Source organism: Equus quagga, chromosome 2 (genome assembly GCF_021613505.1).
Source record: "Equus quagga isolate Etosha38 chromosome 2, UCLA_HA_Equagga_1.0, whole genome shotgun sequence".
Classification (NCBI taxonomy): Eukaryota; Metazoa; Chordata; class Mammalia; order Perissodactyla; family Equidae; genus Equus; species Equus quagga.
Genome location: NC_060268.1, coordinates 86,693,889 through 86,764,066, shown reverse-complemented (window position 1 = coordinate 86,764,066; position 70,178 = coordinate 86,693,889). Strand labels below are relative to the sequence as shown.

General features: G+C 52.9%; 2 protein-coding genes across 8 annotated transcripts in view; one reads left to right on the top strand and one right to left on the bottom strand.

Annotated features, from left to right (window-relative positions):
- CHD2 (chromodomain helicase DNA binding protein 2) overlaps positions 1-9,113 on the top strand; it is a 112,929-nt gene extending 103,816 nt beyond the window's left edge. For all 7 annotated transcript variants that reach the window (XM_046652546.1, XM_046652545.1, XM_046652549.1 and 4 more), the window contains 2 exons: positions 2,191-2,437; positions 5,534-9,113. In XM_046652546.1, the coding sequence (XP_046508502.1) occupies positions 2,191-2,437; positions 5,534-5,867 (581 nt within the window). In that variant the 3' untranslated portion in view covers positions 5,868-9,113. The remainder of the gene's footprint in view (positions 1-2,190; positions 2,438-5,533) is intronic.
- A 9,143-nt stretch (positions 9,114-18,256) lies between these two features.
- On the bottom strand, positions 18,257-61,054 carry RGMA (repulsive guidance molecule BMP co-receptor a). The gene is made up of 4 exons (XM_046655474.1): positions 60,735-61,054; positions 44,663-44,778; positions 27,994-28,508; positions 18,257-20,644 (listed from the first exon to the last, which is right to left on the bottom strand). Exons 1-4 carry the CDS (start codon positions 60,746-60,748, stop codon positions 19,922-19,924), a joined length of 1,368 nt encoding a protein of 455 aa, XP_046511430.1. The 5' UTR covers positions 60,749-61,054; the 3' UTR covers positions 18,257-19,921.
- Between the last annotated feature and the right edge of the window lie 9,124 nt (positions 61,055-70,178).

Genomic DNA, 70,178 nt, shown 5'->3' with positions numbered 1-70,178 from the left:
CCAGCAGTGGCCCTCTAGCCTGGGAAAAGCTCGGATTTTCATCCTTTTACCTGTGCTCAGAATCACAGGTTTCCCCAGTGGCTGCAGAAGGCAACTCTTACCTCTTGGAGGTTTTCTGCTCTTCAGTCTTTTTCCCCTCTAGTCCTGATCGCTTTGGCTGTTCTTTGATGTCTTTAAACAGGTTATATTTTGTTTATCTGGCCTTTCTCATTGTTCTTGGCAGAGTGTGATTCTGTTGCAAACTACCTGGAAACAGAAGTTCCGTGTCTTTTCATCTTAAAAATCTAAATAGTTCAAAATTAATTGATCACTGTTTTGTTGAGGGCAGAAAAGGTAATGACTGTACAGGATGGTTGGGAAATGTTTCCATGTTCTTAGATCTAGTTATGTGAGTTGTACTGACTTTTTCCTGGATTAGACTAGTTTTGTGTTATTCATGTGATGTCACTGATTTTTATATTCTGATCCTTTGAAAGAACTCTTCTTATTGAGGTAACTGTAGTCTTTTATTTAAATCTTGGATTCCTCACCCATCTCCTTAATAGCTCAGTACTTCCTAACCAGTGACCTACCTCCTGGAGGGTTCTAGAAGAAAGAAAAGCACTGTTTGATTTCTCTGGAAGTAAATGACTTGGCTTGAGTTTTAAGCATCTTGACTATTCCACAGACATTGACACCCTGTTTGAAATCTTACTTTCCATTTGGTTTGAAGCCATCTTCAAGTGATCCTTTCATGTTGTGAAGGTGTCTCTTTTTGTTGTTATTTGTTAATTCTTAGTTGAATACTGAAACGTTTTTTACTTCTTGGTCCTCTGGCCTGATCCACCCTGGATCAGCAATGAATTTAAACCACTGTTGACTGTACATTATTTTAATGGTAGACATTTCTAAGCTACACAGGTTCCTTGATGGTATTATTCTTTGGATCTGTAGAAGAATGCTAGAAGACCAGCAAAATAAGTAGACGTTTATTTGGTGGTATATCTTTTGTCTTAACATAGTTGTAGATAGAAGATTGGATTTCTCATGAGGCCACGTAGTTCCTTCTGGTCAAGCCTCTGTACTAGTTTTGTAAGGCTGCCTGTAACAAAGTACCACAAGCTGGGTGGCCTAAAACACATCAGTTTATTCTGTCACAGTTCTAGAGGTCAGAAGTCTGAAATCGAGGTGTCCTCAGGGTTGGCTCCTGCTGGAGGCTCTGAGGGAGAATCTGTTCCGCGCCCCTCTCCTACCTTATAGTGGCTGCTAGCAACACTTTGTGTTCCTTGACTTGTGGCCACATCCCTCCAGTCTCTTCCTCCATCTCTACATGGCCCTCCTCTGTGTGTCTCTGTCGCAAGTTTCCCTCTGCATTTCTCTTAAAAGGATATCTGTCATTGGATTTAGGCCCAACCTGGATCTCAGATGACCTCCTCTCTAAATCCTTAATTATATCTGCAGAGACCCTATTTCCAAGTAAAGTCACACTCACATGTTCTGGGTGCACATGTATTTTGGGGGCCACAATTCAACCCACAATAGCCTCCATTCCTGAACGTCTGTGTTTTCACTGCCTTCTCTGATTCAAATAAGTGTGATTCTTCTCTTCAGGGCAAAACAGAGGCTATAGAAGCTAAGACAAATTTCAATTTGACCCTATCCTTGAGAGTTGGAATGCTGACCCAAATGCAGAGTTAGAGGAATCACTTTTTATAGGAGGAGATCCATTTTTTGGTCTAAGCTGAAGAAGAATAGAGTAGAATCAGTAGGGATAGTCCGGAAAGATTTTCAGAAACTAGGCACAGCTTATGGTACCAGCAGGTAAATAAACGTTAGACATGTAAACAGGATATTGTCTTGTGGCTGTGAAAATCAGCAGTGCTGTTTTCCAAATTAATGTTTGGTTTTGTTTTTTGAGTGAAATCTCATTTTAAAGGTCTGCCCTAGATTGGAAGGTAAACAGATATGGAAAATGAAGAGTAGTAGTTCTCAAGATTTTAGGAGAAAGGCAGTGAATTTTATTTTGCCTTAAAATTTGGGGGAAAGAATGTTAGGACTCATTATTGGTATGTTAACCACCAACAGAAAGGCCATGAAGGAGGAAATTAAATGTCTGTTTATAACATGTGTCAGCCTTTCAGTTTAAACTGTAGTGGACGTGAAATTTAGCCATTTCTTGCAGTCATGAGACCATTCTTTCCTTTCCTGCAGATCGAGGAGACTGGCAGAGGGAAAGAAAGTTCAATTATGGTGGTGGCAACAACAATCCTCCGTGGGGTAGTGACAGGCACCATCAGTATGAGCAACACTGGTACAAGGACCACCATTATGGGGACCGGCGCCACATGGACGCCCACCGTTCTGGGAGCTACCGACCCAACAACCTTTCCAGAAAGAGACCTTATGACCAGTACAGCAGTGACCGAGACCACCGGGGACACAGAGATTATTATGACAGGTATGCAGAAGGCCCTGAGACAGCAGGAGCTGACTTCTGCCAGGAGATTTGTTGTTTGCAAAGGAGAGACAAGCAACCTAATACATTAATGTATTAATCTATCAAGTGCTCATTAAACATCTTCATGTGCCAGGCATGGTCCCAGGTCTGATCTAACATTTCTGCCGTCAAGGCATCTTCATGATGTTGGGGAGGAGTCACGAGGTAGACAGCCGATTGTGTGTGCGCTGCTTGGATGGTTGAAAGTAGGGATTTTTGAGTTTTTCCTGAGGGCTGGGGAAGAGGGAAGGCTGTTGCTTCTTGTTTTGGGCTCTAAAGAGCTAAGCAGAGGGAAACGGAATAGGCATCGGAGGCCCAGACCAAGGCTAGGGACCCAGGAAGGGATGCCTAAAAGATTAACAGATTGCATAGTGGGGGTATTGAATGCCAAGTTATAGGTTTTAAGTTTTATTCTCTGGGTCATAGGGAGCCATTTGCAGTTTCATTATCTCAATTGTGCAGGAAAAGTTTTTGCCTTCCTCTGAGGAAATCTAGGGAAGTGGTAGCCATAAAATAGTAAAGTAAAGCAACCAGAATTGTTAAGCTGTGTGCTAGGCTCTCAGCCACACTAGGTTCAGGGATCCACGTGGATACCAGCCCACAATTTATGGGTCATAGACTTTTGAAGTTATACCCTCTCTATAGCTGTATAATATGATATGAAGGGCCAAGCTTTGAAGTTGTGAGAGTTAGCAAGTAGAAGAGGGCCTGAAGAGGTTTTACTTGTTCTTTCTAATCTGAAGACTTGGCTGTATTTTAACCTCATAGCAACTTTGGTTTTCCCTAACCATTTGACTAATGGTATGCTTTGTTTGGACTGCACTTTGAATTTAAAATAGGAAAATTTTGTATAAATATCTCAGTATTCTGCCTTCTTTTTGGAAGATCTGGTAACACCAGGCTGCACTGGCCCAGCATCTGTAGCCAAGTAGCAGCTGCCTCCTTTAGAACGGGTCTGTACCCCTCACCCCCGCCCTCCCGTATTGTCCAGTCAGGTTCCAGTGGACCCTGCATTCCTTTGTGGAGGTCTGTATTCCCTTTAGTATCATTTTTCTTCTGCCTGAAGGACTTTTGTTTTAGTGTGGGTCTGTTGGTGATAAGTTCTTTCCCTGTTTGTGTGTCTGAGAAAGTATTTTGCCTTCATTTATGAAAGATACTTTTGCTGGGTATAAATTTCTAGATTGACACTTTCTTTCAGTACTTTAAAGATGTTCCTCTTCTCTGTACTTGCATTGTCTCTGAAAGGTCCATCATCTCTATCTTTGTTCCTCTTTACAGGATGTGTCTTTTTTTCTTCATCTCTAGTTTTTAGCAATTTGATTATAAACAATGATCATTACTATCAAATTTGGAATTTTTTTTACGTTTATTTCTTCAAATACTTTTCTGTCCCCCAACTCTTGTCTCCTTTGAAGATTCTAATTATATCAGGCTGCTTGAATTTGATTGATAGCTCACTGGTACTCTGGTTTTGTGTGTTTGTTTTTTTGCTGAGGAAGATTAGCCCTGAGCTAACATCTGTGCCTGTCTTTCTCCACTTTATATACAGCGTGGCAGATGAGCAGAGTAGGTCCATGCCAGGGATCCAAACCTGAGAACTCAGGCCACCAAAGCAGAGTTGTACGGAACTTGAACCACTTGGCCATGGGGTCAGCCCCTGTTTTGTTTTTTTTAAATTATGTTTTCTCTCTGTTGCATTTAGATAGTTTCTGTTGCTGTGTCTTCAAGTTCACTAATATTTTCCTTTTTAATGTCTACTCTCCCTTGAGGCTGAGGCCCATCCAGTATATTTTGCATTTCATACATTGTAGTTTTATCTCTAGAGAGTTGTATTTTGGCCTTTTTTCCCCCCTTAATTTAAATTCCCATGTCTCTATTTAACCTTTTGAAATCTGGAATACAGTTGAAAAATTGTTTTTATATCCTTGTCTACTCATTCTGTCATTTGGGTCAATTTCAGTTGATGTATTTATCTCCCTATTGTGGTCTTATTTTCTGGTTCTTTGCATGCCTGGTAATTTCGGATTAGATACCTCGTTGTGCTGGATATTTTTGCATTCCTATAAGTATTCTTGGGCTTTGTTGTAAGACACAGTCAGGTTACTTAGAAACAGTTTGATTCTTTCAGGTCTTGCTGTTGAGATTCGTTAGGCAGAACTGTCCGTTCCCCACCACCAAGGCGAGGATCCTCACTGTGCTCTGCCAGTGCCCCTGGGTCTTGAGGCTTTTTGGGATGGCTGGTGAGAATGGGCACTGTTCTGGCTCTGTGTGAGCACAGGGCACTTGGACCTCTACTCTCCTGGGTGATTCTTCCCCTGGCCTTCTGTAGTTTGCGCACATGTACACCCTGAATACTCAGGGGGGAACCCTCTGCATCCTAGTGGTGTGAAGTGGTATCTGATTGTAGTTTTGATTTGCATTGACATCTTTTCCTGTGCTTAGTGGCCCTTTGTATATCTTCTTTGGAGAACTGTTTATTCAAGTCCTTTGCCTGTTTTTGAATTGGATTGTTTGTCTTTTTGTTGCTGACTGGTACCAGTTCTCTTTCAATAGGATAATAAGCAGTTTACCATGGTCCTAAGAAAAAGATTTTAATATTCTTTGCATTGAGTCCATTTTTTAAATAATTTAATTAACTTTCACGTATTGTTGAATATTTAGGTTGATTGTGAGTTACTGATAACTTACAGAATAATTTCTGTGGCTCTTCTCCTATGCTAGGTCAAGGAATATGAAAATGTTTCTAGATCTTGCCAGTTTTCCTAAAGGGAGTATGAGTTTGCGAAGCCATCAGTGATTCACACGTGTACTTGTTTCATTGCAGACTCGATGAGTCTCATGGTTATTTCATAGGATGTGTTTTGCCAATAGTATAAAAAAAGCCCTTTGTTAGTACTTTCATTTTGTTTTTTTGATTCCTAGTAATGTAAGTATTTGCCCCTGAGTCCTTTGGAAGTGTCTTTCAATCTGAGTACATGAGGAGGAGCCCATGGGTGATAGAAAGGGGATGGGAATCTGGCTTTGGTCTTTTAGCTAATCCTTGCATCTCTGTTTCAGGCACCATCATGACTCCAAGCGGAGGAGATCCGATGAATTTAGGCCTCAAAATTACCACCAGCAGGATTTCCGACGAATGTCTGATCACCGCCCCGCCATGGGCTACCACGGCCAGGGACCCTCAGACCATTACCGCTCTTTCCACACAGACAAACTGGGGGAATATAAACAGCCCCTGCCCCCATTGCACCCTGCAGTCTCAGATCCTCGCTCGCCCCCTTCTCAGAAATCTCCTCACGATTCCAAGTCACCCCTGGATCATAGGTCTCCTTTGGAGAGATCACTAGAACAGAAAAACAACCCAGATTATAACTGGAATGTTCGGAAAACATAAAGGACAGCTCAGAAAGAAGAGGAGAGCAAAGAGTCATTAAGCACCTGGATATTTTTGGTCTGATCCAACAGGAGCCAGTTACCTAGACCAGTGAGTGGAGTTTCTGGACATGCTGCTGCTGGCAGCTCGCCGGCTGAAGGAGCACTTCAGGGAGGGGGAGGCCTTTTGGTCGGTCCAGCTTTGATTTGGGTCACCACTCCTGCACTTTGGCACCCCATCCCATTCCAGCCTGGATCTGGCCTCCCGCTTTGATGGGTGCTAGGAGGAAGAGGTGATTTTTTTTTTTTATGTACCAGCTTCATGGGCCGTTTCCCTGATGGAGGAAGAAGGCATCTTAGAGTCATGAATGTCGTATTGCCAGGGTCACTGCACCCTGGACCTCGGTGCAGTGGTCTGCGAAGGCGTGTGTGTGAAGGCTGCTGGGACCTGCTGGACAGCGTGTGATTTGGTTCACTGTGATGTGACGGATGCTGCTGATGGAGGGCGGGGCGTGGGGATGAGGGGGTGGGGTCTTGCATCATAGGACTTGAAGGGGAGCAGGTACACCCCTCGAATGTGTTCTTGGGAGAAATGACACTCGGGCCTCATTATGTGACATCCCTGGCACGGGGAGGGGGGATAGAGAGAGGGACACAATGGCCCCTTCCCTACCAACACTAATTTTCCCCACACTTTCTGCACATTTCAAAGGTTCGGTCTCCTGACTGGGCCTCCTTTGCCTCCTGTGCCGGGGACGTAGGGTCTGTGCAGCTGCCTTCTGAGTACTGTGAGTTAGGTGCCGCTGAGGTTGGCATGGGTCTTACTTGGTTGGGAGAGGGCTGAATGTGGGGGCAGGGTGGGGATAGGGAGGGGGTAGGGTGGCCCGGGAGCTGGAATCCCTGGTGGATTCCTGATTCCTGTGAGGAGAAGTAAAACTACAGGGCCTAGCGAGGAGGGGGAGTGGAGGCAGGCCTGCTGACCAGCTTGTTGCGGGCATGTGCCAGGAGTGGGTGCTGGTGCCAGTGGTGAAAGGTGTCCCAGTGTGGGGTTTGGTGGCGCCAGCATTGGGGGAGCGCTCAGTGTTGTTTAGGGCAGCATCTGCAGCTGCATCGTAGTTCCTCTTGCATGGCTTAAAGAAGTCGATGACAGCATCACAGGTCTCCTGACCCTCATGTGGTGGGTTCCTGTGGTGAACAGCTTTCCGCGGCTGGTTGAAGACCGTTAGAATTGAACTCAGTTTCTTTTAGAATGAGATCAAGTAAACTATAGACCTAAGTTAAATTTTTCCCACAATAGGAAGCATCCAACGACAGGGTGACTGCGCTGCAGACAGTAGAGTCATACTAGAGTTGCATTGCATTGGGACTGGGGGCAAGTTGGTTGCATCAGTTAAAGCAGGCTCCTTTCCTCCTTCTGATTCTGGGGCCTTCCGTTTTATCCATTTTGAACACAGCCTGCCAGTATTGTTAGCATATCCGAAGGCCTCTCTAGCTGGAGACAGAATAACCGACTTGAACATACAGTGTGCCTCTAAGTGTCCAGGCTCAGAGCTGGTGAAAACCCTTCTGTTGGGCATACAGAGTGTTAAACTCCCTGAACTAACCTGTGAGGACCTCGTAAAATCATTATCACTTACTTGCTGGTATCCTGGGCACCACCATTAATGCCTTTCCCAAAAAACTCCCCTCTAGTGAGGTGGCTGTGGTGTCAGGGCCGTTGCTGCTTGCTGCACAGCATGCTGGGGCTGGCCAGTGCTGGCTTCCAGACGAGAGTCTGGGTCCTCACAGCTCGTGTTGGCAGCTCAGTGGGGCCGCTGCCTTCTTATTTATCTCCTCATGGTACATGGGGCTGTTCACCTGGGGCTTCTGGCACGCATGCAGTGGGGCAAAGCCCACAGGACTGCATGGGAGCCTCCTGGCCACAGTCCTCCCCCGAGGACGTGCTATGACTGCTGAGGGGCAGAAGGTAGGAAATTACGTCTCTGCTTTGGCCACCACCAGTTTAGCTTCTGGCTGACAGTACTGACACTACTCCAGGCCAAAGAGGAGGGCTAGGCTGGCTGGCCGGGTGCTTGAGCGATGGGGTGAGGGCAGGCAGGAATGAGCCCAGCACGGCTTCCCCTGTGGAAGTCAGTACGCGTGCTCTGGGGGCGCGGCGTTTCCTTTCAGTCAGAGCAGTAACTGGAGGCCCTGCTTTTGGAAACTCATCAAGGTTTTTTCTCTGAACTCATTGATAGGAGATGTGAGTTATTCCCAAAGATGTCTCATTATAAGGAAAAAGGAACTTCCTTTTGTTCACATTCAGGACTTTTAGTGCCATATAATGTAGCAAAAGGCGATATCAGCCAGATCAGTGTTAAATTGATTATGAAAGTACAGTATCCCCGTAACAGCATCTCTTTTAGGTATTGAAGTATGTTTGAAGAGTGGGTTGGGAGAAAGGCATTTCCTCATTAATCTAAATCAGTATGAATACTGTATGCTTCTATCAAAACCAGAAATTTGCACAGGTAGAAATTCTCTCACTTGGGGATGGGAGAAGCTGCCCCAAGAATCTGTGAGGAAGGTATTCCATGGAGCGTAGCTTTGAGAGGCGTAGATATTGGGTAGAAATAGCAGGGGTTGAGGAAGTGGGAGGTGGGGTAGCATCACCTGCAAGCTGGAGATAAGCGAGGATTAACATGGGGTACCACAGCCTGGAGGAGGACTCGGTGACCCCCAGGCCGGTCTCCACTGGCTTTCAGAGCCAGCTAGAGAGGAACAGCCCGGCTCTCCGCCAAGCCCCTTCTCACGGCCCCTGGGCTCCCTCTTCTTTTAGTCATTCCTTACGCGCCCTTCGACAGGAAAGCAGAACGCTTCTCACATCGCGCTGCAGACCTTCTAGCCTGATGTCTGAAAGCTGCATCAGGATGCGTGGCGCACATGCAGTTCAGTCGTTTATTCACGCCGTGACACCGAAGCCGTGCAGACCAAACCCGCCGGCAGCAGGGGTGCTGGCCGGGCTGGCACCGGGGGTCTGCTGGCTGATCTGAGAGCTGCCGTGTCGGGCAAGGAGAGCCAGGCAGAGGGTCCAGGCTGCTTTAGTCCATCTGCGTCCCACTCGTTTGGGGACAGGTGGTTTTTCTTTATTGTAAAATTGTGGACTTTTAAAACCTGTTGACTAAACAGTAATTAATTTATATTTGTGAAAAATGCCACTGTCCTAGTGATTTCTGATGTAAATAATGTTGTTTATATAGTATGTATTAAATTTTCCTACATTGTAAAACTGCCGTACTTTTGACTCTTGTATATGGAAAGTGTCGCTAAGGATCTTCCGAATCCGGTGGACACGTTGCCTTGCATCGGTGTGAACTGTGGCGGCTCGTCTCCCCTCCCTTGGTTGCTGGGTCATCAGGATTTTTGACGGCTTGTGAAAGGGAGCCCTTTAAGATTGCATGTTTTCCCTGCGCAGCACAGGTTGTGGTGTTGGGCTCGGGACTCTGCGCTGCAGGCGTCTAAGATTCTTCCTGAGTAGCTGAGGTGATGGGGCCAGCCCAGCAGCGCCAGCCCAGAGCCCAGGTCCCTGCACCTGATGAGATGACGTGGAGGAGCTGCAGCGTGGAGGAGCAGGGCCGCCCTCATTCCCCGTGTTGGTTGTGCCAGGGAGGGTCCTGGGAGACCTGGAAGGTGCACCTGAATACCAGCGCCCGTCCAGACGGGGCCCCGCAGCCCCGTCTCCCAGAGGAAGTGAAAACACCACGTCTGCAGGCCTGCTGCCTTGAGGGTAATTTAACAGTCGGGTCACATATTCTTGAAGGGGGAGGAGGGTTTTATAATGGAAACACTGACAAATGTTAACTCGAGCAATTTGGCACAGCGCAGACCCAGCTCCTGCGAGGCCCAGACAGAGGAAGGGTGGCACAGCCCGCAGGCGGAGAGCCGTCTGAATAGCAGTTGGAGAAGTTTGCCAGACCCCAGGGGTTTTACTAATACTTAAGTGGCTTTGAAACCAAACTCCCATCTTTGCGAAGCTCTTAACTCTCTATGCCGAATAAACCTATGTGTCGCTCAGAGTTGAGGGGTTAACTCCCGTGACTGTCAGCCTGGGAGCTGTGGCTGCAGGCGTTCCCGCTCGGCCAGCCTGTGGCGGAAGGGGCGCCCGGGGGTTTCAGGGCAGGTCGTTCTTGAGTAAAAGACTCAAGGAAGAGCTGAGGGTTCTTGCTGCGATAAACTCAACTCACGATCATGTTGCGACCCACAGCTCGGCTGGAAGAGCTTTGGGAAACTTTAAGAACAAGTGCTGCAGTAATCAGCTTATTACGATTTACAATAGCAACGAGGCTTCTCAACTGCCTGCTGCCAAGACGCCTGCCTTTTACTGGAAGAAGCCGGCGCTGGCCCCTCCCTCCTCCCTGGCTGGGCCTGCCTGTCTGGCATCGAGGCAAGTCCTCCTCAATTAGCGCCAGCAGAAAGGTCACTTAGTGAAACACAAGGCCCTGCGGTTTGCCAGACCAGTCGGCCCCAGCTTCCAGCCTGTGGCTCTTAAAGGAGCAGGACTGGGTTGGCCCTAGAGGCCTTGTCGTAACTAAAGCCCCGTACAGGCCCTTTCCATCACCTTTTGAGGTTGGAAACCCACTGGGTCCGTGTCACTTCCCAACCTTCCTCTAGTATTTGTTGTGAATTGAAGAAGAGACACAGCTTGTCTGAATAAAAGCTCCTGGGGCCGGCCCAGTGGTTAGGTTCACACGTTCTGCTTTGGCAGCCCAGGGTTTACCAGTTCGGATCCCAGGTGCAGACATGGCACCGCTTGGCAAGCCATGCTGTGTTAGGTGTCCCACATATAAAGTAGAGGAAGATGGGCACGGATGTTGGCTCAGGGCCAGTCTCCTCAGCAAAAAAGAGGATTGGCGGCAGATGTTAGCTCAGGGCTGATCTTCCTCACAAAAAAATAGATAAAAGCTCCTTATCCTCTAGAAACCTGGGCCCTAGTGGGCCCCGCCCCATTGCTGCTGCGGGGGCCGTGCCCTAGGTTGACATCTGGGGATTTCCTGGTCAGTGTTCTGGCCACGTGACCTGCATTGTGTGGGAACATGAACAAGTCTGTGACCTATAGGCTTCTCATCTCAAAGATGAGCAGAGTGACAACCCACTTTTTGGGGCCAGAGCTGCCCCGTGGAGGGTTCCCCTGTCCTTTTGTTCTTAACGTCTTTCGTGCCCTGAGGGGATTGTCATTCCTAAAGTTCAGTCTGCAGTCCTGCTGACCACCTACACCGAGGTGGCCTTGGGGGGCCTGGATGGTCTAAAGGGGCCAGGCAGCAAAGTCATGCGTTGCCTCCATTTGGTTCCTCCTTGTGTGCAATGGGGCAGCCAGCCTTGTCATCTGCAAATGAAGGAGGCAGCTTCTAGAGTTAACGGGGGTCTTACGTGAGAGCTCACACAGTGGAAAAGGAAAAGGTTTGTAAGCACTAAGGGCTGCCTGGGGAGGAGACAGTGTTCGGCAGTCCTTGGCTGGGAGGGGCGGGTCCTGGAGGGAGAGGTTGGGGTACCTAGGACAGAACTTGCCCGGCTTGGGGGGCAGGCCCGGCTTAGCATTACGCCCCAGCAGCCCTCACCCCAGAGCCAGCAAGGCAATCAGAGCTGCCCTCCTCGAGCCCAGCTCACCAGGGGAACCCCGGGAGGGGCTCTGCAAAGCCTGTGCTGGGGAGCATAAAGGCCCAGGAGGGACTAGAACCATCTAAACACAGAGACAGGCTCCTTCAGGGAGCTCACAGTCTCCTGGGGGAGACGCAGCTGGGACTTCACAGTTGTGAGAGAGCAAGTTTTCCCTTGACCAAGATCTGGCCATTCCTGTGGGCCGGGCCTGCTCCAGGAGCTGGGGAAACACCCACGGGGAAGCAGAAGGACGAGGCCCCTGCCTCTTTGAACTGACGTTCTAGCTAGGGGGCCTGTGGAGGCAGACGCTAGATGAGCAAACAGAGGACAAAAGGTCACATAAGCACCAAGGAGACCAGCCTGGAGGCGGGTAGAGGGATTGGGTGCTCGTAGCGGAGCCCTGGGGTAGGGTCAGGGCAGGCGCGAGGACCAGCAGGAGGGCGTGGCTCTGGGAGGTGAGCAGACCGGGCTTGAACCCACTGGCATTCTTTGCTTTTCAGGGCCTCCACCACAAAACATGGATGATGGGAGCCCCTTGCCAGGCTGTGGCGGGTGAGGGAGGTCACAGACGTCACGTATGTGGTGGGCTCTGCCTCTGTCGATACCCTCAGAGGGCGATGTTGAGACATCCTGAGGCGCTGAAGAGCTGCCTGTCGGAGTCTTGCCAACCCAGGTGGGGCCTCATGGTGTTTGGAGGATCAGCAGCCTCTGTTCTCTGAGGCCCTGAGTGAACATGGCTCTAGAACCATCCTGCAGAGGGCAGCAGATTTCCACAAATAGCCTGCCTCGCGGCCAGCACCTCATCCCAACCCCAGGGAAGGCTCAGCCGTCACTTCCCCATCCCTGCGGCCTTCTGCTCTTGGCTGCAGAGCCCGTGAGGGAGCCCCCAACACACCCCAGGAGACATGGAGCTGCCTTTGCCCTGCAGGAAGGGTGACACAGAGACGTGAGGAGGAGAGGGGCACAGGCAGCAGGGAGAGGGGGCAGTGCTGAGCAGCCATGGCCCAGCCTCCTCAGGGGCCTCAGCCCCCCAGGGCGTGAGGGCAGCCTCTGCTACACCGTCACCTCCAGCTGTTACTCAGGGACGCACAGGCTCCTGCCCCCTCTCTCCTCCAGCATCCTGAGCCACAAGGCCCAGGCCTCACTCTGCTGCTCCCCATGACCCTCCCCTGAATGCCAAGCTCCCCGGTTTGAGTCCAAGGTCCCTCTGGGACTTGCGCCTACTGGCAATCCTGAACTCTTCCTCCGTGAGCCCCGCGCCTGCAGCCAGCCCAAACTGCTCTTGCAGCCTCGGACGTCGGAGGCTGCTGTTCCTCCGTCCTGCTCCATCGCTTCCAGCTGCCTGCTGAAGCTTGTTCATCTTCAAGATTCAGTTCAAACTTGGTTTCCTCTGAGCAGCCTTCTTTGACCCTGCTGTTCCCATTCCCATTCCTGTCCCTTCCCTGTGCCCACAGATGCCATCAGAGCCCCTGGCACACTCTAGTGCCCCCACGTTGTCACAGCTGTCTCCCCCAGTGGATAGGGGCTCATTTTGATGAACATTTTAAAAATCAATTTAAGCAAATCCTGGGTCATCCGAAGCGCAGGAGGAACCCAGGACTTTGGGGTTGCATTGGGGCCGAGGGGTCAGTGCTCCGTACCAGGGTGGACGAGGGCATACTCCAATGGGTTTCACAGGCGCTGAAGAGTGAAAAGCAGAGGCGGACAGAGGGAGTCACTGCTGAGCGCTGACAACCACTGGCTGAGCTGGACAGAGCCTGAGCTGGGACAGCCCACCTTTGTCACCTGGACAGGGCCCATTCCATGTCTGCAAAGCAACGTCACCCTTCACTTTAAATGGATGCCATCTGTTTGAATTCTATTGGTTCTGTAGTTTTATTTGAGCTTAATTAGTAAATTGTCTTGATTTTATTGTCAGAAGGAGCTATAATAACAAAGAGGTTATACCTACCCTCAGGAATTAGAAAATTCGCTCCAGCCCTGCAGGGCCTGGAGAAATACTGGTCCCTAGAAGGGTCTGTGTGTCATGCATATTCCCAGGTTGTAGATGAGGACGCTCAGATGCAGCCTGTGACTGGCTCAAGGTCAGAGAACTGGCAAGTGAGCAGCGTGAGGACCAGTGCTGTGCCGGTTCCCCCGGCCATTCCGCCCGCCCTTCCCTGCTCTGCTTATACCACATGTCACTTGTGCATCGCCTGCCTCTCACCCCAGAAGTCAGTCCCTGAAGGGGGGGCACGTTCACGTACTGTGATCACTGCTATATCCACAACACCAAGCACAGGGCTGGGCATGAAATAAACAAACGTGTCCTCCAGATCTAGACCATGACTGGACACATGGGGATGCTCTTACAGACGATTGTGCAAGGAAGGGAGGGAGGGAGAGAAAAGGAAGAGAGGAATGACTCTCATTGCTGTGTCAGATCAACACAAGGGTCACCCAGGGGAGAAGGCCATGGGCACTTGCCTTAGTGGATTCAAAGGGAAGGATGTGTCAACTAAACAAGGCAGATGCTGCAGTTGTCCTGCAGTGCCCAGGGGAGAGGGGCCTGGCCCTGCACACCTTGGTATTTGGTTCCTGGTGGTCCAGGCCCCCAGCCTTGACCTGAGGGCCACCCAGAGGCCCTGCTCGCAAGCCCCTCTGAGGGAGCCTGGGCTTTGGGTCCACTGAACTTCAGGAAGGACGTGGCTGGAAGGGGGCTCTTCCATGATAAATCAGTACTTGATCAAATGCTTGGCAGGGTGCCCTGCACACGGCAGATGTCCAAAAAATGTGGCTGTCATTGGCTGTGGTGACTCCAGTCTCCATGGCCGTGGGAGTGAGGTCCATGCCAGCTGGATCACGTTTGGGATTGCTAAGAAGGATTGTCCTCGATCTGGGAAAGTTGATGGCGGCCCCTGGACCAGTGACCCAACCGAGAACCCTCTGGTGGCCCTGGGCCATCTCTTCCTGCAACCCTGAGCCTCTTGGGTTGACTCCACCCCTCCTTTGGGTTCTCTGAGCCCCTTCTCGACCCTCGCAGGAGGAGCAGGTCGGTGGTGTGGTATCATCTGGAAACTAGGGCAATGGATTCCACCTTCTAGGGTTATTGTGAAAATTGTCAGAGCAATTGCAAGACTCAGGGCAGACTCAGATGTAGTCATTTACTGCGAGGGAGGTGCTGTCATTGTCCCCTCATGGCTGAGACAACTGAGTCCAAGAGTGATCACAACTCACCCCCGTCACACTGTCTGCCGGTGACAGAGCTGGGGTCCTGGGCCAGGTCTGGTCCTGGAGCCTGGCTTTTCCCTCTGCGCAGGAGTCCCCCTGCCCACGCCACTGCCCACCCCTGGCCATGCAGGCCCATCAAACCCAAGGTCACTCCCCCCAGGTGAGGGCTTGGCCTTGGGCAGTGGGGGCTGTCCAGGGGATCTGGTGCCTGCATGCATACAGGCTTTCTAGCGTGCCTCAAAGTCAAATTTCTATTTCAGTGCTCCAAACCCCCTCCTCCTGGGGTATTCCCAGGCTCAGTAAGTGGCACCACGGTTTACGCAGATGTTCAACCTCACCTCTAGAGGCAACATCTTGGTCTCTTCTCAAATTCTCTTACTCCCCAAACACTGTCGGCTCCACCTTCATACTGAACCCCGAAGCTGATCATTCAGATCACCTTTGGCACTGCCACCGCCATCCCACTTCCAACTGGCTTTATGCCATAGCCCCGACTGCCTCTTTCTCCCTGGATGGTCCCCACTCTGCTCTATTCAGCAGCTGGAATGATTCCTTTATTTTTTTATTTTTTTTTAAAGATTTTATTTTTTCCTTTTTCTCCCCAAAGCCCCCCGGTACATAGTTGTGTATTCTTCGTTGTGGGTTCTTCTAGTTGTGGCATGTGGGACGCTGCCTCAGCGTGGTTTGATGAGCAGTGCCATGTCCGCACCCAGGATTCGAACTAACGAAACACTGGGCCGCCTGCAGCGGAGCGCGCGAACTTAACCACTCGGCCACGGGGCCAGCCCCTGGAATGATTCCTTTAAAACGCAAGGCAGGCACATCACTCCCAGGCTCAAAGCCTGCTAATGGCTTCCTATGGCAACCGGCGCAAAACAGCGAGCTCTCCCCGTGGGCGAGGCCTGCCGTCTCCGGCAGCTCTCTGGCCTTTCCTTGGACCCTACTCCAACCACTCGCTGCCGACCTGTCACATCGCTTCCTGCTGCCCCGTAAAGTCTCTGGGCTGCTGCCGTGCCCTCACTGTTCTCTCTGCCTAGAATACTCTCCCAGATGTTTGAGTGGCTCATTCCCAAAACTCACACAGGTGAGCTGCTCAGAGGTCCCCCTGGCTCCCCCCAGAGATAAAAGCTCCTCCCCACCCTCCCCCAATCCAGGGTGCGGCTCACTCGGAGCCTCTAACCGCTTGACCCTTTCCTCCAGGTTGCTTTCTGTCACCATGGGACATTCAATGACATAACTGCTTGTTTACTGACGCGTCTCCCCAACAAGAATGCAAGATGGTCTCTGTGGATCTCTGCTGTATTCCTGCAGCACGAGTGACCACGAAAGAGTTACCGAACGAGCAAATGATTGCACTCACAATTGCAAACGCAGCGGATCGCCACTTTCGGTGGCCTCCCTGCGCCGTGCCAGGCCCATGTGCGCGGCCGTTTACGAGAGTTAGCTCACTGTATTTCTAAAACGACCACGGGAGGTAGGTCCTCATAATTCCCTTTTACAAATAAGGAATCTAAGGCTCAGAAAATCCAAGGGAGACCACACAGCTAGCGACGGGCAGAGCCAGTCGAGACGCCAAGTCGGCCCGCCGCCCGAGACCCGGTGCCACCCCCTGCTCCACGCTGCTCGCTGGCATTGCCCCGAGGTGCCCCACTCCTGCCTGGCTCGGACGCGTCTCTGCCCAAGCGTTCTGGTAATTATTTCCATCCCAGAATTTGCCCCCTTCATTATCAATGACCCTCATTATGCATTTGTGTTTAATAGGCCTTTCTCGCTTGTCTTCAATCCTCACAAATTCTGGGTCGCCAACAACACCTCCAAGAGTCCTGCCACGCAGCAGTGCATGGGGACGGGGCGAGAGGCAGGGCCACACCTCTGTCGCTAATGTATTTTCCTCCAGGCTGACCGGCCTCAAGGACGCTGGCACGGGGCAGCCTCTGCTCCAAACCCACCCTGGGACAAGACGAGCCGCTCCTGGGAAGCGTTCAGCAAAAGGCTGTGTTCCACATTCATGATGAAATGCAAATTTCCATGTTCAGGAGGGCCACTAGTCGCTTGCAAAAGAATTCCAGCTGGTTAAATTTAGGGGATTGAACAAATTCCAAACCAAGAATATTTTTCTGGCAAGTGCCAGAGCAATTTCATCGGATGGTGAACGGGAGATTTTTTTTCCTCCTGTGTGCCCTCGCCTCTCAATAATCTCTTCTTCTGCGCTGGCTGAGGCCCGAGGGCTCTGCTCTCTCCTGTGCCCCCGCTGTGAGTTCCTTATTTCATCCCAGTTACTGCTGATGGTGGGAGCCCTGTTGTACGGGGCAGTTGGGGCAACTGGGTAAGATGTGTGGGCTTGTTGCACCGTCTTTGTCCCTTCTAGTCTGGTTCCCCCTTCCCAAAGCCCAGACTCCCAGGTTCTCTCTGGGAGCCTGTGTAAGGCTCTAGAAAATTCTTTTGGGCCTTCCTCTTTCAGCTTGGGACTGGTGTAACTGCTCAGTCTTTAGGTTCCTCCCCTTGTTCCCCTTTGGTTCGCTTCCCTCCCAAGCTTCCAGTGTCTGTGTGGCCCTCTCCCCTCTCCTCCTTCCCACCATCTCACGCAGCCCCCCTTGCTTTGGGATAATAACACCACCAACACTGGACACTCACTATGTGCCAGGCCCTGTCCCAAGTATTTTATAGGAATTAACTCACTGAATCTCCAAACCACCCTATGTGATAGGAACTCCCCATTTTACAGAGGAGGGAACGGAGGCTCAGAGAGGTTAAGTGATTTGCCCAAGGTCACACAGCTAGGAAAGTGGAGAAGCTGGGATGTGGCCTGGCTTAACTGCACTGCTATTCTGTCTCATGGTATTTAATGCTAAGAGCAGGAACTTGGGGGCAAAACAGACCCAGGTGCACACCTGGGCCCTGCTCTTGCGAAGGAACCCTAGGCAAGTCAGCTCATCGCTGAGTCTCCTTTTCTTCATCTGTAAAATGGGTATGCATTTATTCCTCATTGGGTAGTTTTCAAGGATGAAATGTGATGGCAGCCAGCAGCGAACCAGCCCCAAGCAAGCCTTCTGATGTGCATGGCAGCCCCCTCTAAGCTGCCATCACTCCTTCCCCAGGTGTGTGAGGAGGGGGACCCTTGGGGAGGGTGGCAGCGACAGTCCCAGGTCTGGGGCTCCTAGACTGACGGTGGCAGCTGAGACACAGTGATCCTGGATCTCAAGCCGGTCCACCCAACCTTCAGAGGGCGTTTTATGTCCTTCCCCGCAAAATGGCCATTTGTGTGCATGCTCTGCTCCAGCTTTGCCAGAGCAAGGACCCTGGACCCCTCACGCCCCAAAGGCAGCCCACCTTAAGGAGAAAAAGTAAATTTTAGAGAAGCAGGGGGCTTAGGCTGTTAAATTGCTACGTCTTCCGCACACGTTCACAACACTCATACATACACTCGCACACACGCCAGCTGCCTCCCCAGATACACATGCTGTAAGGGGACACCCACCAGCGAAGTCACCTCTCCACCCTCAAAGGAACCGAAGTCTGTGCAGAAAACAAACTCCAACACGCAGTCCAAAAGAAAATAACAAAACAAAAAAAAACCCCAAACTTTACTTGCATTTAGCCATTAATAAATAATTTACAGTATGTACACGCAGTGACACCCCACACAGGTCGCAGACACAAGGACACAGTGAGGGGTCCCCACTTCCAAGCAGAATGCGGTCAAACACAACCAAAATAAAGTGCTTCACTTTTTACTTCCAACAGAGGGACCATCTAAAAACCAGCAGGGGCCTTGCCCCACCAGCCCACCCACCGGGGTCTGGCAGAGAGAGGGGACCTCTTGGAGGGGGAGGCGGGGACACGTCCACAGCCTCCTGGGCCAGTGTATGAGAGGTCCCTGGGGAACAGCAGAGGGGTTGCCGCAGGTGCCAACGGGTGGGTGGGGACAGGGCGGGGCTGTGGGGCTTCTGGGACAATCGCCCCCTGGGGCCTCGCCGCACCTTTGGGAGCGGAGCCCAGTCTCGTGTTGGTCCCTGGGTTCTCTGGAACAGCAGCAGAGGCGGGACCGGTCCAGGGCTCCTCCGACAGATGCGTGGCCCAGGCTCCCCGCAGCAAGTGTCTTTTGGCTGTGTGGCCACGGGGCTCAAGGGAAGGGACGGGACGGAGGAGACCCTGCAAGGGATGCTCAGGGCCGAGAGGCCTTCCAGATCTGCTCCTCTTCCCAGAATGCAGACCTGGGCAGATGTGGCAGGCAGCACGTCTTGGGGGGGGGGGGGGGGGGGAGGCAGGGCAGGGGAGGAGAGAACAGAGGATCAGGGCAGGCCAGCTGGCCCTATCCACTGGGTCTCCTGCCCACGCGCTGCGGCCCAAGCTCCCTGGCCAGGGGCTCTTGTCATCTGCTGGAGAGGCAGGAACAGAAATCGAGGGGTAGTTCTCTGTTTAGACATTTAGAAACAAGGACTTGACTTCCTACGCACAGTGGGGAATGGGCACCAGGGGGAGGGGCCAGAAAAGGACATCTGAGCCCACGAGGGGCATAACTAAGAGCACCTGCCAACACGTATGGTCCCCAGCCGCGGGGCTCCGGCGCAGGGGCTGGTGACCGGTCCGGAGCCCGTGCCCACAGCAGCCAGGGCGCACATGGGGGTCTCCCCTCGGCTCACAGGGAGGCCACAGGCAGGAGGGCACCCGGAGGACACCCCCTTGTGGCCAAAGGGGTATATGAATTTGCTAAAGATGCCGAGCATCACCCCGGGGGAGAGGAGCTCTGCCTGGGGGGCCCGCCTTGCGGATGCCTCGGCCCCGCCGGCTTAGTGTGTGCGAGTGTGCTCGTGTGAGAGTGTGTGCGTGCGGCGGGCGCAGGCGGCCCCCGAGTGCGCGTGCAGCAGTCGCCGGGCCTGGTTCAGTGCATTAGGGGCGGGAGGAGCCGACTCTGGCCTCTCCCAGTGTCTCCGGCGGGGCGGGGCGTCGGCCTGAGGGGCTCTGGTGTGCACATTCACACCGCAGGGCGGGCGGAGGGGCGCAGCGCCCCCTCCCACAGCTCTACTATCACAAACATCACAGAACCAGTCACCACAACCGTGTCACGGGCCCTTGAGAGGGCGGGGCGCTGCCCCACGCCCCCAGCCCTTGCCAGCAGACAGCCCGAGGCAGCTCTGAGGTAGCTGTCCCACAGCCCCCGGCTCTGACCCCTGCAGAGACCCGCGGGCCATCGGGCGGCCGCTGGGGACAGGCAGCGCCTCGCTCTGCGCCCTAGGCGGCCATGGCCTCCAGGAGCCCCGGGAGCATGGGGAGGAGCAGGAGGCTGCCCAGGAGGGGCCTGGGGGCCGGGGATAGCCCCGCAGCGGCCGCGCGGTCTGGCGGCTCCTGAGTCCTCTCATAGAGATGCAGTCGGTCCTTGTTAGAGTGGAGCATCTTCACGTCCTCCAAGGCGTAGTAGGCCGCCAGCGTGAAGTTCACGTCCCCCGTGGTGAGCAGGTCGAAGACACAGGCCTGGTAGTAGAGATCCTCCACGGGCAGCTTTTCCTTGCACTTGGCCGCGGCCGTCTCATACGGGAAGGTGTCCGGGGCCGCGGGTGCCGGGCTGGCGGCCGCCTGCCTGCGGGTGCCGGGGCCCTCGGCGTTGGCGCGGAAGGCCTGGAAGTCGATCTGCTGGTTGAGGGGGCAGCCCCGCAGGCAGAGGTAGAGGCCCTGGCTGTCCCGGTCCTCCACGGCGTTGACCACCTCCTCGGGCATGCGCACTGCGAAAGTCAGGTAGCGGCCCACCTGGCGCACCACAATGGTGGTGCCGATGTACTTGGCCTGGATCTCCACGTGCTGGCCCGACACCTTCTCCGTGATCTTCAGGCTATTGGCCCCGTGCTTGTCCCCGCCGTTCTTGGAGCCATCGGCAAAGGCGGCCGGGAGCTCGTCCATCTCGGCCTGGTACACCTTCTGGTCCACACACTCCTGGAAGTTCTTGAAGATGATGGTGAGCTGCGTGTGGGGAAGGCAGCAGAGAGAGGGGGTTAGGCAGTGCTGGCGGCTGCAGGGGGAGAAGGCCAGCCCCATCTTAGGATGCTCTGGACTGAGAGCAGGGGATGGGGGAGCCCCCAGGATGCCCCAGACCACCCCTTCCCCATTTTGATCACCGTTCAGTTCCATCTGCACTATTACTATTAAAGAAAAACTATTAATGTTTTTCTTTAAAACAACTTGCTTTTTTACTTAACAATAAACCGACTTCGTGGAACTGTAGATCACGACCCTAACTAGAAAACCAGCTCATTTACTATATATAGAACCACATATATGAACCATAAAAAGAAAAGCATAGCTCATTAAAAATAAGAGGTCCTTACCCACTGTAGCAGGCTGAATAATGGCCCCAAGATATCAGGCCCTACTCCTTGGAACCCGTGAATGTTACCTTACATGGCAAGAAGGACTCTGCAGGTGTGATTAAGTTAAGGATACTGCGATGGAGAAATTACCCTGGATTATCGGAGTGGGCCCTAAATATAATCACAAGTGTCCTCACAAGATGGAGACAGAGGGAGATCTGATCACAGAAGAGGAGAAGGCCATGGAAACAGAGGCTGGAGGGATGTGGCCACAAGCTGAAGGATGCTGGCAACCACCAGTGGTTGGAGGAGGGGAGGAACAGATTCTCGCCCAGAACCTCCAGAAGGACCGGCCCTCCTGACACCTGAATGTTACGACCTATAAGACTCATTTCAGATTTCTTGTCTCCAGAACTATAAGAGAATAAGTTTCTGTTTGTCTGACGCACTCAGTTTGTGGTATTTGTTTCAGCAGCAACAGGAAACTACTACGGTCCACAAGCATCTAATATCATCTCTCTGCCACCAGTGGACCTGCAGCAGAATTCCTGAAAAAGGACCACAAGCCACTGGCTGCACAGAACAGCAGGCGGAACAGAAGAGACTGATGCTCAAAGAAAGAACGAGCAGGTGAAATCCACACAGGCGGAGGCCACAGCCGCAGGGCTGCCCTGAGGGGTCGCCCAGCCTTGGAGATGAGCAGGAGGAAGAGGGAGAGGAGGAAGGTGCCGATCAGTGAAAGGGAGATGGGGGCTCCGGGCTGAACATGCAGCCCTAGCCGGGCGGAGCAGGGAGGCTCATTTCTGCTGGAGCCTGCAGTCGGGGGCGAGGGGCTGGGCTGAGCAGCCACATTAGTAACTGTCCTCCTGAGAGCCACAGACACAGGCACATTTGCTGCATCTGGTGTGGGGGGACACTGCGTTTATTATTTGCAGTCCCGTATGCCACTGCAGGGGAGGGTGACATTATCGTGGATTTCCAGATGGGGAATTTGGGCTCAGAGAGGTAAAGTGACTTGCCCAAGGTCACACAGCCAGCATGAGGCAGAGCTGGGCTGAGTCTGTTGGTTTCTAGCCCCTAAGCTTTGTCAGCCACAAGCCCACAGGGTGGGAGGCCTGGGAGAAGGACGAGAAACAAACAGCCCGCCGAGTGAATGGGTTTCTCCCTGTCATCCTGGGTGAGGAGTCTGGCTGCTCTCTCCTCTCCTCCAGAATCCTAACTAGGAAGATCATACGGGGTGAAGACGTGAGTGAAATTGGAAGAGAAACAGCCCCTGTTCCTGCTCCCAGGTGCCAGCTGTTCTGCCACTGGTAGCTCTGGATGCCTTTCAGGCCACTGCCCGCCCTGGACCAAGGGCAGCTAGAAGCTGAACTCCCAGCCTGAAGCCAGGGAGGGAGGCAGGGCGATGGCAGCAAGGTGATGCCCAGGCCTTTGAGGACACCCTGCACTGCCCCCCGCCACCATTCCCAGGCCTTGTCCCCTCACCCCTGACACCAAGCTCCAACCTCCTCCCCCCGCAGGAGAGGAAGGGCCTGGCCAGCCGGCTCCCAGGGCCCCTGAGGGCTCCCACAGCTCCTCAGAGGGTCTGTAGGCCGAGGGGCCCCAGCAAGGGGCAGGGGCTGCTGATGACACGTATGGCCTGGCCATGGCTGAGTTCTCTGCCTGGGCGCCCTGCGGGACGTGGCAGTTGGAGGGGTGATGATGGCCTGGGACGGCTCTCGGGGTGGAGGGCAGCGCTGTGAAGCGCCAAGGCCTAACAGTGGGTGTACAACAAGTGGGTGTATGACAAGGACAGGCCCCCAATCTGCTAGAACCAAAGATGAAACCAACAGCAGCTCTGAGGGGAAGGGAGGCAGGGAGAGCCACTAAGGACCTCAGTTCAGACAGGAGGGTCAGAGGGAGGCTGGCCAAGACAGCAAGGGCAGGCTGGGTGGGGGCCACAGGCCCAGGAGTGTGTCCGGCTGCAATTCTGGGTGGCTGGGAGCATGGGGGCTGAGGGGAAGCCGGCAGGGAGCGGCCTTGGCCTGGGGTCAGGAGCAGCTGCTGAGAGGAGAGACCTGAGGACTAGAGAGGGGGCGGCCTAGGGGCCGCAGAAAGTTCTAGGCTGAGCAAGCAACACTGTAGTGCGAGCCTGGCTGGAGGTGTCCCTGGCTGTGTCATCGCTGCTCTGCGGGCCCCCCTTTACGCATGGTGTAAAGCTCAGGGGTCACGGGGGGCAGAGAACGAGGGGCCTGGGACCTTCAGAGAGGATGCCGTGAAGGCCCTGGCCAGGCTCCCTGGACAATCCTTCTCAGAAGGGCGAGGATGAGAGGGACTCGGTGAGCGGCAGGCCACAGGATGACTGCAGGGGACTCAAGGAACTGGGCCTTCGTGGGCCCCTCCCTCCATCAAAAATTGAAAAACTGTATTTTGTGACTGCACTGCCATAAAGACTAACACAGTCTACGCTGGATTATGCTGATGCTCCCCTCTGACTTTAAAAGAAAGGAAAGCCTTTCCATGGGCTACTGGAATTCTCGGGCCTTCGGCGCTGTCCCCGTGGGGCCTGATGGATGACTGGCCCTGGGGGCAGCGGGCACATTCTGCCATCTTCACTGGGCACAGGAGGGGCTGGTGCCTTGAAACCAAAGGGCAGAAGCTGGATTCCACTGGGTGCTACATTGGGAGGTCCTGATGTGCACAGCTCGTTGGGCACAGGACTCAGTTTCCCCATCTCCCTCCCCAAGGTCACAGCCTGCTCATGGGAGGGGGCACACTTCTGGTTTGCTGTGGGATGTCAAAGGAAGCCGCACGAAACTGCCACACGGCACGAAACTGCCACTACCCTACCCTCTCTGACCTGAGAAAATGGTGACTTCAGTCACGCTCCTGCTGCTTCCCAAAGGCTGCCACCCTGATGTGGAGGCTGCCTGCGGGGGGCCGTGAGGTGGGCCAGCCAGGGTGGTCTGGGCAGTGGGTGGTCCTGCCACTGGGGGAGGGGACGCAGGATGAGGGACTCTGGTGTCCCTGCCTGGTGTGCAGGGCCACACAGACGCTGGGAGGGGAGCTGCTTTCCAAGTGCCATCAGTCTCCCTGGAACAGGAAAGGCTGGTTTCGCTCTAACCGCCATCTCTCGTGGAGACAGTCTCCTGGAAGGCTGACAGGCAGCTCGACTCTTCTTGGCAGCGATGCCAGGACTCAACCACAAGTAACAGCATGAAGGGAGCCTGTCGAAAGCCGGGCGGCTCGCTGCCAGCACGGCCACGGGTGCGGCTGCCGCTCCTGCCTTGGCTGCCCCCCTTCCCAGAGGGGCCTGGGGCCCCTCTCCACCGAGGCGGGCACAGGGCAGAGGCCTGGCTACAGCAACAACTATTTATGGAGCCCCAACGGTGTGCCAGGCCTGGGACTAGGGGCTGTGTCCACACGGGGAGCAGCACAGCCAAAGACCCCTGTCTTCATGGAGCTCATGCTCCGAGGGAGTCACAGACCAAGTGGGTGAATGGTGCAGTGTGACAGAATGGTAAGTGCTCCGGGAGCCAGCAAGGGGGGAGGCAAGGGGAAGGCAGGAGCTAGAGTGCCTCTCCTCCCTCAGCCTCAGTTTCCTCACCTGTAAAATGGGGTGCTGCCAGCCCAGCTGGAAAGAGGGACAGAGCAGGGAGCTGGGCACAAAAGGCAGTCCCATGGGGGCGAGAAGCTGGCTAAAATGTCAGCCTGGACTGGAAAACACTGGATCTTGATCATCCACAAGGACAGAGGGACGGCCCGGGCTGGGTGACACCAGTATCACGGGAACTGAGTGACAGCCCCTGGGTGAGGCATCACGGCTGAGCGGAGGAGGGGGTGTGGGTTCAAGGGGGCAGAAGAGTCTGGCAGAGGGCTCTTGTGGGGGAGGGGTGGTCATAAAAGCCCCAGACCCTCATCACCTTGTAGATAAAAGCCTCTTGGTCTCTCTTGCCTCCCTCGAGGCTCCAGGCCCCTCTCCCACGCTCTGCCCGGCTCTGCTGCAGCCCGCTCCTGTCCTTCGAGGGCAAGCTCAGTGGGAGGACTCCAGGCGGCCTTCCCCAGCACTCTGGGCAGAGCCGGGCCCCCAAGGCCTGCAACATCCTGCTGTCTGAGCACCCATCCTGAGCACCCCTTTGCAGGTCTTTGTTCTCCATTCCTAGCCTGAGAGCTGTGGGGAGGGAGGGAACGCCGACCACAGAGGCTGCGCGAGAGAGGGGTCTGGGAAAGGTTTGCTGAAGGAATGAGCGAGCAAACCTGCCTGCATAAAGGAGGCCCGAGAAAAGAGGCAGGGGCAGGCCAAGGGCACTGGCACCCAGCCACCGATGTTTCTCACCCGGTACCACAAGGCTCGAGTCTGCCCTGGGTCCTGAGACCGGCCCGGCCACAGACACTGACCCTGACCCTGTCACTCTTGGGCCCCAGGCAGAGCCTCCTGGCTGCTAAGTTCTCAAGGTGGCCCCAGGTCACAGCAGAAAGGGGCTGGGCTGGGCTGGGCTGGTCAGGCTCTGTTGCAGAGCCCCATGCCCTTCTGGAAACCCCACACCAGGATAGGAAGGGAGGTCCTCCCACGCCCGCTTGGGCAGTTCTGCTGGCCACAAGGTCCAGCAGTGGGCCTGGAACAAAGCGGGCATTTGAAAAATGTGGGCCAGCTGAATGAATGGAACACAAGAATGAATGAATGAATGATGAGTCCACCTGGCTTTTGCACAGCACCGCTGGGCTCAGAGGGTGGCATCCAGGGGTCCTAAGCCCAGGCACATCGCCCCAGCCTGCAGGACCCACCCTCCACCCTGTCAACCCCCAGTCACTGGGGACAGCAGGCCAGCCTTGCTGGTCGCTAACCATAATTCCTCCCAGGTCCGTGCTCGGCTCTGTTATCACATTTGGTGCTTATACCACCCTGGGGCAGGAGTGGCAGGCCTCCCGAGGTCCACGTCCTTCTCACACCCCAGACCTCCCCATGCGCCCTGCCAGGATGGAACAGGGAGCCTGCTGCCGGATTTAGAAGCTGCAGCCTCAGGCTCCCGGTGTTCATTTATCTTGGCTCTAGGGAGGGAGGCGGGTAGGTGGAGGGGCCGCAGGGAAGGCAAGGCAGCTGGGTCCTTGATGCGGGCCCCCCTCCTTCTGTGGAGAGCTGGGAGGGGGGACAGGGCAGAGAGAGCCCTGGCCACAATTCTGCTGCCCACTAGGCTTCATGGCCTGTAAGGGCACCCTCAGGGCGCAGACCTGCTTGTTTCCTACCTTGGGCCCAGAAAGAGGCCCCCTGCAGGCATGCAAGGGCCACCAGAGCAGAGGGAAGTGGCAGGAATTTTCCTGGCTGCCAGGTCACCTCACTGTCCTCCTCTGGGGTGTGGAGGGACGGGAAGGAACAGAAACGCCCTTGTGGGACAGCCTGGCACTGCCTGACTCGCTGCCTCGCAACGTGCTCTTCCTAGGAAAACACACCCGCTGCCAACCCGGAAACTCCAGGGGCTCTGGAGGGCCAGGCCCTGAGGAACACAGAGGTGTCCCCACCTCGTGGACTCTCAAGAGTCTGGCTCTGAGGCCAGCTCTCTGGCTGAGTCTGGACATGAGGTCCCAGGAGACCCTCCTGGAAGTAGCTAGGGATGGAGAATCTGGGGTGGATGGAAATGTCCCATTGCTGAGGCCACAGGCCACATCGTGGCTGCCTCTGACTCTGGCCCTGTGAGCAGGACTTGAGTTAGCCACCCAGATGCTAAGGCCTCCTTGGGTCAGAAGGCGACCAGCTCGTGGTGGCCTCTGGGGCTCCCCAGATGGAAACCGCCTCTCCTGGTAGTGAGGATATTTAGACTCCAGAGTCATGGGCCCAGGTCAACTCCTAGCTCCACACTCTGGGCTGACTGCACTTTGGGTGGGAGGCCACTTTCCCTCTTGGAGCCTCAGGTTCCTGTTGCATCAAACAGAGTTGCCCCAGCCAGGCAAGGCCCACCCAAGGGCGGAGGAAAAGGCTGCATGGGTGTCCCTGGGCTGCTCAGTGAGCCGCTTCCTCATGCTCGCTTGTTCCATCTTCCCCCATTCCCACTCACAGAGAGCCGTTTCTGCTTTGGGGCTGCAGCCTTTCCGTGTGGGTGTGGCACTAAAACAAAGGGCAGGACCACAACCCATAGCCCTGGCCTGCAACCGAGCGTCCCCAATGCCTTCCATGCACCAGAATCACTGGGGGCTTTACAAAAGCACATCTGACCCCACCCAGAGATTTGGGGTCAGACCCATTTCTGCTCAGTTTGCAAATATGCAGCTACATGAGAATCCCTGGGTAGGACCGGCACCTCCAGGAGGCTGCCAGGTCCACTCGCCCAGGGGGGGTTATGCTCCCATTACACTGTAAGCTCCCTGGGGGCAGCAAAGGGGCCATCTCTGTAGAGAGGCTCCTCTTTGCCGGGCTTTATCACTGGAGTTTTACCAAGACATAGTTTGGGGGCAAGAAAATAATATTCTGCAAGATTGAAACGGAACTCTCTGGGAAATGTTTCTAAACTTCTTGGACTATAGCCCCAGCGAGAAATCCACTTTACTTCTGGACCCAGTGCATGCACATGTGTGCATGCATACACACCCACGTGCACACACACACAACACTAACTTTCACAAAAAATTTCCCCTAGGCACGTACAATGCATTCACAAACTCCCTTTTGTGTATGCTAGGTGATGCCTGTTCCACTTTGCACAAGTTAAATAAAAGGCTCCACGTGTGCTGGTTTCTGATTCTAGAATGCTGCCTTTGCAAACCTCTAGTGGGCAGTGTCCAGAAGTTGGAGAAATACCACACTCTAGGCAACATGCAGAAGTGGTTCCTAGGTGGTTGACCTCACGACAAAGAATCTCTAGAACATTCTTTTCTAAATAATCTGCCCATTTACTGAAAATAACAACGTGGCAGGTGGGCAGAGAGGGGGGTGCAGGAGGCACCTGGGTCCCATAGGGGCGGGTCTGGGCTCTCCTAACAGCAGGTCCTGGGGGGTGTGACCCGCCGCCCCCGCCTCAGCCGCATCCTCACCTTGCTGGTGGCGGTGGCGGCCGAGCCGGGCAGCACAGGCGTGTTGGTGACTTGCACGTTCAGGTAATTATTGTCGATGAGCGGCCAGGCGCCCTGCACCTTGCAGGTCTGGAAGCGGTCTGTGAAAGTCCTGAGGTGCGGGTCCCCAAAGAGGCCGCAGTGCGTGTAGTTGGGGGTGGCCGCGTGCTTGTGGAAGCTCTTCTCGTAGTGGCAGATCTCAGGGCTGTCGGAGCGCTCCTGGCTGTCCCCCGGCGGCGGGAGCGTGCGCAGGCGAGGCTGCGACGTGGGGCCATCCTTGGAGCAGTTGTGCTGGCTCATGAGGTCCTCGATGCCATGGACCGCCGAGTGGTAGGCCAGGTCGCCGCGGCAGGTGCGCGCCGTGCGCCGCGTGCACAGGGCGTAGGTGCGCAGCGCGGCGCAGAACTCGCGCGCCTCGTCCGCCACCTGGGACTGGCTGCCTGCCGTGGCGCTCCAGAACTCAGAGTTGCACTTGAGGATCTTGCACGGGGAGGTGGCTGTGGGGAAACGAGGGGACACGCATCAGGCAGGGTGCAGCGAGCCCAAGTCGCCTCCAGCGCCGTGCGCCAGGGGGGCCGGCACATGGCACGGGGGCCCTCCTCTCACACGGCGCCACCCGCACGGCACGTTCGCACGCAGACGGCTCAAAAGCTCCCGTAGGTGGTGGCGAAGTGTGGAACCTGCCCGTCCCGCCTTCCAGATTCTTCTGCACAGTCCCTAAGGACCCCAAGTAGCCATCCATGTAGCTGGCACGCTGAAAGGGTTAGCGGGGCCCCTCCCACGTTCCTAGCCCGCGAAGAGGAAGGGTCAGTGTTTCTGGGCCACAGGACTGTGGGAGCTGACAGGCCACCCTTGGGCCTTTGACATCTGTTGACACTTTCACAGCCATCCCTAAGAATTTTGGCAAAAGCAACAGAAATTTGGCAGGGAATTAAGCCCCACTGTTCAACATGTGTCCAGAGCTCTGCCACTGTGTGACCCTGTGCAAGTGACTGAACGTCTCTGTGCCTCATTACACTTGCGTGGAAAATGGGAGAACAACACTATCATGTGAGGTTGCTCAAAGTGTTAAAGGACTTAGGACGGCACTGGCAGATGGCAGACGCTCCATGAATGCTGGCTAGTATGATTATTATATTAGCACTTGTCACAGAAGGCCTGGTTCCCATCGCCTCGTCTGCAGAGTAAGGACAGCTTCCCTCTTGATCCGCGTACCTCCATCCCTCTCTATCCTGCTCAGGAAAGCTAGCTGGGAAGCAACTGAGAGTGGTAACTGTGGATCTGCCCTAAGCAGTGTTGTTTTGTTTTTTTTTTTAAGTCACTCGCAAGCTTTCAGACCTTTGTGATAATTAGCTACAAATGACTCTCCCCAAGAACCATGGCTTTAGCACACCCAGATCTTGTACCTGGACATGTGGAACCTGCCCTTTCCTGGCCTTCCAGATTCTTCTGCACAGCCGTATTGAGCACACGTGGCTGGCATGCAGACAGGCAGCGGGAGAGAAGTTTCTATATAGGATCCAGGAGCAAAGGGGCCAGCCAGCTGGGAGGCCCGGGCTCTGGGGTCGAAGCCCAATGCTGGGTGGTCAACAGAGGGGAAGGGAGCTTTTGCTCCAGCCATTCCTGGCTGGGCCACTAACCTGGCTTGTGACTTTGGAAAAATCTGTATATGTCTCTGGTGCTGGCTTTTACCCATAAAACCAAGTTGTGAATAAAACCAGGGACAGAAATAAGTGAGGGCAGGCTAACGAGAGAACCATCCCAGCAGCTGCCTGTGTGAGCCCATCTGGGCTGCGTGGGTCTGGACCTAGACGCCTCAACCATCCGTCTCACGGAGCTGAAGTGACCTGCCCGAGTCAGCCACCTGGGCATGGCAGAGCTGGCGCACGGCCTCAAATTCAAGCTTTTCCCCACTCGACCTGTGTCTGTCGCCTGCCAGCAAACAAGGTTGTTTCAGGTGGTAGCTGGGTGAACATTTCCTTCTTTCAGTTTGAGAAGGTACGGATTGCCTTAAATGTGTATTAGGATAAGTAAAACAGATTTGATGGAAGACCTACAGATTTTCCATGTTCATAGCTTTATTTTAAGTCAGAGAAGGGTGCTGACTCGAAGCAGCAGATTCGGCAAGGAATAGGTGATAACTGAGGTGAAGGGACGCCGTGGCCAACGGTGGGGAGCACTGGGCATGGTCCACCTCTCAGAGGCATGCTCCAGGGGCAGGTCTCCCTTGAAAGGCAGCTGAAAGATTCTCTGACCCTGTCGTCTTCATGTGCCCCAACCTACAGAAGACATCCAAGGGCCCTACCTACCCCTGGGCTCCAAAGGGCTAACGTGGTCAGCGGGCCCTGGCCGAGGGTGGAGGGTGGAGGGGGAGGGGGTGTGTGGAAGGGGCTGCGTGGAACAAGTGCTTTGGAGGAACGCAGTGCAGAGGGACTGGCTGGGGTGGCCACCAACCCTCCAACTCCAGTCAGTGGCCTCACGCAGTACCCGCTCTGCAGCCTCGCTAATCCAGGAACGGGGTGTGCTCACCTGCCATCTGCCTTCTCAGAATCACGTAGAAACAGAGAAAACCGTCCAAAAGGGACACAGGCCTGGTGCTGAGTTGTGGCCACCTGGGCCCTGCCCACCACCCACCAGCCCACCGGCCCAGGGACCCCTGCCCACGTCCAGGCTTGGGTCGCCCTCTGGCCCTCATGCCCAAAGGAGAGAACGACACCGCCTGTCCGTTTACCAGCAGATGCTGCAACACAAGCAGGAGCTGCGCTGGCCTGCGCTCCCCGCCAGAGATGGCAGAGACTAAAGTCACAGCCAACTCACCCTGTCCCAGGCTTGGTGCTAGGGGCCCTGCAGACCTCCCTCGGCCCCAGGGACTGGCACTGCTGCCATTCCTGCCTCGCAAGGAGCAAAGCCAGGCTCAGCGAGGAAGAAGCCGAGGCAGGATTTGAGTCCAGCCCATCAGACCCGAGAGCACGTGCTCCTGCAGCACCACGGCATCAGACAATCTTAGTGCTCACAGTTCCCTGCACCAGCCACTGCCTGGTTCAAGGGCCCACTCCACCTGGGGGGACCTCAGTCTCCCCCCGCCCCGAGGACCCCTCCTGTGAGGCCGAGAGCCCCCACCAGCCAGGAGGCCTGGGGTCCACACACTGTCTGTGGCTTCGCCTCCAGCAGACTAGTTCCAAGGGGCCGTTTCTCGGCGTGTGGCCCGTGGAATGCGCAGGGACTCAAAGGCCGGGGTTGGGGATGGCACATAGGGCAGGACCAGCCTGCACACAGTGGGGGACATGTGGGATGGCCCACTCCTGACCCGGTTTGTGGCTCTGTCCCCGCAGTGGGCGACTCCCCAGGTTCCTGAACTTCAGGGGCACGTGGTGATAGGGCTCTGCTCTCCTCACAGCCTGAAAGCTGGGCTCAGCGCAGCATCCCAGCCATGGGGCTCTCCGGTGTGTCTGGCACTCAGGACCGAAATCCCACTGAGGCGCCCCGAAAGAGGGTCCCTCACATACTCTGGGGTCACAAGAGGGATCTCTAATCACAGACGTGGCTCTTAATACCTGTTCAGAGCAGGTTCCTCCAGTGTCACTGCACGCCCACCGCCTGGGCTCTGACTCAGTGGTCTCACTGGGCCTCAGCGTGTGCGTTCCTGCCAGGCTCCCTGGGGAGCCCCTGCGGCTGGTCCACGGGCCACACTGCTTTAGAGTTGGGTCATTTCCTTTTCCACAGTCACAAAGGGGCCAAGGGAGAGCCCGGTGGAGCCAGGACAGGCTGGAGGGGGTGAGCGGGGCATCTCCTCTGGGCAGGCGGGGGCTGTGAGGGAGACGGCTTTCCCAAGGAGTGCAGCCCACAGGGACACAGCAGCCCACCCAGCACAGCCCGGGCCCTCAGCCCTTGGAGACGAGGGCTCTCAGCTCTCTACTCAACACTCAGCGCGGTTCCTTCACTTGCACCCACTGCCCACTCCAGCCCTGGCAGGAACAAGACAACCCCAGAGGGGGCCTGGCGGCTCCTCCCACCACCCCCAGGTGGCCACAGAGATCGCTCTCCATCTGCCTGTGCACTCAGGAGCCAGGCAGGGCCTCCACTCCTGGGCAGCTCCACGCAGGAGTGAGCTCCTCCGGCCCCTGCTCCCTTGAGGTCCTGCCGATGCCATTGCTCAGCCGTCTGGAGAACGTTCTCGATGCTATCACCCAGGACACTGGCCATGTAGGGTGATGGGCAGAATGGGCAGTGGAGGGATGGTGTCCGGCTCAAACTCCTGCTCTGTCCCCTATTAGTAGTTGTGGGAACTTGACTCTGCCTCAGTTTCCTTGTCTGTGAAGTAGAGGGCTGCCGAGGATGAAATGGGGAGATGGACATGGCATGCCTGGGATGCAGGGGACATTCCATAAACAGGGTCCCTGACAAATGTCTCAGAGAGGGGCAAATCCAACCCCCTGTGAGATCAGAGGGTAGAAGTCCCAGATGGGGGATGGGAAGGGCATTGGATGGAAGCCAGCCCTCCGCTGCCTCCCCGGGGGGGGGGTCCCTGCTGGTGCCCGGGCCGGCCTTTCCACCTGGATTCTGATTAGCAGACTCTGGGCAGCCCCCTTAATCCGCTCACTGACCACGTGCACGGGCTCACCCCCGCAGCCTACCTGGCTCTGTCCAGGACCATGACTGTCTGGGGGCCACACTTCCCATTGCACCTGGGGTGGCTTCGCCCCTCTGCCTCACTCACCACCTAACTTTCATCAGGGGGGGTGCTAAGGACTGAGTGTATCCCTCCAAAATTTACATGGTGAAGCTGTAACCCACCAGGTGATGGCATTGGTGGGGGGGGGGGGCGCGTTGGGAGGTAATTAGGTTTAGATGAGGTCATGAGGTGGGTCCCCCATGATGGTATTAATGTCCCTGTGAGAAGAGACAGCAGAGCTCTCTCCGCCACGTGAGGACACAGCAAGAAGGCAGGTGCAGGCCAGGAAGGGAGGTCCCCCCAGATACCCGCCATGCTGGCACCCTGCTCTCACACTTTCAGCCTCCAGAACTGTATCCTTGCCCCTCTCTCTCCTCCCCTCCCTGGGCCCTCCCGAGTCCCCTCTGCAGGAGCTGCCAGTGCCATTCAACAGACAGGCAAACCGAGGCCTGGAGGCGCTCAATAGCCCTCTTCTCCCAGGTGCTCTGACACAGGTGAATGCAAACCACAGCCTCCCCCACAGCTGCTTCCTCCTCCTCCTCCTCAGACCTTTTGTCCTTCTACACACACCAGGCAGTGCCCAGGGGCCACAAAGACAAATAGAGATGACAGTTCTGCCCTCAAGGGGGCTGACTGGGGAAAGGGCTGTGTACCCATGAGGGCATCGGGCAGCGGGAGTTGGGGAGCAGAGGGGGTGGGCACACGGGCTGGGCCTCACCCCACAAAACAAAAATAATGACAATGATAATAAGACTGGCACCCCTTGGCCTGTGCGGATTACAAATTGCTTGAATGTTGGATCCTCACAACTCCTCTGAGTCATGGAGCAGGAATTTTTATCTTCATTTTAGAGATGCAAACACCTCTGGGGCTGGAGCCAGCCTGGCCCACCCAGCCAAGCTTTGGGGCTGTTTCTATGCTTTTCAAAGTGTGTTTGCCATACCTTCTTGGGACACAGGCTGAGAATGATCCAGCGCCCCAAATCCCCAAAAGCATGGTGCAGTTTCCCACGCCCAGCTCCTGAGGCACAGCCATAGCGACCCCTCCACTCTCAGGGTGGCGACCACCTGCCAACTGGATCCTGAGCCTCCTGCACAAAGGCCTGTGTGGAGCCCACCAGGAGCAAATGTGCTGTGAACGGATCCATCCCTGACCTCCTGGGTTTCCTCAGCGCTCCAAACCCTGGGGCCTTGCACATCTTCCTAAGTGTTTCAGAGGAACCAGAGCACTCCCATCAGGGATGGAGAAGCTATGGATCAGGACCGCGGAATGCTCGTGAGGCACTGAGCGCGATGAGAGCTGGGACCAGAATTGAGGGCTCCCATTCCCTCTGCTGTGTCTCCGGGTGGTAACGCAGCTCCCCTGGGCCTCTCTGCCTAAAGTGGACGTTCATGGAGCCATCATTTCCTGGGGGGCTCAGAGAAGGGCGTAGGGAATGCCAGGGCTGGACAATCCCCATGGGCGTTGAGCTGAGGGGCCCCTGACCCCCACGGAGTCATCCTGCCACCCCGTGTCCACTCCCGTAAATCACGGGCCGAAGGAATCCCCAGGTCAGGGACCTGAATGTAACCTGGCCCAGCATCAAAAGGAAAGGCTCTGGGCCGTGGCGTCACCTGCCAAGGAGACCCCAGAGGGGCTTGATTTTTATGTGCCGTATCTTTCTAAAACAGCACAGGACCTGAATTCCAGGCCATAAACTTTGGACTGTTCAGATGTGAGCGTCCAAGGAAGCAAGCACGGAGAGGAAAATCTGAAACAGATCTTATTGCAACTCATGCGAGCAGGGGGAGGACACCAGCTTTGCAGAGCAAGCCACTCTTGGTGCTTTCAGGGTGACGGAAGGCCGCCAGCTGCCCCATTCCTGCAGATGGCAAGGTGGCCCCTTCTGGCCTGTCGGCCACCTCTCAATGGATCCAGGACAGCCAAGGGGTGCAGAGTCAGGGGATTAAGGAATCTGATTGGTAGTTAAGGAGTTCTCCTGCGCTTCTATTTCCATCGCAGACACTGTGTCCTCAGGCAGGAGCAGCTCTCAGGGCCTCCGCTAACCCCGAGTACTTGGACACGCAGGAAAATGCAAATGCCGGCCGCGCAGAACTTTCTCCTCCTCAGAAGCGCGCGATGCACGTTTCGTTCTGACCCAGGCCTCTTGAATCTTAGAACTTTTAGGATTAGCCACCAGGGGACAAAGAGAAGAGAATCCAGAGGCTGCAGACAGTGGCCGGCCTGGACTCACCAAGAGGAAACCCCGAACTCCCTCCAGAGGCGGGGAACTTGGCTCAAAGGGTGGGGTGCAGGCCTACAGGCTGGGGTGGGCTCCCAGACTTACAGGGCTGGGGGGGGGGGTGCCTCGGTACTAGGGTTGGGACCCTGGGCAATCACTGGACCCATGTGCTCCTGACTCGTGCAATTAGGGCCAGAGCTCCTGGTTTCTCTGTGCAATCTGCTTTATCAAGATCACTCTGTGACCAGACTCCATGTTGGCTCCACAAGGTGCGCCATGGAATTTCAGAACCTCATGCCTGAGGGACGCCAGAGGTCATGGTTTCCACCTCCAGCCTCCACGGCAGGACATCTCCCTGTAGCGTCCCTGATGGGTGAGCATCAGGCCTCCACTGCCACTGGAACTCTGCAGGGGCTGGGCTAGCCCCTCCTGCTGTGGAGGGCTCCAGCTGTGAACCCACATCTGCCTCCTAGGGACTCCATGGGGCCTCGGTCCTTCTCTAGAGCCACAGAAAAGGCTCAAATATAACTACCTTGCAAATATTGAAAACAGCCCCTTGGCTTCCCTGTGTCACCCTCTTTGGCTTCACCCCCCGGCCGCTCCTCTCTGTGGGCCTCACTGAACTGTCTGTGTCATCCATCAATGCCCCAGCTCGGGTGCCACCTCCTGCCCACGAGTCCCCTGAGAGCATCTTTGTCCTGGAATCCTCTGGCTCCCACACTCCAAACTTAAAGCTTCTGCGCCCCGGGGCCCCACCTAAGTGCACACCCCATGTATGTAACATTTCACTTTTGGGGGAGGTGGGCTCCAGACTGTCCTCCTTGTGGACTGAGCCACGGCCGCACAGCTTGCCTGACAATTCTTTCCCTTTAAATAGCAACCCAGAGCCTCTTGGAAACAGAAAGATGGGGGCAGGGAGCTAGAAGCACCAGCTGTACCAACCCAGGCGGGATGAAAATATTTATGCACCAGTGCAGCATTAGCTGCTTTCAGAGACCTCCTTTGAACTGTTAATCAAGCCCAATCTTTCAGAATAATAGCCTGATTATTACCGCCTTGTTTGCATAACAAAGAAGCCCAATAAAACTTACTTCGCTGTGCACTGAGGGGGTGTGCAGGGTCTGGCCTGAGAAAGGAGTCTTAGGAATGTGGTGAGCTGCTTCACTGCCTGAACCCAGGAATAAAGACAATGCAATTTGCCACCAAGAAAAGCCCAATAGACCAATAAATTACCAGCGTGCAAAGGAATTAGATCAGGTTTCAGTGGCCTTGTAGGAGGGGTGGGGTGAGCCGGGACAGAGAAAAACCTGCCTCCCTTAAAGGCGTACAGCTCATTCTGAACACAAGCCCCACCGTCAAGTTGGTTGTGTCCAACTCTGTGGTCTGCGTAGAAACTGCCTGAATCCATTACTTGCTGAAAGTTCTGGACCCTACCTCGTGCTCGGGACTGTGCTCCATGCTGTTCCTGGAACAAGCCCCAGTGAGTTTCTGTGCCCAGGTAGAGTCAGCCAGACAAACTTCTGGAATGCAGAGCAAACACGTGTCATCTAACCTACTAACCCACAACAAAGATGTAAGAACCGAGGTGTGAGAGGTGTCAGGGAAGAAGCATTTCAACCAGGTCTTGAAGGGTGAGTGGGATTTGACAGGTGATGGCGGCAAAGCTCCAGAAGCACAAGGGGCCTCCAGAAGGGCTGAGACTGGCTGGAGGTGAAATGCTGGTTGATAAGAGCGTAGCCAGGAGTTTGAGTCAGACACAAAGCCTTGAGTGCCAGCTGTGCCCATTATGAAGCAAATATCACTCAGCTTCAAGCCACTTTCCTCTGCTCTGTGTGGGGCTGGGACTCTGCAAGCCCTGTTTCTCTTGTCACTCAGCTCCCTGCTGGATTCCACCACAAGGGGGCACTAGATGGAGGGGGAAGACTGGAAGCCCAGAAGTACCGAGAACAGCCAGGCAGCAGCCCCACAGACCCTGGGCCCCAGGGCGGCTCTTCCCTTTGTCCCTGCAGCCGGAGGGGTAAAAGCCACTTCCTACAACTGTGTGTACCTTAGTGGTCCCCCGGGGCCTTTCAGTCCTCCCACACCCATCTAACAATATCCATACAGGAGAGTTCCCTCTGTGGAAATACCCCGCGTGGTTTCTATTTTCCTGACTGGACCTTGATGTGCTCCCCAGCCTCAGGATTTCAGATTAGATCCAGCTGAATGTGGGGAGCCCTGGATAATTTTCAGTAAGTCCACAGCATGAGCAGAACACTACGTAGGAAGTGGTGTAACTTCAGAGGTGACGGCTTCAGCTGGGATAGCAGGCAGAGCAGCTTAAAAGAGAAATCATTGCACAGCCTCAGTAGAAAGGCCAGCACTGCAGCCTGAGACCTCTGTGTCCCTCGTCCTCACTGCCCGCCCGCCCTAGACAGCAGTGACGCTGAGGCTCCCCTCTCAGCAACATGTTGGGGTGTAGGTCCTGAAGGAGGGGGAAAGGGAGCACCAAGCTAGGAGGGTCAGCCTGCTCGTGCCCGGCATGAAACCCACGCTGCAGCATCAGCAGAACGAGCAACCGGCCACTGTCCTCCTCCTGTCCCTTAGCACTGAATCCAGGAGGTGAGAGCGAATGGATCTAGTGCCAATATTTGGCAAACTTTGGCTTGGGCCGTATTCCGGAGTCTCTTTGCTTGAGAGATGCCTGAGGCTGCCTGTTTGTGTCACTCCTGTAGGAATTTCACTTGACTGTCCCCGATGTAAACATCCAGGTGTTTGGCATCAGATGCCCAAAGGAACACACCCAGGTGACAGGCTGGAGTTTTCATCCAGTGCAGCGACCCCAGCTTACTTAACCCACGAGCAGCCAGAATCACCTTTCCTAAAAGGCATTCTTCCCCCAGTCTAGCCTAGGACTGTCCCAGGGAACCGACCGAGCCGGAGACTCCAATGTGTCTCCCACCCTCGAATGCACGAGGACTTTGCTCGGGGGCTTTCTCCAGGAACTGGACTACAGGAGAAAGAGCAAGGCAAGAGGAAGTTTCTCGGAGAATCTCAATCGACTTAGAAAGGAAGGGGCGGAGGGTAGGTTGGGGAGCTGGGGGTTAACTCACTGCCAAGTGTGGGCAGAGGTGGCCCCACTCACCGAGCTGAGGCAGGAGGCACTGCCCCCGTCACACCCAGCCAGGGCCACTCTGCCCCAGCCTCCACTCATGCCAAGTTGCAGCAAGAAACCACGCTGAGTGCCAAGGAAAAGGACACATCTCAGCTTTCCAAGCTGGACACCCTCCCCCAGCTCCCACTGGGGCCATGTGGAACGTTCGGAAGCACGTGTGTTGACCCTCAGGCCCAAGGCCACCAGCAGGCCTGTCATTCAGGTGGCGGAGGGCCTCTCTGGGTAAGACGGACCCACGGTGGGCAAGGGCCAGCACAGGATCCATGCCAATACCATCCTGTTCTAGGGCAGAGAACGAAGCTGCCCTGGGTTCCACAAGGAGGGTGATCCATGGCAGAGACATCACTTTTCAGATATGCAAGCAGCTCGCACGTGAGCATTTTGCTCCTCCAGCTGTGAGGCTGAACCCCTTTTCCTGAGTCTCAGGCTGGCTCTGGAAACGACCATTTTCCCTCCTGGCTCTACCTCCAGCAACCCTGGCTCATCTGCTTGGCCGCTCCAGGTCCAAATGCATTTGAAGTGGCTTCTCTCCCTCACTGCCATCCGTGGCAGTCCCTTCTCCTCCACCTTCCTCGTGCAGTGGGAGGGCAAAGGCACGCCAGCTGGGCACATGCCCGGCGGGCGCGCACATGTGTGTGAGCCTGTGTTCATGGGACATTCCTCAGCGTGGGGAGCAATAATGGGCTCCTTTCTGCAGGGCCCTGGGTGTAGAGGGATCTCTGTAATAGGCGTCTCGGTATTCTGCCTGCTCGGGTGAAATGGTGCATGAAATGAATAAATAAGCAAAACCCAGAAGACATAAATCTGACTTGGGAAAATTTGCACAATGACAGCCCTGCCAATTTGCTTTCCCTGACCTGTCGCTGGGTGGCATCTTCTTCTTTGCGATGCTAAGCCAGGGATGGATCGGGGAGCAGAGAGGGCCCCTGGGAGAAGGCAAAAACGCGAGATCCATGGAAAATTGGGTCCCTCTTCATTCTGCTGTCTAAACATATCTCCAAAGTCTGTTTCTTACTTTTTCCCCGCCTTAAAGCCTCATGTGCTACACAGCACAAAGTCTAATATGCTACATGGCAAATTTAATAAGTGTGTTTATCCAGAATCTGGTATATGGAAAAGCGCAGAGTTTGGGGTTTTTCTCCTGGCTCTGCTGCCAAATGGCTGTGTAATGTCAGGCCACCTCTCTGACCCTCTGATTCCTCATCGGTACAGTGGGAATGATGATGCTCATGGGGAAGGTGTGAACATCTCATGAGGTGACATATTTAAAGCATTTGGCAGAGTGCCTGGTACACTGCAGCCACCCAATAAATGGAAGTGCACTAAAAATTATTATTTTCCTTCAAATGATTGTCCTTTTGGATAGAACAATATAAAGGTATTATAACTTGAAGGTTGTTCATGAGTGTTAATTAGTGATGGTTGCCTATGGGAGGCTGGAATTTGGGTTATTTTCATTTTCATATTTATCCTTTTTGGCCTTTAGATTTAAAAATGAGTACTGTTTTTATAACCAGAAAAAATTATTTTGGAAAAAAGATTGAGGTATCTCGGAAAAAAAAAACCTTGCGGTCTCTGTTTATTGAGCAAAAAACAAACAGAAATGCAAAAAACCCCTAGGGCCCTGTAGTTCCTAGGACTGTCCTGGTGTGTTTGGGGTGGGGAGCAAGGAGAAGGGTATAAAGGAATAGCAAATGGGGTTTCTACTCTTACAGACACAGCTGCTGGTTTGGAAGAGGACAAAAACCCAAGACTCAAGAAGCAACGAGGCCAGGAGGAAGTGCAGGTGTCAGCAGCCGAAGCGACAGGTATCTAGGGCATTGGAGAGATGGCATGGCTGTTGGTTGAGGGTCTGCACTGGACCCCAACAGATGGCAGTGAACTTGGGCCTCGATCAAACGGATAGGCATTCCATTCCAAACTGGGTAGTGGCACGAACAAGGCCCAGGGGCTGCCGATGGGTAAGGTGGGGTGATAGTGGAGTACGGGGAAGCCAAGTGTCACCTGGAGCCTGGGCATGTGCTGGAAGCCATGGAAATGAGGCCCAGGTGGAGTGTGGGGCCAGAAGTCAGAGGATGCTCCCTGACTTCTGGATGCTCAAAAGCGTCACAAGGAGCCACAAGTTCCTGATGCTCAAAAGAGTCACGAGGAGCCACAAGTTCCTGAACGGGAATTTTAGAGCAATTCATTTGGCATCTTGGTGTGTGTCTGTCAGGGGTGGGCAGGAGGCAGGTCCTAGAGCTGGTCAGCTGCTTGTAGCAAGGTGATAATGGGAAGAGGCAGAAAAGGGTGGAAGAAGGACCCCCCAGGCTCAGGTGACCGGACTGAATGGCGAGGTCCACCTCACCCCCAGGACTTGAGGGTTCCAGGCAGTGTGGTCTCGAACAGACACAGGCCAGGCACTAGTCCAGCGAGCTGGAGGGGAAGAATCTAGGGTGAGCAACTATCCTGATGGGCCCAGGACTGAGAGGGCTTCTCAAGACGTGGGGCTTTCTGTTTCAAAATTAGGAAAGTCCTGGGTGAACTAGGATGAGTCGTCCTAGAAGAAACAGGGCCTTCAATTTTAGGCAGGTTGAATTTAGCCAAGCATGAAAACAGCGTGGCGCCTAACCACTTAGCCAAAACATAAAGTCGGGTTCTCTGCCCAGTTCTGTCGAAGGCCTTGCACATTTCACCAGAGAGGACTGTTAGCAGGAACCACATGCCCCCCCAAGATGTAAACTGGTCTCCGTCGCATCCTCTTCCCTCCACAGGGTCCCAGGACTCCCTCTTCCCCATCTCACTGAGTGTCCCTAACTGGGCCCATGGATCACCTCTCCCCAGTTCTCCTTTGTGCTCCGGGTGAATGCTAGCAATTTCTCCAACCCTGCCGAGAGGTTTTCCGTCTTAATCCAGAAGGAACACCAGCGATGCTCTCCTTGCTCCCCAATCCATCCTCGGGGCCTAAGGGGCCAACTGCCCATAGATTATCCATCGGCCCTCCTGGGGAGCCAAGGCTCTGCCCTGCAGACCCCTTGGTGTGTCACACACCGGCCTGCTAGCTGGCTCTGCTGCCATCTGGCTCTTGCAACTTGACATCATTTCATTCTCTCCCTTGGGACACACAGTCCTGCTGGGAGGGCAACAACGTGGTAAGCAGGTTGACTTGCTTGCACGTTTCTGAACAGTAGCTCTGGGAGAAATACTCTCATCTCTACAATGACAGATGCACAGAGGGCCTGGGTCTCCACTAAGGACTCAAAGTAAAAGGAGAGAAACAAGGGAAAAAGAAAGGCTGCAGGGCAATAATTCTTAGAACAGCGCTCCTTACACTAGTGTGTGCATCGGAAGTCCCTGGAAGCTGCGTGCAAGTACAGACTGCAGGGTTCCACCCCAGAGGATCTGCTTCAGTCGGTCTGGGATGGGTCCAGAACTTGTCTTTCTAACAAGTTCCCAGGGGAGGCTGGTGCTGCTGGTCCGGGGACCACACTTTGAGAACCACCGTGTTAGAGTATAGCATCCATATGCAGTTAACGTGAAGCATGCCAACGCGTCTAAAACAGATGCCTCTGATGGAGTTCTCTTAGAAATCTGTCTTATTAAGTCACAACGGTTTCAAAGTTTAAAAAATATCTATTGATTGCGTTTTGAAAAGGCTGCTATTTGTGGAACACTCTTCTAAGAAGCCCTTTTTGGCCTCAACACTCCCCTCTCCTGACCCCCACCAGCAAGACACGGCCACTCTGTCCATCCCCTGTAGGCACAGCATCATCCAAGCAGACACCCTGACGGCCCATGGGACAGTGCAGAGCCCTTGTCCCTTCACGGGGCTGGGGTCTGCCTGAAGGCAGATGTGGCCTTGCTCAGTCAAGGGCCCCAAATGCTGTCAGAGTCAGGAACACAGTAGGTGCACCAGACACATTGAGTGAGTCCGTGTAAACACTCTCAAAAGACACAAGCCCTCTCAGTCTAGAAGAGGTTAAGGCATCTTTCTCCACATAACTATGTCCAATTTAATTTGTCCTCCTATGGGTTTACTCCTGGCAGCCATTCAAGCTGACTAGCACTGAACAAACCTACGCTTTCACGGGGCTGCTCCAGCCAGATTCCACCTGTCTTCAGGGGGCGAGGCTGCTGCCCAGGGGGCCTAAGTGTCTCCTGCCTCAAAATGGCCAGCGTTTCATTTTTCTCTCGATCGCCCACCCTGCCCTCCTGCAGACCTGCAGGTTCTCTGACTTTATCCCAGAGCGGCCTCTCTGGCGACACCTCAAAGATGACAGTCCATCTCTTTGTTGTGGAAATTTCCCATTTCCTCTCTTACTCCTGAAACCATCTTTTGACCCAGGTTTCTTGGGCACACAAGTTCTCAGAGCCGCCGGTGCATTTCGTTTGGGGATACTGGAGGCTCACTTTTCAGTAAGGTGGGCAATTTCACTAAATGCGGCTGTCAAGGCCTCAAATTAGGAGCAACATTAGCCGGTGGGCATGATAGTGCCGCAAGCTATCTGTTTTATCTGCAGCTTTTAGTTACCAGCCTCGAAGCCAAAAAGAAATGAGCTGCTTGGAAACAAAAGTGATGGAATTCAGGCTGTGAATGACATAACCCACCAGCTTCGCTCACACTATAGGGAATACTTTAAGATAAAGTTTTAAGATGGAGAAATGACCTGAAAAGCAACAAAAACACCACCAGCAGCCCTGGCAGCTCCCTCCGACCTCTGAGTCCCTCGCCAGCCCTTCCTTCCTCTCTCTCCAGCCCAAGAAGTTAGCAAGTGCTGCCACTTTAAGAGCGGGAAGGTGTCGTTTTAAGGGCCTCTAAGCCCCCCTTCTCAATTTCAGCTTCGAGCTGAGATCACATCCCCCATGGCAGCCAAGGGACAAAAGCCATTTATCAACCCATCTGATAAAACTTCCAGCGGGCTGGATCTTTATCTAGACCAAACCAAGATGCACACAAATTGCAAACTCCTGTTTCCCCAAAAGGGGGGATTTCTTTTTAAAGAAAGGGGTTCACTTTTTATTTGATGTTTTTAGCTCTTGGGAGGGAACCAAATCAGCCTTTCCCCCAGACCCTTCTGTCGTTGGGGAAACTGCCTTCTAAGAGAAGAGGAGAACACCCCGCTGCTTGACCCACTATAGAGATTTTAATAATCCTGGGCGAGGAGGACGGGGACGGAGGGCTCCGTGGGGCACTCACCGCGCCCTCCCATCTTGCCCTTGCCCGGGGCCTCCCCCACGGAATGCAGGGCTGGGAGCAGGTTCCGGATCTCCTGGACGCCCTTGGGGCGCACAGCTGCTGAGTGAGACGGGCGCGCCAGGGGTCCCAGAGCAGGGGAGGGGCGAGAAGGTAAATTGAGGCCTCGCCCCTTACCGCTGCCTGCATACCGCCGGCCGGGAGCCCCAGCTTGCAGCCAGACCGAGGCCAGACTGCCCAGTTCTGCCAGTTCCTAAAACCCAGTTGGCTGAGCAGCAAAACGAAACAACCCAACCTCGGTCTAACTCAAGTCCTTTCTTGCAAAGCTGGGTTGTGCACGGGGGCTACCGGATCTGAGTCCGGCTGCGGAGCGAAACAAGCTCGCATCTTTGCAAAAAGACACCTTGGAAACCCGCAACGCAATGACACCGGCCGGAAGATCTCGCCTTGCGACGCGGACCATTTGGTCTGTGACACTGGGTTTATTTGTATTTTTAGCAAGAGAAAAATGGGTATAATGGGCTTAACTGACGTTTCCAAGGCTGTGAGTAGCATATGGCAAAAATGACATAAAGTTTTATGAAACATTATAAAGAAAACAGACCGGGGATTTAAGTTTCGTGCCTTCCCCCTCCCCCTGAAAGGGGGGAAAAAAAAAAAGTAAAGAAACTGGAGCGTTTGGGAAGGAACAAACGCTTCTCTGTGGAGTTGGTCTCCCTTCCCCCAACAAAAACAAGAGGTCCGGGCTCGGAGGAATTTGAAAGCAGCGATCTGCCAAAAACATTGTGAAAAACTATGGGGGATTCATTGGAAACAGATGGGCTTTTTCAGCTTTAATTCTGAAATTCTCTCCCTTTCTGACACAATAAAAACAAACAGGGGACGACGCGGAATGTTATCAAACAGGAATACGGGCTCGGTGGAGCCGGGTCCGTGGGCATCCTCGCGTGGGAGCGCGCGTGGGGCGGGACGGGTCCCGGAGGAGGGGGCGGGCGGGGACTGGTGTGGGACCTCAGGGGCTCCACCCCCGGGTACCCGGCAGGTTTGCAAACTGGTGGGCGAGAAGCCGGAAAAAGTGCCCCCCGCACCGTGTCCAAGCCTCCCCTTCTCTCCCTCCTCCCCGGCCCCTAAGGGGCGCCTTCCCGGTACCCCCCCTTCGCGGAAGGAGGGAGGCGCCGGCGGCCCCTGTGACCTCCCCGCGCGGCTCCTTTTCCTTGCAGCCCTGGCGGGGGTCCCCCCGGGCATCCATCGCGCCCTCGCCGGGGCGCGCGAGAAACAAAGACCCGTGGATATGGGAGGCGGGGGCCCGAGGGGAGCCGGGAACTTCAGCCCCGACTCGCTCGCACACATGTGGCCCAGTGCTGCGACGAGGCGCGAGGAGCGGGTGCGGCGGCCCGGCCAGCTGTGCCCTGGCCAGGGGCAGTGCCTTACCTGCGGGGAAGCTGCAGAGAAGGAAGGCGAGGGTCGGCCAGAATCCCAGGGCTGAACGTGCTGCCCCTCTCCCCATACCCATCCATCCAGCTCGGCCTGTTACCACTAGCCTCTCCCTGGAAGAAGAGTTTAGAAGAAAAGAAAAGAATAAATCACGCTGCGGAGAAACGGCAGCCTCGCTCCGCCGGCGGGAGCAGCGAGCCGGGAGGCTCGGTCCACCTCGGCCGCGGGCGCCCGGCGCGCCCCCCTCCCCGCGCGCCCCTCCCTCGCCATCCATCACTCCGGCCCCCGCCAATGTCGGCGCGGCCCCGCCGCCCCCGCCGCCGCGCGACCCGCCCCCTCGAGCTCGGGTTTCAGCGCGGCCCGCGGCGGGTGGAACGACGAGGAGCTGGGCGGGGATCGAGGCGGCCGGGCTGCCGCGCTTTGCTGCGGGGACATGGGGAACCGGGGGCCGGGGGGCGCGCTCCGGGTCCGCGACCCCCGCGACTGTCGCGCAGAAAAGGCGCAGTCCCCCGGACGGCCTAGCCCTGCAGGGGGCGAGGGCGGCAGCGCGGCCCCGCAATCTTCCCCATAAATATCCAACCCAAGTAGAAACTGCGCTTCGAGACAAACCCCAGCTCCCCTTTCCAACTAGACTGCCGTCCTGAAGCCGCCACCGACACCCCCTGGCTCATTTCTCTCACTCAGATGTGTCCCCAGTGCAGGAGGCTGAAAAATCCGCTTCTGAGTTGGCCGGGGTTGGCCGGGATGGCCCGCTGGCTCTCAGCTACTAACGCACCTCGAGGCTCCCGCCCGCCGTCGCCCCGGGGCCACCCACCCTGCCTGGCCTCGGCCGCCTCCAGCATCCCCTCCAAGCACCTCGCCGCTTCCCGAGGACTTGCCCTGGCTGCGCTTCTGAGTTGGGGGCCTTCGAGCCTGACGGAGGTGGCTGGAGGACAGCTGCCACCTCGGGGGAGGTGCGGGTACAGTGGTCCCCGCGGTGCGCAGAGCCCGGCAGCCCCGAGGCCACCAAGGCTGCTTTTGGGAGGACATTAGGTTGGTGACTTCCCTTAAGTTGGTCGCTTATTTTTCCAGGAGAAAAAGGTCTCCTCCCCAAGGTTCCCTGGGCCCCGCAGCTCTTCTGCCGCTGTTGGGGTATTTAAGAGACTGGCAACTTCCCCGGAGAAGCATCTTTTGGATGGAACACAAGTAGGCCAGAGCAAGTGTCTTTAGTCAAATTAATTCCTCCCTGGGCCCCCCTCACCTCACTTCCAAGCCTACTCATCTGGTGCTTTGGAAAAAAATTCTGAGTTTTGATCCAATTGAGATGTTTCTCTTAAGTGCTATCACAGTCCTCACTCGCTGAAGGCCACACAGGCTGCGGGCCGCGTCTGGGTTAAGGCTCTGCGTGCCAGGAGGGGAGTGCAGCTCCAGAGCAGCAGGCTTTGGGCAAGAGGAAGAAAGCTCCCTGTCTGTGAAGACAGCCCAAAGCACTGATGCTTGTGATTCTGACTTCCACAGATCAGTCAAAGGGGGAAAGATGCCCCAGCCAGCTGTGCCCCGGGGCAAAGGGAAGCTGTTGTTTCCTTAGGGCAAAAGGCCACGGTGGCACTGCTCGCCTTCACAGTTGGGGTGCCACCGTATTTTCCTCAAATATTTAGGCCTCAGTCCAGCATGCTCTAATTATCATTCCCCTCAAACGGGAATTTGAAGCCCCGGTTTGCAAAGTGTGACAGATTTGTCCAGTGAAAGCCACCACCTCAACATCCAGGTCTCGAATGCCGTTCTCCTCAAGCTCGGCCCCTCCTTGGGCCAGACCCAACACTTTATTCTACGGAATCACACGACGGCCCTGGCACACTGAGGCAGGCACACAGCCAGATGGCACAGATGCACCTCTGAGGTCCACCAATGAACACCATGTGCTGGACTCCGCCTTGCACAAGTTAGTCCTAAAGCTTCTGGCTAATGAGAGAGAAGGGGTCCATTAGCATTCCCAACAGCCCCAGCAGTAAATCATCCAACACCGTTGCAGCAGCATCTTCAGGTCGGAGAACATGGCCCAGGACCCAGCAGAGGCCGGGCAGGCTTCAGACAGTCCGAGTGCGGGCCCTTCCAGCACTGTCCTTGCCCAAGAGTGGATCGTTGGCAGCAGGACTTTAAGCCTCTATGCCTCAGTTTCTTCATCTGTAAGGGGCAGGCTGATAATATCGTCAGCCCCAGATGGCAAGTGAATACAATTCGGGAGGGGCACCAGGCCATGGGAGCTCCCCAGCCTTCCTGCTATGGGATAGACCACCATTTTGGAAGGAGATCCAATTCTTATGACATAAGCAAATAATTTGGGAAAGGGATGCAAAGGGCTTTTTCTCTCACAAGGAGGAACATGTGAGGCTGAAGTTGGACATCACAAAAGTGCAGATTTGGCCTTTACACAGTTTGGACTCTCAAGACAAATCCAGTCCCAATACAGCAGTATGGGGTCGTGTTGACCTCGAGGAATCTGTCTATACCGGCCAAAACAACCAGCTTATTGACAACTCCCAAACTCTTTGCCAGAGTAAGAAATTCTTGAAATGTTGGGTTTTGGAACTAGCACTCCACTCGCCATAGAAACTTGCTTAACTCAAAGCGCAGTGGACTTGAGACAGTCGGCTCCCATTGTGGAGTGTGATCCATCACTTGGTCTCCCCTGGGAGGCAGCCTGGCCTCGGGGTAGAGACCTCTCTTGCCTGGCTCTTGCTCCCTTCTCCCAGCCCTGGCTGTGGAGGCCCCACCGTGGAACCCTCGCCCCCACCTCTCCCTCTTCACCTTCAGGGGCTAGGGTTGTGTGGTGGAGGGGTAGGGGGCATCTGAAAGGCCAGCTTCTGCATAATGCATAAGGCTGAAGCCCTCCCGGGGTCAGGAGTGGGTGGGGCCACAGCTTTCCCTGCCACAGGGCATGAACAGGGGTTCCCAAATCCAGGGCCCGAGGCATCAGTCAATAAATCTCTATCGAGGATGCTGCCTGCTAAGCCCTGGGGGATAAAGAAATAAAGAAGACAGCCCCTGTCTTTGAACTATTGGGAGAAACAGATATTAGAGGAAGGTGAGGGGTCAAGAAGAGGTGACTCGTGGACGACTAAGTGCCCGGAGAAGGCTGTGTTACCAAAAAGGCGGCCGTGTTGCAAGGTGTCTTGAAGGATTCATTTTTAGTGAGAATGATGGTAATAATGGCTAATGTTTCAAGGTGCCCTTACCTTATGCAGGGGCTGGCTAAGTACTGTACATTTCTAGACACTTCAAGCTGAGTGGGTTCTCTTATCATCCCCATTTTGCAGATCAGATAACTGAGGCCGAGTGAGCTTATGTGCTCACCCCATTCCCGGCTAATAAGCTGCAGAGCGGAGCACACCGAACCCCACGCATGACTGACGGAATGTGCCATTCATTCCAATGATTCAAGTCTGCCCTGGGCTTAACATCAAGGCGAGACACATAACTTAACAATCACTCTCAATAAAGCATAACAGACTAACGGGGGAGACACAGAACACAGGCGCCAGGGGCCTCCGGTGGGAGAGTGTGCCAGGGGAAGATGGTGGGCGAGGGAGTGGGGAGCAGGGCGAGGAGTCCAGGTAGAAGGAGCACTGAGTATTCCACATACCAAGGTGTGGCTTGCCCGAGGAGCTGGAAAAGCTCAAGGATGGTGAGGCTGCAGGAAGAGAGAGCAGGAGCTTGAGAAAGCCCGTGAAGGGCCAGCACCCGGGAGCCCCACCCAGGGCCTCGAGAAAGGGAGGGATTTATTCTTTCAGGAGACCACCGTGGGGTGGTTAACAGTAACATGGATGCCCAGGCCCCCCTCCGGAGCAGCTGAATCTGAATCCCTGGAGGGAGGGCCTGGGCATCAGCATTTTTAATGAGCACTCCCAGGTGACTCATGTGTAGGGCCTCGCTAGGTTTCTGAGTTCAATCACCCTCCGTCAAGCCTGGGTGCACAGAAGACCCAGGTTGAGTCCACCAGTTTATCCTCCCGGACTTAAAGTCAAGGCAAGACAGAAAACTGAATAATCACTTTCTATAAAGCAGTGAGTGGCACATGAGCAAGCTGACCAGTCAGAGTCTCTCCTGAGACTGTTGCTATGGGGGACGCCCCAGTTCTGGTCTCTGATTCCTACACAGGATGGGTCTGGGGGTAGCAATATGATGATAAGAGGAGTGTTTATGAGTGTTGTGGGTGCAAGGTGTGTTTACAGAGTTGTTATACTGTTTTTACTAAAGTTGCATTTTATCGGATGAGCTTTCTGGGGACTGATGGAGATTCTCAGGGCTAAATTCCCATGCCCCTCTTCAGCATGAGATTCTCCCCGTAGCTCCTCCTTAGCTCCACTAGGACCTGCTCCAGCCATGAGAGCCAAGAAAGATCCTTATTTTGCTGAAACTGGTTTAATTTGAGATTCTCCCCCTTGTACGCACAGACTCCTGACTAATAAGGAGCCAATACTGGTCCCAAGAAGCATTTTTGCCAACGTCAGAAGTGCAGGGGTATGCTGTCAATGGCTTTTAATCCATCATTCATTTACTAGCGAAATTTCTTGAGCCTGATTCCCTCCTCTCCCCCCCACCTTTGAAAAAACTTTTACCATGTCTTGAGGATCTCAGTTGCTCCAATTTACAACTCAGAGCAGGACCCAATTCTTCTTTTTAATTGATCCCTCCAACTCCTCTTTCAAACTCCTCTTTCAAACTTCAAGGGCTACCTGGGGCTGCTCGTCTCAGATTTGATGAACCAGACCTTGTTCACTCTCTCCATAACCTTCAAGGTTTTATAGACTTTGATCACATCACCTTTCTGGCTTCCTATTTCTACACTAAAGTCTTTAAAGAACAAAGAGGCACAGCTTCTCGGCAAAGCCTTCTGTCTGGGTGATTACTCACCTTTCTACAGTTCTGAGATATTTTTCTGGAGAAGGTCGTAAGACTGCCAGGTTTGGCGATGGCCCAGGGAGAATCCCTTTTTGGCTTGGTTACCATTTCTGAGAGCATTTTCTGAGTACTTGGTCCTGCACCGCCTTTAGGAACAAACATTTTGCAAAGACCCCCAAGATCCCTTTTTGTGGCTATAAACAGACTGCACAGTCCGTTTTCTTGTAATTTGGATTATGTTCTCCTAAACGCATTAACCGAGGCTTGCCCCTGCAAAAGCTTAATATGCACGTTCTTGCGAACTCGTAAGCTCGTCCTGCAGTTACTCACCATTTGTTTGCCATGTCTCTGCAGAGCCTTCATTTCATCCACAGGCCCGGAACCATCTGAGCATCCCTCCTTTGGATGATTGATGGACATTTAAATGAAGTCTAGGAGTACCAGTGATCCTTGGGGATCCCCACTGTTTATAATTCTTCATCCAGAAAAGTACCCGTTTCTCCTATTTTTTGTTTCCTGTCTCTAAAGACAATTCCGATCCGTGGGAATCCCCCCCACCCTCTCGCTCTGGAGCAACTTGCTACTGTAAATGACCCTTGGGTGCAGCTTTGTCAGAAAGAATTCCGAGAGTCTAAACATAATCCATCCCTCGGTTTCTCCCTCGTCTCCAGGCCTGTTTCTAGCTCCTCGAATAAGGCTAACAGATGGGTCTGGCTTCACGTTCTCTTTTCAGAAAGTGTGCTGCCCTCTTTGTCCAGTTACTTGGGACTTTAGTAGGTGCTTGGTGATGTTACTTTTTAGTATACATTCCACCAAAGTGGCTATTCAAAGTGACCTTTCCTGGATAGGTGGGCTCCCTCTGTGGGCAGGGGACCCAGCGTGCACGCCCTTGGGTGCAGGCCCGGTGTGGAAGGACAGTCGCACATTCTGGCCACCAGGATATCACTGCCATCTTTAATTACCACTGCTCCCTTCCCTCCGGATGGTCCGGGATGGAGCGCCACAGAATTTCCTTGACCTGTTTGTTTCCATGACAATTTAGGAGGCGGCCTCTCTTCTTCCAAACCATTTGTGAGTCTCACTGTCCTGACTCTGGCGTTCAGACCCTTCCCTGCTGATTTCAGAAAGTCTTACAGGGTGCCCCTCCTATGTCCTGTCTCGTTTTCTTAGCTTTTGTCGGAGGCTTCCTTTCTGTCTGTGTGTGCACTATTTCATTTGCTTATATTCTCCCTCCCTCGCCATGAGAGACGCTTATGTTTAGTAATTAAAACATACAGATTTTATTCCAATATTGTAATGGTGTTTTGAAACACGCTTTTCTTGACATTCCAATAGCTCTCTTTAGAAACCGAAGAAGCAGCTTACTCTCTCTTTGAATTCTTTTATATGGATTTAAAACACAGTAGCAGATTTTATTTGCTCTTGGACGTGTCTTTAGATGTGTGTGATCAGATTAATGACATTTTTTTCCCCACATAAGGCAGATTCTTTTTATTGACCGTTTTTCTGTTTTACTCATTCAACAAGTAATCGGCTCTGAGCAGGGGTCTGGGATTCTCAGAAGAGCATCAGACAGTCCAGGGCCCCTCCAGGCAGCCCAGGGGGCATTGAGATGCGGAGACAAATCATTTCAGCAGCGTGCGCTGAGTACTTGGAGAGGGGTGTTTATGTGATGTGTCGGGAGCCCCACATTTATGCCCCATCAGCATTACTGCAAATCCACTCGGGACTTTACAAAGTTGGTGAGTCTTTAGGAGCTGGGGGTCAATGATGCTAACTTCTTTCCCAAAAAGGACCACTGACTGCAAAGCATGATGTCACTAGTACCAGATTTGGTGATATCTACATTAACATCAGCCTTACACTGTCTAGAACACCCTCCATTAAAATTTCACCTCTTGGACAATTCACATCAGACTGCCCCATGGCTTAGCATTCATGCTCATGAGTCCACTTTCAGGAACAGAGTCTGGGAACATTCAGGGCGTGGCGGACCACCTCAGCATGTGACAACTGTATGGAGTGCCCCCTCCCCCAAGAAGCACACCCCTGCTGGTAGGCACGGACACATCCATTGTTCTGGAAAGATAGAAAAGAGATCTTTTTAAAAAAGAAAGTGCTGGAAGAATAAATTTTCTGGGCTTTCTGTTTCCTTCAACCTAGCATCACATTCATTTTAAAGAAGTGAAACAGTAATATATGCACACGTTAAAAAAAATCAATTTCCTGTTAAACGAAATTAGGTCACTCTCTCTGGAGGCAATAACTCAACAGCTTCATGTGCATCTTTCTAGATATTTCCATGTGCATACAAGCACATATAAAATCAATCAATCTAGCTATCATTTTACCAAAAACTATTAGCAACTTCCCAACTGCCCCCTCCCCAGTGGGTATTTCCTATTTTATTTTCTCTCTCAGTTAAATAGTCCTATGAACCCCTCCATCACGGCAGGAGTTAAGCAGTCAGAGAAGAACTGAGTGCACAGGGGATTTACAGATGTATGCACAGGTAGACTTACATATAAAATAGCCCATGTGAGGGACGCCACGTGCCTCTACACAGCTACATCCTCTTCTCTTCCTGGACTCTGAGCTCTGTTTCAAGATGCTTATTCTGTCCCTTCTCATTTGGAAGTCAGACAACTCACATTTACCCCCACTTACACTGCAGAAGATAAGTAACCTGCCTGAGGTCACCCAGCTGGCTTGGTGGCAGAGTGGGGTTTGGGCAAGTCTGGGTGACTCCTGGCTGTCACGCCACCTCTGTGGAGCTCACCAGCACGTTCCCAGGCACGGAGATGTCTGGTCTCCCTCTGCCTCTGGGAACCCTACTCTATGTTACGTGCTCATCCTCTTGCCTGGAATAGAAGCAATGATCCCTCTGTGTTCCCCCAGCCTCAGCCCAGGCTTCGGAGCCCTTCTGATGACCCGCTAATTTCTGGGTTCACATTTTCATGGTATTTGGAAGCCCCTCCTTCTGTCTTTTCTCATCTCTCCTTTTTTTAAATTTTTTTAGGAAGATTAGCCCTGAATTAACATCTGCTGCCAATCCTCTTCTTTTTTGCTGAGGAAGACTGGCCCTGAGCTAACATCCATGCCCATCTTCCTCTACTTTATATGTGGGACGCCTACCACAGCATGGCTTCCCAAGCGATGCCATGTCTGCACCCGGGATCCGAACTGACAAACCCTGGGCTGCCGAAGCGGAACGTGCAAACTTAACCGCTGCGCCACAGAGCCAGCCCCTCTCACCTCTCCTTCTTGACCTCTAAGTTTCTCAGAAAGCTCTTGGAGCAGCCACATTTTTTCTTTTGATACTTCTCCCACTTCTCCCTACTTGAGAAACAAACTAGTGTACAACTGGAGTTTCAGATATGAAAGCCTCCCTCACTCTCCTCTTGAGCCTCTGGTCTGCGACTCTGGAGCACACCTACTATGTGGTCTACAGCTTGCAAATTCCTCTGCCTCCAAAGCCCAGAATGAAAGTGATAGCATCTTTGAATTGCTTAATCGACAGTGTTGAGACTGAGATTTTCTAGACCTTGCAGTAGATACGGGGAAAGAGAGAGACCTGGGATTTGCGGTGGCTCTACCCCAGCTAGGTGGCCCCTGCACATCCTGTCCTATCCATGGACCCTCACCTTTGCAACCTGCAGAATCATGGCCTGGCTGCCCCAGAGAAGTCACCCAGCTCCATAGTCTGGTGTCTCTATGGATCCAGTGAACTGATGTTGGCTCTGTAATTAACTGGCCTTGCCGACACTTGAGTCCAAGGAGCCATGCTGGGGCCTCATCTGTAACATTTCTGGGTTCCCCAAGCAAAAATGTTGCCGAGGGAGTGGGAGATGTTATTTGATGAGTGACATTTTTATATTTTAGTGTCAGCGTGAAATTCTTCAGCAATAATCCTCAGCAATAGTACTGTGTACCTGAAACCACACCTTAAAAACATTTAGTAACCTCTTGTTTTAAAGCAACTTTCGGATACTCATACCGAGATGCACCAGGTTCCGGTAATGGAGAACAGACCACCCAGCGTTTACCTCTCCCCATTCCAATAAGTTTTTGGGAGAAGAATCAGCTTGGAACCATTTATCCACCAAATGGCAACTGTTTGAACTGACAGTGAGTCTGTGTCTCTCTCTCAACCAGCAGAAGGCTGGAATATTTGGATTAATGAACAATTTGGTGCCAAGCGCAAATACCATAGACATTTAGCAATAGGAACAGATAACCAAGTTATTCATCAAGTTCAAAATTGTTTAGAATGGCTAATGCAAAGCTGAAATAAAGAAGATCCCTAGTTGACGGGAGGTGGGGAAGAGAGCCAATCCAGAGAGAAGAACAAATGCATCGCTTTGTGTGACATTCTCTCTACCACCATGGTTTTCCTTTTAAAATTTACTGGAGGCTCAGGGAATTTCTTCACTTTAACATTAGAGAGGCAATACAGCACACTGGCTAAGAACAAGCAGCCTGAACCCAGACTCTTAGACCTCACTTATCCCATCTGTACAATGGGGATATACTTTAGCTCCCTCAGAGTCATTGTGAGGATTAAATGAGTGAACACAGTAACAGACCACTCAGAACAGATGCTTGGCATGAGTAAGTCTTGATACGTACTTGCCAATATTAGTTTTATAGCATGGATAAAACCATTGTTTGGATTATAACAGAATGTCTACTATGTGCCTGATTCTGCTGGAGCCTTTCTATGTATGGGAACTGAGGGGAAATGTGCAGAATTCTCCAAGGACTCTGGGATAACCTTGACTTCTGGGGGGGTTCTAAGCGCATTATCAGCCATGCTCAAGTTCTTTTGAGCAACCACCATAAGACAGAGCCTCCCGCATAACTGGAAAGTCATCTCAACTACGTGATGGCTACAGCCGTCTCCATTTCGTAAGTGAGGTGGCTGAGACTCTGGGAGATGAAGCGACTTGTCCAAGGTCACCAAGAATACAAATAGCAGGGAGCAGCTCAAACTCAGGCCTTGTGATGCCAAGTTCAGTGTTCTTCCCACCAATTACAGCTGCTTCTTATATTCACCTGGGGTTTACTATTTTCTGTTAGTCAAATAATATGCTCCGTATGTATAATGACGGGTCATGCCTTAGAAGTAGGCATATGTTCAGACACACAGTTTTCCAGAAACATATAAAAATGTGTTAAGAAAAGAAAAATTTCCTTGAACGATCTTCTCCACCCCACTAAAATCTTACAAAGTCAAAATAGTTATATAGAATTCTTTTTCTTTCTTTTGGATGCTAAACGGTATTTTTTAGGTCAAGTTTTCATAGCGTACTTACCCAGACTTAATAGCCTCTGAATGACAGTTAACTATTACACAACAAGAAGATGTTAAGGTAAACCTACCTATATTATCATTTACTGTAGTCCCTTCAGACCACAAGCTGTTCAGGTCATGTCTCAAATTCAAAGCCAGATGGACTTCGGCCCCTAGATATTGCTCATTGAACCAGAGAGGGAGGGCTTGGGCACCATCTTGGCTTGCTTTGCCTTGCCCTCACTGACTCTTGGCCCAGGCTCAGGGTGGGCAATATGTTCCCTACCAGGCCCGAAGTCCACAGACTCTGCCGAGAGCATCCATTTACTCATGAAGAAAGCAGACAGCTTGGAGTGTAAGGCTCTTTCTTCTCAAAATGCTCTCGGCAGAGAAAAATAAAAGCAATGGAAAACGCTCCCAGCACGAAGAGGGTGGCATCTGGCTTTTCCTTACCATGTGACCTTGAGACACCCAAAGACACAAAATCAAGCGTGCTTCTAGACAGTAAGGGAAGCATTTTAAATTCAGTATTCTGAAATCTGAGTACCAAACTACTTTAGCTGCACTGACTGATGTAAAACAACATAAATTAAACTCCCATGAATCTCCTGTTCTGGGGCAAATGACCTGCCAAACTTAGCAGTGAGGGGTTATTAGCAAGTCTGGACCCACGAGGGGGTGCTATTAGGAGTCTCCTAATGTCTCAGGGGAGCTTGGCCTCTAAGCTCTGTGTTTCTTTTTACTTTGCCTCTCTTGGATAAATGGAAGCCCATCTGAGAAAATGCAATTGCATTAAAAAATCTACTTCTTATTTATACTTTACCTCTTTCCATAAAGGATATTAAATTAAATGTAAATGAGAGTATATTATCTGCCAAAACTTCCAAACAAACATTAATTCTCATTCTTTTCAAGGCATCAATTGTTTTGAAGAAATTCTGTCCTTTTTAGTATTCTGTGAATGAAATCTGCATTTCTGTGTGTTCTTCTGTTATGAATCTGTCAAATTAACACTTGTTAAGTGAAGCATAGGGCTCCAGATGGTGAGCCATGGTTCAACAACAGACCACAGGAGAAACTGAAATAGAGAAGTTTATTATTCACAGGTCCTGGAGGAAGTATCCAGCATGCCTTGAGGGGCCTCCTGGGGAGGTCAGAGGGCAGAGACAGGAGAGAGAACCAGGACCTGGGGCACATGCATTTTATTAGGATCCAGGGGTAGAGTGCTTTGGGGTTCCCAAGCTAAGGCTGGACTGGCCACTTTAAACCAAAGAGGGGGATTTTGGTGAGCCCCACAGGGATCTTGGGCAGGTCCCGAGAGGCAGGGGACACTGCTGATCACAAAGGCTGTTGGGGGTTCACACTAGCAACTTACATTTGCTTGTGATTCTGCAGGCTGTTATCCAGGGCATGCGCTTGCACAAGGGGCTAGGGTCCGCTGAAGGCCCCTGAGGTCTGCTTGGCCAAACAAAAGGATGCAGAGACAGGCATACCATGGAGAAGCTTAGCTAAACTCTCACAGCCCAGTGGACATGTTCTTGTAAGAGCAGTCTATTCTTCAGAACGCCAGTGCCAGGAGCTGAAAATGCACTCTGGCAGCAAATTGCTAAGACACCGAGATGGCCCCACCTTTGCCCACCTGAGGTTTTCTGAGCAAGGCCTCTTTGCAAGCCTTCATTTGAACAGGTGAAAGGGCATCCTTGCAAGGGGTAACCAGCAAGGTCTTCTAGTCTCATTAGACTTTGATAGAGAGGATAAAACTTTGTGAAAGTGCCTTGAACAACTAAATATCATGGTTTTTAATAGATAATCTGGAGGGAAGAGACATGGCATGGTACAGATCAACTGGGAAATGTACAAAAGACGAACAGGAGAGTGAATTCTAAAGTAGAGTGTCTGCACTATGCTGACAATGCTAATACCACAACAGAAGTTTCGGAGGTCATCAGGGGTGAATCTCTGCGTGTTTGTATGTTTCTCCCTAATCTTGCTTAAAGAGGTCAAGGAGAAAATTCCTCAAAACTCCTAAGGAGGAGGAAAAAAAGTTTGCATCCACATTCAAGAAGAAAAGTGTGCTAAGAGTAAAGTAACAGTACTGACACTCTTACTGAGGATTTACACAGAAAACCTCTGTTCACAAGGGCAGGAGGAAAGTATTATCAGGGAAGAGGACAAATTGTTGCTCTCAGCCAGGGGCAAAGATGTTGAGATCTGGGAGTCCCGGAAGATGAAACAATGAGACATAAGGAGAAGCTAGGATGGTAAGTCCTAAACCATGCCCTAGTGAGAAAGAAATCAACAAGGTTTAGGGCATTTTTACTAGAATCTACAGGCAGCGGCCTTGTTTTACCAGATAGATGACAGAATCTTTTGTTTTCAAGTTTTTGCCAGATTTTCAGGCTCTGGCCAACCCAGTATCTTGATTCCTGAAAGCTCTCCATCTCTCAGTGTTGCTTTAAACAAACAATTGAAAAAACGAGAAGTAAACTCAACCAGCAACTTTGTAATTACTCTCCCTATAAAGTTTTTGCTACACGTTAATTCTTTACTCTAGCAACATATATAATAGATACAATAGATATAATAATTTTATAAGTTGAGTAGGTACATAGTGCATTTTTATACTTGTCGAGTAGCAGTGCTTTTCACTTTTTAAAGGGGGCTATAAAAGATGTTTGCATTTGTTTTTCCAATTTCTGCCCAAATTTCCAAATTTCTTTTTCCTCTTGTCCTTAGAATTGTAAAGTTTCACATCTCAGCAGGCATTCTCGCCTCCTGACCCCTAGGCTCTAATATGATACAGCACGTTCTACTCTTAGGTCAGACCTGGCTAAGAAACTGGGCATCCTTTTAAAAGATGTTCATTTATCACCAAGGAAACTGACTTCTGCCTGACTCTGTACGTGCAATTGGCTGAGGCACTTCTTAATTTTTTCCACTGCGCTGTTCATTGCATAGCTCTGTCGTTAAGGAAAGGGAGGGTGAAATTGAGCTGTTGTTCAGTCAAAATAAGAAAAAGAGGAGCCTGTCGTTTGAAGAGGGCTGTATACCAGACACCTGGGAAAGTCTGAAGCCTCTCTTCTTCAGGTTAAATTTATGCCGAGTTAAGTTTGTTGAATGAATAAACAATGAATGCTGTTTGAAAAGCAAAGCCATTCTCAGAACTAAAGCGCCACAGGAACGCTGCAGACACTTAAAAGTTACTTAAATTTACCTTTGGGATATTATAAGTCAAGTTCTAGAACAATGATCTGTAAGGAGTAGTGTCTTTGCATTTCACAGAACTAACAGATTCCAATGAGTCTGTCACTGGTTTCCAACAGTTTCTGTTTATGCTCCGTTTCACGTGGGTATATCCCGTCTCTTTCCCTGGATGGCAGACCTCGAGAGACTGGTGATCATACATGCTAAAGCATGACGAGATTTTGGGACCATACTTGGTAAAAGGAAGTCCTTGAGTTTAATTCATTTGGTAGCAAGGTTGTAGGGAAAAAAGCACCTTAAACCCACAGAACCCTGGCTATGCCCCTTCACTTCTCTGGGCATCAGTTTCTTCTGAGAAAGGGAAATGAAAACACCTGTTCCTGCCTGCTTCTAGGAGCCAGCGAGCATCACTGTGAGAGGGGCTTGGAAAACTGCCTGTCCCAATGTTAGGGATGCTCAGTACCTATTCATTTTATTTTACATCTCCTCATCTAAGAATTCTTCTATTTGGCCCCACACGAGGCAGCTGGAGAGCCGAGTCAAGGGGCATGTTAAATAGGAGCTTCTCATGCCTCCTTTCTGTATTATTATACACACTGGGGAGATGCAAGTCATGCCTTGGAAAGGCTCGTAAGGAGAGAAAGCAGATAGAGGCTTCTTAGCAAAAGTCAGAGAAGTTCTCCTTGAATAAGATGCCAGGTTACTGCCAGATCTTTTTTGCCACAAATCTGATTATTAAATAAACACCTGCAAACGAAGAGTGACTTTGAGACAGCACAGGGGTGGGGAGATAGGCCACCCACCATTCCACATGCCTGTTTGGAGTATAAGCACCTGTCTGTCACCTGGGACGGACATGATGGGAGCAAGCCTATTGAAACAAGGAGGCTGGGACCTCCCTCACCACCACCACAGCTCAGAGGGTCTCAAGGGGCAAGAGTCTGCACCACAAGCAGAACACCACGCTGCTCTACAAGGAACCCACGTACCCTTCAGATGAGGGAGAACCCAGCTCATTGCTAATATCATCTGGCCTGGAAGGTGGCAGCAAAAACCAGCCACAGAGAATGTGGAGCCCGCCTGGATGTGTGGGTGCCCCACCCAGAGCCTTTGTCCGTCTGTATACCATCCAGCAAAGTCAGCCCCAGTTGTTAACTGGAGATCACGACCCTTATAAAGGGGGCTGGCTTGTCACCTGCTGTGGTAGTGGAACAGCAGGAAACCTCTTCTTTGTATGTGCAAAACTGCTATTTTTGGTACACTACACCGTTCCTGTACAGAGTGGCACAGACCCTTTCCCAATTCTCCTTCAGCTGCCCTTCAGAGCACAGCCAACCTCTTTTCTGAGGGTCGCGCGGCTCAAGATTTGCCTGCAAAGTCACTTGTCTGGGCTGCACGGGAGACGAGCAATGTCTGTGAGTACGTTTTTCAGATTTCTGCGATAGACGCCTGAGGAAGGGGCATCCTCTTACCAGCAGGTGACATTATATGTTATGTTTTTGCTGGAGGATCCTAAAGCCTGGTGGAGATGCTGGCAGATCTCCTTGAGGTGAGAGCCGGCCACTCAGTACGACCTGCAATTCTGTCCCTTGAGTTCGGCATGCTGAGCTCGGGTCGCGGGGCGCCCCCGATCCACTCCCGGGGACTGTAGATTCACCGAGAGCTACTCTTCCCAAGGACGCCAGGGCTAGTTCCCTCCTCACCACCTCGCGAGGGAGTCTCCTACTTTGAGAACACCCAACTTCGCTGCCTAAAGGGAACACGCAGCTCGCCATTTCCGCTAGATGGCGCGGTTTCCCCTAATCCGCCCGCAAGACTCCCGATTTATAAAATAAATACAGTCCAACGCCTTCTGAAACCACAGCATAGCATAGCAGCTCGCAGGCTCCCATTAAAATCGCAACTTGGGGGAACTGACTTTACCTCCGGGCAAACCAGTGTAATTACTTACATTAACAGGATGCAACCAAGAACCGCATCCTTGCGTGCCCCGCATCGGCCCTCCTCCTAAATACACCTGTCCCCTTGCCCCAGCTTGTTCCCTGGGATGAGCCACGGCGCGAGCGGGGTGCGGACTCGTCCACTCAGGAACACCGAGGCTCTCGGGAGTCCTATCCCTTAGCACTCATCCCAAGCCCCGCACCTTCCCGCGCAGTGGCGCTCCCAGGCGAAGGACTGCCCCGACCCGAGCCCAGACGGAGCGCAGCGCCGACGCCCCCCCGGGCAGGCCTATGCAGCCAGGCGCGGAGCAGGAGGAGGCGTCCCGGGCGAGTCGGGCCAATGGGGGTTCATGGCAGAACAGCCCGGTGGCCGGCTCCGTCCCAGACTGTCCCAGGCTCCAGGGGCCGGGCAGCGCGGCCGCCCCAGGAGGAGGTGGCCTCGCCGGAAGAAGGGAGCTCCCAGCCCGCACACAGTGGAAGAGCCGTTCGCTGGATCTGCCCAACCACGCGCGCTGCCGGCTGCCGGGGGAGAGCATTTGAGGAAAAAAGAGCAAATACCAAACCACAAAAACTTTACTGCTGCCAAGAACGAAAGCCATCGAGGCGCAGCAAAGCTCCAAATCTGGGCAAGACGGGAGCAGGATGAGACGCGGCGCTGGGGAGCACCAAAGCAGGGCCGGGGCCCCGGCAAGTGTCGGCGGCGCTTGGGGATGTCAGAGCTGGGTCCGCCCCGCGCCCGGCCCGCGCTTACCTTGGCGGCTGCATGAGCCCCTGCGGCCCGCGGGGGGTGGCGCTGGCGGAGCTGCGGGCGAAGAGGGGGTGCCGGGGCGCCTCCGGTCGGCCCCGGGGTGAGGAGGGAGGGGCTCAACTAGTGCGCGTCCCCGCCGCCCCGGCCGGCTCAGCAGCGGCCCGGGGCACGCCGCCTGCTCCCGGGCTGCATGCCTGCGAGCGCCTGGAGGAGCCGGCCCGGGAGCGAACGGCTGGTGCCTCTCCACCCAGCGGCTCGGGCGGCGCAGCCCGCGCTCGGGAGACAACTGCAGAGTCGGGCGGCTCGGGCCACCCCTCCCTCTCCCGGCCCCCGCCCGCCACCGCCGAGCGCGGCGTCGTGAGGTTCCTTTGAGCGCCGAGGGGAGGGGGCGGGCCGAGCGCCCGGGGCGCGGGCGGGGGGCGAGCGCGGGCGGGGTTGGCGGGAGGGGGCGGGGGAGACGGTGGGGGTGCGGGCTCGGCTGGCCCCGCCCCGCCGCGACCGCACCCTCCCGCATCAGCACCAGTTTGGAGGCTGGGGAGCGCGCACGCTGGCAAGTCAAGACTTCCCCAAACGCGCGGGTTACACGGGCGCGGGCGGCAAGTGCGGCGACCCTCGAGGCGCCTACAACTTTCCTAATCTCTGCCTGAGATGCCGGAGATAGTCCACGACGGTCAAGGGGGAGATACCCTGAGGTTCCTGGAATGGACGTTCACATCCAGGAGAAACGCCGCTGCTTTCTGCGGAGAGGCACCTTTGTTCTATTGACGTGTTATTTTTGTTTAAGAATCTTCTTTTTAAAAAGTCATCCATATGTGTTTAGTCTGTAATACACCAATACGGTCTTGCGTACGATTTTACGCAACTCAGGCATCTCTAGAGTGAAAAGGAGACGGTACCACGTCCCCTCCCCGTTGCAGCCGCTCCCCGGGGGTAACCTCGAGTCTGCTGCGCTGCTTTCCAGCCCCTGCTCTGCGCTCTTAGGTGCACAAGGGCGGACTGCAAGTGGATTCTCACGGGCTTTTCAAAAGAATGTTTCACCATGCAGCGCATGTACACACTGGCGAGAACACGGCCGCTCCGGCAGCGGTAGCTCCCCCGAGGCTCCCGGAGTCCAGGGAAAGACTCTTACAGGGAACAGCAGAGAGCCACCCAATCGCCGTGTGCAAATCTGAAACCCCCGCTGGGGGCTGAAGTCAGCCTAAGCACACAGCTCACGCCCACATTAGCATTGCACGGTTAGAGAGACTGGCCGGTGCGTTTTAGACAGGGTGACGACCTTCCTGTTCTTACGGAAAACAAACTGTCTTGCATTTTGATATGATGAGAACTCTACGGATTTGCGAAATGAAAAGGTAACATCCACATTAAAACACGATCGTTATTTATGTTTGTGGTCTTGAGGGATGTGGTTTTAACTCAATATTCGGCATTTTCTTGGCCAAGTGTATTGAGAGAATCTATAGCTGGGATATAAATAAAATCCATGTGAGTGAGCGGGAAGGGCGTGGGTATGGAGATGCTGGTTTCTATATTAGCTCTGACCTTGGGCAAGACGTTTAGCTCTGCTGGGCCTCAGTTTCCCCATCTATAAATAGAGGAGTTATACTAGATGGTGTGTGTATGTGTGTGTGTGTGTTCCAGCTGGAATATTCCATGAATAACTGATTTCTGTCCTTATTCGTCTTTCAGCTCAGCTCCAACATCTTAGGGAATGGCTCCCCAGCACCCCAGCTTTTCCTTCCTAATGCTGATCTCACATTGCCATTATGCACCAATTAGGGTTACCCTTCCATAAGTGTGGGCCTCTCGCATCAGCCGGTAAGTGCCACCAAGGCAGGAACTAGGGCCTGGGTCATCATCGCATCCCCAGCACTTGACGCAGCATCTGGCACGTAACAGGCATGCTAGGAGCATCTCTGAAAGACGATCACCCAGATAATACGTTTCCCACTGCTCTTCCAAATTGCCTGGCATTTTCAAAAGATCTCTAAGTGGAAACATCTCATTCTAAAATGAAGCCTTTGGAAAGTGCCCAGCAGGGTTTTCCCATCTTGGGGGACAAACAGTCCACTGTGTAGATGAGGACAGACAATTCTTAGCTCAACGGCAGGCTGTGGAGGCGGCCAGGCGCTATTCACCTTGATGAGCGTGGTCTCCCGTGGAGAAGACAAGGAATATTAATGCTACTCATTAAGTACTTGATTAAGTTGGAACCATGCACAGGCAGTTGCAATACACACATGAGCGCTCAGAGTTAAATGAGGCCGTGGGGTGTGTTTAGGGTGCAAATTAACAAATATACATGCTTTCAACCAACAATCCAGAAACATCCCTAATGTGAAGTTCCGGGGTATGCTTGTCTGTCTTTGCTGCAGACGGCCTGAATTCCTTAAAAATATGAATAGGAAATAAGCTAGCCTGGGTTCAAGAGTTAAAAACAAAACAAACTAAGGCCATTAAGTGACAAGGGGTGGGGGCGTGAATGCCTAATGCAGCACAAGGCTAGTATCTGTAGTAGTTTCTCGTCCGAGGCGGAGTTGCTGAGGGAGAGGTAAAACCTGGCCTCGAATTTATAGAGGAAAACAGAAGAGCTGGGGTTTCCACCTCCTTGGCCGCTCTTTCCTTTTCTCTTTTTTGTGAGGGCTACGTGCCGTTGCCGGGTCCCCCTCCATGTCCCTTGCCAAGGCTTTCAGTTTATGGGGAGAGGGCGCTGTGTTGGTGGGGCTCACGGGGCTCCGGCTGGTGGAAGGAGGCATCCCAGGCAGCACGGAAACCAGGGTACAGGGTTGTGGAGCAATTTGCTGTCTCTGTCTGTTTCGGATGAGGGGTGGCTCCTGTTGGCCGGAGGGGTGGCACCCTCAGAAAGTATATTCCTGCTGAAATCGATGAAGGGTTTCTTCCCAGCTGACAAAACAATGTGAAATGAACTGCATGACTCTTCCATCAGGTCCAGATGAGAAGCTGTCCCTTTGGCTTGGGTGCCACCCCATTACGTTTTTCTGGGGATCTTGGGTTCAAAAGTAAAAGGACAGCCTAAAGGAGAAGCAGGTCAGGTGTTCCCATAGGAACCTATCTCACCCTTGGCTTCGGCGAGACACAGGTGGGAACGTGTGCTGGGCAGTGACTTGTTCTGCACGGATGGGAAGAGGCTGTGCAGGCTGGATGCCTCCCAGAGGCACTGCCTACTCTAATAAACTCAGCGCATTTCGTGTCAAGCACTTACTCCACAGCTGGCATCGCGCAGCCCTGCAGCAGGCGTTGACTCAAGGAACACAGCCTCTACCCTTAAGACGCTCGCAGTTCAGTGGGGGAAAGAAAAGAGAGCAAATAGGGCTCAGTGGCTGGTGTAGGGGGAAGGGACCTCAGCAGCTCCATTTTCCAGCTCATCAGCCCCTCCCCTCATACAATCATAGTGAAACACGGTGCTCGTGCAAAGGCAGCTTGAAGGCCATTCTCTGGCCTTCCCTTCCAACCAGGCTGCTGCTCCGAAGCTCCGATAGATACTTCGGGGTTGACACTGCAAGTTAGAGGGGAACAAGGGACAGAAGGACAGCGCAAATACAATGCCATCAAACTGGGAAAGTCTTTATGGGAGAGTTGTCACTTGAGAAGGTGTCTGATAGACACATTTGGTTTCAATGTGTGGATGATGGGGAAGGAGGAACAGTATTCCAGGTCAAGGAATCACACGAATAAAGGCCTGGAAATGGCAAAAAGTGCACAAGTTCAATAAGGAGTGATTAAGCCTAGTTGGACTGGGTCTACTGGAGAAGAGACGTGAAGGAGAAGGGAGGTTAGGGCCTTATGGTGGAGAATCTTGGTTGCAGAATGAGCAATAGGGAGCCATTGAAGGTTATGGAGCAGAGGAACGATGTAAGTGAAGCTGTGCTTTAGGTAGGTCAATGGAAGATGGTTTGGAGAGATAGGAGGTGGAAGACCAGCTAGAAGATTCTATTAATCTTGGCACAGTGTTATCGAGAGCATGACTGGAGTGCTAAGAGAGTACTGGCAAGCCCAGGACTGATGGGAGTTCCAAGTGCTTAGCAGGAATGGGAGATGGAGGAGTACCCAAATGTGGGAGGTGGCGAGTACTCATTACAGAGGCTGGGAAGTCGTGAGGAGGAGCTTGGACGGGGAGCCAGCGGATGGCTATTGGACCCAGCATCATGGTCTCAGCGTGGGAGGGAACCCCAAAACCATACTGAGAAAAATCACCTGCTTTTCCACATTTGATAGTATGTACATGTGTTTAAGCTAAAAACCCACTGCCTGTGCCCATCCTCAAGAAGCGAGGCCTTATTAACTCATTGTTTCTCTTTCATGTTCTTTCCCACAGGCCGCCAGAAACACACCCGCCACTCTGGGGAGCGAGCTCGTGCTCCGCCTTCTGCAGCAATGCTGAAGCTTGTGCAGGAGGAATGCAGGGCTGTCACCTCTGGTGAAAGGCACCAACGTCCGTCCGCAGAGCATGCTCTCCTGGCACACCATTTTCCTGGTGGGCTTCGGAGTGCTTCGTCAGCCTTGTGAACGTGGGGAAGCTGGTCTCCAAGTCTGGACCCTTTGGAAGGAGCTCACTGGCTGATATAAATAAATTCTCATTGATCAACTAGGGTTTCCCCTTGCTGACTAACTCACCAACATCTTTGGAAAGTAAGATGATTCATTAACACATGAAAGCCAGATTCCATGACTCCTCCAAGCTCGCCTCTCTGGAATACACCCAATTCGATGAAAAAAAAAATCAATTCCTTTTCTAGCAGAGTTAACATTAGATGGCATGATCTTTTTTATTTTGATTTCTCAATTGTTAAGCATTTGTTGAGAACAAGGAATACGGTACTTAATTCAAATATTTTTATAAATGAACAATAGTATGTTAAAATAAAATTCCCATACCTCCTGCGTGGAGGGCTTGTTGATTTTGGTTTCCAACCCAAATTGGGTTTTAAAGGTACACCAAGCATTGAATCTAGTCCACAGAGGAGACAAGTTCAGCCATGGACAGGAGTGGAGAGACCCAAAGATCTACCCTTGTCTGGAGGTACTGTTTGAGGGGTTCAATTATTTTTTAACAAAAAGAGTCCACTGGTATTTAAAAATATATAGATCGTGTTGAGGTGGTATATCAGTTAGGGCAAGGTGGACTGCTGTATCAAAGAGATCCAACAATTCTATGACTTAAAGAATAAGTTTCCATTTTTTCTCTCCTGCATAACAATCCAGGTGGGCTTTCTAGGCTGGTGGGAGACTCAGCTCCAGGTGGTCCTTCAGGGACTCAGGTTCCTTCCAGCTCGTCGTTCCACCGTCCCCCAAAGTCTCATTGTAATCTGCATCATTGAAGATGGTTTGCTGTCAAGCCTGGTTTGCAGCCTGTGGCAAGGGGAAAGAGTGTGGAGGAACGATGGTTTCTGCTTGCATCATCCTTTCTTCTAATAGTGCACTGGAGAAAGTCACATGTCCACATCTGGCTGCAAGGGAGGCTGGGAAATTAATGTAGTCAGGCAGCCGTTGTTCTGTTTCTATGCATCAAAGGAGCTTAGATTTTGGTGGACAGCTAGCAGCTGGGTGCATCTTGTCGAGGATATAGCTGAACCTCAGTAGGGAAGGACTGGAATTAGAGCTGGAAGCAACTGAGGGGAACAGGCTGAAAGAGGGCAAAATCCTAGAGTCATCCATCTCTTAGCAAATACCATTGGTACCAACTCCCAAATAAATCCAGACTGCCCCCATTTCTCTCCATCTCACCTCCTACCCTAGTCCAAGCAGCCCTCAAGCCTTGCCTGGACCACTGTAGCAGCCCCACAGACTGGTCTTTCTGCCTTCATCCTTGTGCTCTCAAATCCATTTTTTCACACAACAGCCAGAGTGAAGTCTAGAAGCATCAATGAGATCATGGATCCTGTTGGAGAACTGCAATGTCTTCCCATAGCACCTAGAATAAAATCCCAGCTCCTTACCTGGTTTACCAACCCTCACATGATCCAGTCCCTGCCCCTCTCTGAACTTATCCAACACTCTGCCCCTCTTTCACTTTAGCTACATGGCCCAACTGTATCTAAACATGCCATCTAAAGCTGGCTCCTGCCTCAGGGCCTTTGCACTAACTGTTTCCTATGCCTGGAATGCTCTCATTACTTTCTCCTTCTTATTCAGATCTTAGTTAAAATTGTCAGAAAGATTTCTATCATGTCACTTACTTTAATTCTCTGTATAGCAGTTATCACAATATGCTAATTTTCAACTAATTTATTGTTATCCAATCCCCAGACCCCATTACCTTAAGAAATGTATTCTTTGTAAGAGCAAAGAACTGTCTATCTTGATCTTTGATGTATTCCTATCGCTTAGTAATATTTGGTGAATGAAATGGGTAAACCAGAAAGAAAGTGTGCTTACTGTTTGTAACCCTTCTAAAACTTAGCAATATATTTTGAATGCCTTTCCAACAATTACACAGCTATCATATTATATTATATTATCATATTATATTCCTCTGTTCCATTACTTAGATATACCGTAAGTGATTTAAACAATTTCCTACTGTTGGATATTTAGTGAACATCCTCATATAGAGACATCTTTGCACATTCTTCATTATTTCCTAGAATACCTTTGCACATGTGAAATGATGGAGTCAAAGGATATGCATGTTTTTGAGGTTTGATATATAAAGCAAAACTGACTTCCAGAAAAATTGCAATCGTTTCTACTCCCTCCTAAGGGGTGTCAATTTCCCCAGACCCCAGGAAACCAGGACTATTACAACTTTTTATTTTGCCAATTAGTTGCACTAAAAATGGTATCTCATTGGATCGGTTCACATTTTTAAAAAGTTACCAGTGATGTTGAACATTTTAATTCTATTTGTTGGCCCTTTGTATTTACTTCTTTTGTCTTTTTCTAACCACCTATTCATCTCTTTGGCCCTTTTCAAAATGAGGCTTCATCTCCAAGCATTATTTCTGGTTGTCAGTTTCCTCTTTCATCCTCAGAGGCCCACATTCAGGTGCGAGAACATTTTCAGGATGAAGGAAATTGATTCTTGCTTTGCACTCCAAGTTCCCCAGAAGCCGCCCCCGCTTCCTCACCATTAGAACACAAATTGGACCGTGGGATGCTTGGGAATGTGCCTTTGTGAAGAAAAGGAAAAGTTGACTGTGAGAAGGAGGTGGGGATGATGGTCACAGGTGCTTCCCCTTTTAGAGGTTTCCAATTCCTTACAAGTTGCTTTAGAGTGACAAGGGGGGGTCTCTCTTCTGGCACAAAAAAGTGGCCTCAGCATCTTTATCAGGATAAAAGTCTCCATTTCTCCATCCTGCAGGCCTGTTCAGAGCCAACTCAACCGCAATTAGAAGGGCATCCTTGGAGCACCAAAGCAGTGCAGACCAGTTGGGTCTGGAGATGTCTTCCCCGGTCTTTGTGGGGCATTTGGAGTGACTTGGGCCTTGTGGTGAGTTGTAAGCAGACAGAATCCCTTCCATAGCTGACACCGGAGCAGGCCACATCCCTGTGCTGGCCCAGCTTTGGGCCAGGCCTCTATCACCACTGAGATGGAATCAGAAGTTTCAGACTGAAACTGACCTTGGAAACTCACATTTAGGAGGTGGTGAACAATGGTTAAAGAATGGAAACAATAGTTGTGTGTTAGTTTGTATTTTTCTGCTCTTTCTCCAGGGAGGGGATGGCTTCCAGAGAGTCAACTCATTCTCATGTACATTTACCCGAGAAGTTCACAGTGGAAAACTGGGGCTCTCACACCCACTAATCTTTCTGAGAACTGATGTAGGTGTGGCCAGGGTCCCCACGCACAGCCAAGGGAGGGGACTGATACCCCAAACCAGGGCTTCTCCAGGCTTTCCAGAAAGCTCCACGTTGTCGACTAATGGGCTGTCCGTTAGTCTAGGCATTTATCTTTCAGTGTGTGCAGGCGTCCACGTATGTGCATGAGTTAAGCACCCTTTCTTAGAAGAAATGATGGTAATTGGAGAAAATAATTGTTTAAAAAATATCCGTTCTTGGCAAAACAAAAAGCTAGCTAATGCATATTTGTTTCTTGCTTTTTTTCTTATTTGTGAACTCCCCTAATCATTGGATCTACTACGTCGTCCACTGACAAGTTCCCCATGTGGCCATGACGTTGTTCTAATGGGAACCTTTTGCAGTGAGTCCCAAAAGAAGGACGCCAACTTTCAAAGCTGGGAAGGCCTTTCCTTCCCCACAGTGGGAACCAGGGCCCCTCTGGCATCACCCCAGGCCGAGGCAGTGCTGCCAAATTCAGGTGGGCCTCCCCCAAGCCAAGGGGCTGCCTCCACTGTGGAGGGGTGGGCCTGGCTCAGCCCATGGGTGAAGCTGCCTTGGTGCAGAAGAGCGTTCTCTGATCATGGGCCCGAGAAGATTCTGGAAGGAAAACCCAGGAGGCAAAGTGAGAGCCATACCTCCTCCATCGCTAGTTCTCCCTCTCTTCCTTCCTGACTCCCCGCTTCCTGCGATTGGATTCATCCTAGGAATCTCAGGATCTCCAGGGGAAACCATTCAAGCGGCCAGTTCATGCAGCGCAAGTTAACTTGCTTGTTTTAAAATAACCAGGGTCTGCACATTGGATTTTTAATTTTAGAAAACTCCAAAAATAAGGCAAAAAGACAAATATAAGTAAAAAGAAGCTTCACTATTTTCCCCGTTGGAAAAATGCAGGGCGGAGCTTTTGGGCGTCCAGCGCTGACCACCACACAGAACCAATGAACCGGACGCAGAGCGGGGGCGGCAGCGGTCCCTACGGCCTCCTGCGCCACCGTCCTCGCTGATTCTCAGCGCAGGAGACTTCAGAGGCGTTACCGGGAGATAAGAGAGCAGTCTCAGATCCCCGGGAGAGGAATCCCCCCCGATGTGCAGTAAGACCTTGGGTCCGCCCTGCGACTTCTTTGTCACAGTCACAACGCATCAGAGATTGCCATTCGGGGAACAGAGCAGGCCAAGGCCGCTTCTTCCCTCCCTCTCCTTCCCAAGGAGAATCGCAATTTCTTTGGAATTGTATTTAAGCAGCAACCTTATGCAATACCATTGCCAAAGCTGGAATCCACACGCCCCACCTTTTGGACCGACTCCCCGGCCCGCCTCGTGCATATTCACGGCGCAGCCGCGGGCCTGGCCGCCTGCGCCCACACAGAGCCTCCGGGTTTGCGTCTCTGGGCATCTCGAGGCTGCGCTGGTTCACTTACTGCATACCTGCGGGTGGGACCGGGGGTCAGGGTGCGGGTTCAGGGCTGGACAGGGCTTGGGTAATGTAATATAAGAATCTCAAAGGTTGCAAAGGAGACCCCACGGCTGCGCTGGAAGCGCTAGGATGCGAGGCGCTGGCGGCTCCAGCTGGCCCTGTTTCCCCCGGGGGGCGGGGCACCAGGAGGGACTCCCCGCGGAGGGGGTCCAGGGCCAACTCGGAGGGGATCGGCC

What these genes read in the sequence shown, in the direction of transcription:
- RGMA (XM_046655474.1), bottom strand. An exon ending in TCTCTGCAGCTTCCCCGCAG is followed by an intron (nt 28,509 to 44,662) that starts GTAAGGCACTGC and finishes GTTTCCCCACAG; the next exon opens with CCACCTCCCCGTGCAAGATC. An exon ending in CCGCCACCGCCACCAGCAAG is followed by an intron (nt 20,645 to 27,993) that starts GTGAGGATGCGG and finishes CCCCACACGCAG; the next exon opens with CTCACCATCATCTTCAAGAA.